Source organism: Brachyhypopomus gauderio, chromosome 2 (genome assembly GCF_052324685.1).
Source record: "Brachyhypopomus gauderio isolate BG-103 chromosome 2, BGAUD_0.2, whole genome shotgun sequence".
Classification (NCBI taxonomy): Eukaryota; Metazoa; Chordata; class Actinopteri; order Gymnotiformes; family Hypopomidae; genus Brachyhypopomus; species Brachyhypopomus gauderio.
Window position 1 is genome coordinate 29,402,527 of NC_135212.1, and position 72,089 is coordinate 29,474,615.

General features: G+C 42.3%; 3 protein-coding genes and 1 long non-coding RNA gene across 4 annotated transcripts; 2 read left to right on the forward strand and 2 right to left on the reverse strand.

The window, feature by feature from the left end:
- Window positions 1-25,511: 25,511 nt before the first annotated feature.
- On the reverse strand, window positions 25,512-40,209 carry LOC143498123 (uncharacterized). The gene is made up of 2 exons (XM_076993687.1): window positions 40,122-40,209; window positions 25,512-26,950 (listed from the first exon to the last, which is right to left on the reverse strand). The coding sequence occupies exon 2, from the start codon at window positions 26,808-26,810 to the stop codon at window positions 25,902-25,904; it is 909 nt and encodes a 302-aa protein (XP_076849802.1). The 5' UTR covers window positions 26,811-26,950; window positions 40,122-40,209; the 3' UTR covers window positions 25,512-25,901.
- Window positions 40,210-45,854: 5,645 nt separating this feature from the next.
- LOC143508837 (uncharacterized) lies at window positions 45,855-47,068 on the forward strand. The gene is made up of 4 exons (XR_013129506.1): window positions 45,855-46,165; window positions 46,425-46,663; window positions 46,813-46,913; window positions 47,014-47,068. It is a non-coding gene; the product is annotated as an uncharacterized LOC143508837 (long non-coding RNA).
- Window positions 47,069-47,079: 11 nt separating this feature from the next.
- LOC143508666 (G2/M phase-specific E3 ubiquitin-protein ligase-like) lies at window positions 47,080-50,059 on the forward strand. Its single transcript, XM_076997327.1, has 8 exons — window positions 47,080-47,192; window positions 47,306-47,500; window positions 47,605-47,691; window positions 47,784-48,037; window positions 48,867-48,992; window positions 49,221-49,361; window positions 49,564-49,675; window positions 49,842-50,059. The coding sequence occupies exons 2-8, from the start codon at window positions 47,401-47,403 to the stop codon at window positions 50,057-50,059; spliced, it is 1,038 nt and encodes a 345-aa protein (XP_076853442.1). The 5' UTR covers window positions 47,080-47,192; window positions 47,306-47,400.
- A 1,775-nt stretch (window positions 50,060-51,834) lies between these two features.
- On the reverse strand, window positions 51,835-54,233 carry LOC143508667 (uncharacterized). The gene is made up of 4 exons (XM_076997328.1): window positions 53,709-54,233; window positions 52,899-53,032; window positions 52,132-52,260; window positions 51,835-52,022 (listed from the first exon to the last, which is right to left on the reverse strand). Exons 1-4 carry the CDS (start codon window positions 54,137-54,139, stop codon window positions 51,835-51,837), a joined length of 882 nt encoding a protein of 293 aa, XP_076853443.1. The 5' UTR covers window positions 54,140-54,233.
- Between the last annotated feature and the right edge of the window lie 17,856 nt (window positions 54,234-72,089).

Consider the following 72,089-nt stretch of genomic DNA (forward strand, 5'->3'; position numbering starts at 1 on the left):
GAGCTAAATCTTCTCCGCGTTTGATAATTTTGCGAGTTAAACGTGTGCACTTTAGCCAGTTGGTCTATTTTGCGATGATGTAACAATTCTCGGTTAAGAGTCGGAGGCAAATACACGAATGAAATTTTACTTTTTGCTCGCTCGTCTGCTTGTCTAGGCACACTGTCCCTACGCAACAGGTGCACGCGCTGAGGCATTTCTCTAGACGTTCAACTAAGATTGATTACTTAGTTACTAAATACAGAGGAGGGACAAAACCCATACTGTCTACAAACAATCCTGATTTCAATACTAAATGACATAACCTAGCGTTAAGATATAAGAAATTATGAGGAAATTAAATACACCCACTTACAATCAAAACTAGAACACCCCAGACAAAGCACATACTACACTATTTGTTAAACAACGAAGGAAGAAATTGAACCGATAGCTTAGGCTATAGCCGATATATATATGGGATACAGAGAAACAACTGACATTAACAGAACAAACCCAGCGACCATTTAAAGTATAAAAAGACCGTCAGCATAGCGAACCCAACTTATTCAACACAATAAACGACACACGAACTTATTAACAACCGGACTTGTTTTATGATCCCTAAAGTATAGTTTTAGACTATGGGTTGGCCTGAAACATATTCAACACTTAAACAATGACAATATATGAACCTACAAAGTATAGTCTGAGACTAGGGGAGGGTGCAAAATTGAGAAATTTAACTCGGAAGTAAAACACAAGTAATCTCAGGACGAGAAAACATCCACACACGATCACTAAGCTTTACCAACCAGACACAAGGAGAACTTATATACAATATGCAAACAATGCATGGAACAGAAACAGATGCAATAGACTTAATTATACAAAATGACCCACAGCACGCCTTACTTACTATGCAAATGAATACTCAACGTAATCGCCAAAGACACAAGGTACAGCTGATACTAAATATATGCAGGACCAAACCAAAGGGGAAACCTGAATAAATTAAATACGAATGAGGGAGGAGTCACATATTACATACGAGACTCTAATGTTTTATAATTAATTACATCTGAGGACACACGATTCTGTGTTGGTCACCCATACTGTCACATAACAGCCAGCCCTTCAAATATCACACTGCTTATGATATTCTTCAATAGTATAATCACTTTACTAGTCACACTCATCTGTTCCACTAAGGTATTCCATACCCTTAAAACCAACATTAAATTCTACTTAAAACCATTTATAAAACTTGCATTTTCCTCACCAGTTACATACATTGATAAAAACAGATACTCACCCGGAAGTTCTAAATATAGAACAAGAGTTCCGTTCTGACACCGTGAGGTTTTACCATCCTCAATCAATTCAGGTGCATTATCCGGCTTTTTGCTTTATCGAAATAATATTAATTTATGGACTCCTCAAGATCCAAAGGTTAATATCAATACCTAGCTAGCAAGACTCGAACTTGCGTAGGTCTCGTTCCTCTCGTCAAAAGAACGGATCGGCCGCCACACCACGGAATAAACCTTAAATAAAAACTTGTTAGTTTTCATTATTACACAAAAACTTGTTAGCTTTTATTTTGCCGGTAGGGACTTAAAACCCTTTTCCAATGGGACTCTTACCCATTTCCATAGTTACATATACTTTTACCTTTTTAGACAAGACTGGATTTAATTTAGAATCATCCAAGTACTGTCAGTTCACCACAATTTAGTTGCAATTCAAATTTTGCAGATTTGTTTTAACAGGTTCTGCTTTACCACTATTGTTGTGCCGGCACGGTCAAACTGTCAGTCATTAGATGAAAAGAAAAAAGTTTCAAATTATTTTGCAATCACGTCGGGGTCACCAAAATGTTGCGCTCAACCTTTTCTTACCTTAGCGCAGCGTGTTCGTTGATTGCAAAAGAAAACATTACCAGTCTTGTCTTTAGCCTTTTATTAAAAAATACACATAGGCCTATTAATTAATACAGAGATCTCTGGAGAGCTCACATTACCTAATCATGTCACCCCATGTGCAGCTCTGAAGCTGTCTGCTCTCTTCACCATTATATATGCTTTCCTTCCTAAACATAGGAACTGCACATTCCATAGTTCAACCTACAGCTGTCTCTATTCTGGAAGCGAGGTCTTACTACATGGCCTTACCACATAAGGTCACAGTGAGCCTTCTCTTACACATCCCATTTTAGCCTACTGCAAACGCATGGAGTATTGGAAGTGGCACACAAGCACTTACACCGACATTCTTACTAACAAACAACTTGATCAATAATATAATGTAAGCAAAACATATAGTGATTAATATTAGAGATTTGATTAATACTTTGACTATTCAAAATATATAAATTATGATAAGCTGTTGATTCAATACTGTAATGTAAACAAACTATGAAGGGATTAAGATGAAAATCACAACAGTAACCAATATCAACCCACTAGGTAATACAAAATAAAACAAAACACTTACTTACAAGTACTTTAAAGACTTGACCTGCACAGTACGGCATCCACACAAAAAGTCTACAGCTGTTTAAATAAAAGTTATGCATTAATTACTTCACATCACAACTAAACACGACAGGAGTACAAACACATTTTTAAAGGAAATTACAATTAGCTTAAAATGCCATGTGTGCAATCCATCTGTCAAACATGGTAATATCCAAATATCTTAACCCAATTTACTTGTAGAAAACATTTGTGTGTGGATATTACATCTCCCATGCAAATAAAATAAAATATTTACCTCAGGATTACAACCGATTTATCCATTATGTTCGTTCTCTTCCAAAATGTGCTCTAAATGAGCAATCAACTGAAATCACGCGGTGGCAACTTCGCGCATGCGTGCAAGTCCGGTTTCTTAAAGGGACAATAACCCAACAGAAATTTAGACAGCCAACAACACAGACCCATCCCATTAGTAACATATAAGCACACTAGTCCACCTGGCTACACCCACAATGCCACGGAATTTGCTGTACCTGGTCTTGTGCCACTGGAACATGGGGAAAAATGGTGAAGCCACCGGACTTCTGTCTCAGCAGATAAACCGATCAGTCTCACTCTCTCTCTGTGTCCTTGGTGGGCTGGTTTTTATGTAATACTGATGGTATCATGGAGTGACTAGAGGGCAGACACAAATGCTGAGAAGAGTGAATTCTTTTATGGGCAAGTCCAAAGGAAGAGTCATAATCTTGGTCCAGGGTCATATCATTAATGTCAGACACAGAACAAAAACCAACATGTAGAGTTCTCGCTGATGTGCTAACAAAGAATAAATAAAATGCCCTTTACCATAAACATGGACACAAACTACAGGGCTGTAGGGGTGTGTTTAAAAAATCGATCTTTCGATTCAAATTGATCTTCATTTGAATGATTCGATATCGATTTATGAAACCTCAGATCGATGTTTAGAATTAGCCAATTTTCCCCGCATATGCGTACCGTTTTAACGTCTCGCGTTTTATCTCGCAAGATCATCCTTTTTTTCTCGAGCACCGCCACTTGGCTGGGGTGATCAGTTAAGCATGGCTGCAGCAAAAGTAAAAAAATGTAGGTCTGATCCACATCTATGATTCAATGAGCTACTAGTTCGCTGTGGCGCCAACCACTGGCGAGCGATCGATCGCGATATAATACTTAATTTGTGTCCATTTTACACCGCCACCCCCTCCAGGTTCAAATCTCACTCCAAGCGATCTTGAAAAGTTGGCAACCCTGTAGATGTATGGTTACATTTTGGATTCAGAAACCATGATGGTAGGGAAGAGTTGGATAAAAGCACAGCCGTGTGTAAACTGTGCAACATGGAGGTGAAATATTGTGGGAATACCACAAATCTGAGAAATCATTTAACGTGACACCATCCTGATATTCAAAAAATGCCAGAACCCAAACAAACTCCACTACAGAAGGCATTTGCGATTAAACTATCTACAAGTTCTCCCCGTGCCAAAAAAAAATAACCGAAGTGTTGAATTCCACCTTTTAAAGGTGTATGAACCCTGCAAACATGTCTTTGTTCATTGCGCTGAAGCGCGGCGCGCACGGAGTTACAGAATTCGAGAGGTGCACTCGATTACGACGTTTTCGGCGCGCGGACCCTCACGCCAGTCGCGACGCGTCAAGATATACTTTATACTTAGTATAAAGCTGTGAAGTTTTCTCAACAGTTGGCAATATTGTTACTGCAAAATGGAGCTGTCTCACTCCTCAACAGTTGGCAATATTGTTACTGCACAAAGGAGCTGTCTCACTCCTCAACATGTTGATCAATATTGTTACTGCACAAAGGAGCTGTCTCACTCCTCAACATGTTGATCAATATTGTTACTGCACAAAGGAGCTGTCTCACTCCTCAACATGTTGATCAATATTGTTACTGCACAAAGGAGCTGTCTCACTCCTCAACATGTTGATCAATATTGTTACTGCAAAAAGGAGCTGTCTCACTCCTCAACATGTTGATCAATATTGTTACTGCACAAAGGAGCTGTCTCACTCCTCAACATGTTGATCAATATTGTTACTGCACAAAGGAGCTGTCTCACTCCTCAACAGTTGGCAATATTGTTACTGCACAAAGGATCTGTCTCACTCCTCAACATGTTGATCAATATTGTTACTGCACAAAGGAGCTGTCTCACTCCTCAACATGTTGATCAATATTGTTACTGCACAAAGGAGCTGTCTCACTCCTCAACATGCTGATCAATATTGTTACTGCACAAAGGAGCTGTCTCACTCCTCAACATGTTGATCAGCTCCTTTTCTTGCAGAAAAATTTGACAATCTCCAAGATGTCAGAAAGCAGTCATGAATAAATATTAGTTTTTGGACCTTAATGTTTACAATATTCAGAAGTATGTTCATAAATGTTTTTGTTACATGTAAAAAAAAACAACTTAATTTGCACTTTAAAAGGCTGTTCAAAACCGCTTTCAATGCCTTTTCTGGTAAAGGAGCTATGTGGAAGAGTGTGCATTAATTGATATTTAAAAAAGAATGTAACTGTTGTTCACAGTATAAACACTAATATCTTAATAAATTTTAATAAAGTTTGAGTGTTCCTTGTATCATTACAACATTTCACATTCAAACTACACTTTTTATTGTAACTGAAATGTCCCTACAAGAATCGATATTGAATCGAATCGAATCGAAAATCGAATTGAATCGGGACCTTGTGAATTGAAATCGAATCGAAATGGGAAATCAGAGGCGATACCCACCCCTACAGGGCTGTATAACAAACATACCAAAACAAAAAAAGAAACAGCAATGAAACATAGAAAACGGGGCTTAAATAAACACCACACTAACAAGGAATTAAACCATGCACACCTCCTGACACCAGTAATCGAGGGTTGGATTACAAATGACTAGGCGGGAACAACCGAAATGAGCGCGAGAACATTACGACTTGATGGGCGACAGACAGATGGGGGCGGAGCCAGACGTGACAGTTCTTTGGTGAGTCACTTCAATGGTTGTTCTGTGAAGTTTTGCCTTATGAATCTTCCTGATTGCATCTTTCTTTTTCTTCCTTCTAAAATGTTGGAAAGGTTTTCTTTATTACTGCACTCTGCTAATTGTGAGGAGATGCTGGTAATTTATTACAGAAAGATTTATTAATTTAAACATCTTCAGGTTACTGTGCAAGGAATGCAGTTCTGTCCGGTGTCACAGAGAGACCTGTAATTCTGGGCTCTGGGCCTTTGAGATAGGTTGCTGAGGAGGACTACAGGTAAACCACACCTCCTCTCATTACTTCAGGTAACTGGAGGCAAGGTGGGCCTCTGCCCCCCAACCCCCCTTTCAAATACATGTTTCATAATAGAGCTATGCAACCCCCCTAAATTAAAGATGACTTCTGCACTCTTTCAGAGACTGAACAAATGCAGAAAGCATGTGTGTGTGTGTGTGTGTGTGTGTGTGTGATCTAGTGACGGCAGGGATGGATTACCGCGGCGGCCCCGCATGCACGACCGACGAGCGATCGGCCAACTAACATGCTGGCAATGCGGGGAGCAGGGACACAAGTCCACACATTGCAAAGCAGCAGGAAATGAGCAAGGAGCCGCCCGATGAGGGGCGCGGCGGCTCCGGTCCCTTATGGATTACCCTCAAAGTTTGTCTCAAGAATTGCCGGACAACGCGACTTGCACATCACATGTAAGTTTGGCGATGCCTTTATTCCCACTCTAATAGACACGGGGTCCTCGGTGTCACTGATTAGACCTGAACTGCTAGCTGACTGCCCGGGGGGGCTTTCTGCTATGACGCGTAAGCGAGGGGGGCTAACTACAGTGACTGGCGAACAGTTTGAGTTGCTGGGTCGCACTGACACCGTATTCGACTTTGGGCAGGGGCCTTGGACGCACGAGTTTTGGGTTGGGGACGTGCTAGACCCGTGTATCTTCGGTGACAACTTTCTGAAGAAAGCTAAGGCTGTCATAGACTATGAACATGGGTAATTGTCCTTGAACGGCCACCAGATCAACTTTTGCGGTGGGGGCGACGCGGCCTCACGTTCGTGCGTGCGTAGTTTCTCCGGGCCCTACGAGTTATGTCTTGTCAGTTCAACCACCGGGAGACCCGATCCATGAGTTGTGGCTCAGAAGTAGCACGGGTTTATCTACATCACAAGGCGAGCTACTCCGTAAACTCCTAGATCGCTACAGGGAGCTGTTCGCTGTGAGCGAGCGTGACTGTTCAAGAACAGGGCTTGCGAGCCACTCTATTGATACAGCCGACGCCCAGCCTGTCCGCCTGAGACCCCACCGCCTCCCGTTAGCCAAATGTATGGCGGCCAAGTGCCAAATTTGCGAAATGGCGGCGGCCGGTGTCATTGAACCATCGAATAGCTCGTGCAGGCCTGATCGTTTTCAGGCGCCACGCCGGAATTCCTGCGTACCGACATGTCCGCGAGAAAAAAAAATTTGAGGGGGGGAAAAATCCGTCAAATCATAATGATAAACCACACGCGCGCGCATGCTATCTGTTTTGAGGCCGAAATATGATCCTTATGATTCTTACAAGGTTCCCAAGTTACGATTTTTCGTGGTTACTACACATCTCCCATTTACTGTATAAAGGCTCATTTGGACCTAAGTGGTTCTGCGTCGTAAACGGAACTTGGTGTTTGGTGTGCGCGGCGTCAGGATTAGTTAAACGCAGTTATGGATAAAGGTATTTGCCAAAAGGCTAGCTTTAGGATAGGATAACTGTGTATAGTATGTTATTTACGTACAGTATGTACGTATATTTACACCGAAAATCGATTTACGACGGATCAACGTCGTAACGCGGGGACCGCCTGTATTTCAGACATCGGAAGAGCTTCAGAGGTAGATGCAAGATAAATTCAGTATTTTATCTTTATTCTGATTAAGTTAAATTTTTATCAGAAATATAAGAGTGTTTTTTTTTTGAGCCGGTACCAGTGGTCAGACGATCTGGTTCATCCTGATTATAATCATAATAATTTCTTTGAGTTGTCTGGTATCCTATAATTTACTAACAGTAATGAATAAATAATTAATCATGCCTGTTTTTAACATATTGTGTCTAATCTAAATCTTTAGGTTACAGCATTTCTCAGAATATTAATAGAAATTAGTTTTTTATTTCACTATAATAATTACCTGACTTATTTATTATTAATTAATTTAAAGATTAATTATTAAATATTCTAAATATGGTACACTCGTGGTCCACGCCCGTAGTTCTCGCTAAGAAGGACGGTTCGTGGCGTTTTTGCATTGACTACCGACGTTTGAACGCGGTCACTAAGCTCGACTAGTACCCGATGCCACGGGTGGACGACACTCTCGAGCGGTTAGTGGGCTCGGATTGGTTTAGCTCGTTGGACCTGGCAGGTCCCCTTGGACGATGCAGCGAAGGAGAAAACCGCTTTCTCGATCGGCACCGGTCTCTGGCATTTCACGGTTCTCCCCTTCGGGCTCTGTAACGCGCCGGCCACTTTTGAGCACCTGATGGAGCGAGTGTTGTCCGGTGTTCCGAGTAGTAAATGTGTTGTGTGCTTGGATGACGTTTTGGTCCATGCTGCGGGTTTTGAGTCTGCACTGGCTAACCTGGAGTTAGTTTTGAGCCTCGTGGAGGGGGCAAAATTGTCCCTTAACCCGGCTAAGTGCAATCTCCTTCAACGCCGCGTTAATTTCCTCAGGTATGTTGTGAGCAGGGAGGGCATAGCTACTGACCCCAGCAAGACGGCTGCTGTTCGGGAATGGCCCACACCTTGCTCGGTGCGACAAGTTCGCAGCTTCCTCGGGCTCGCATCTTACTACCGCCGTTTCGTGAAGGACTTCACGGATATCACCGCTCCTTTTCATCGCCTGATGAGTGGTGGCGGTGCGAGGTTTAAATGGTCCGACGATGCTGAGCATGCCTTCCGTACCCTGCAGCAGAGATTGTGTAGTGCACCTGTCCTGGCCTATTCCTCATCCTCCGAACGGTTTATTGTTGACACTGACGCGAGCGACCACAGGTTAGGAGTCGTTCTGTCACAGTCCCAAGGGGGCTCTGAGCGAGTGATAGTGTACTTCAGCCGCCGCCTGGACAAACCCGAGAGGAACTATTGCGTTACGCGTCGTGAGCTACTGGCCGTGGTAGGATTGCGGCATTTTCGGCCGTACATCTATGGTGTGCCGTTCTTGTTGAGAACAGACCATGCGTCGCTGCAATGGCTGCTGAACTTCAAAGAGCCAGAGGGCCAGCTAGCGAGATGGTTGGCAAGGCTACAGGAATTTAACTTTGTGGTCGAAGAAAAAGGCTGAGATTGTCGGTGTGTGCGCAGCAGTCAGTCGGGCTGCTCCCACCCCCCCTGTGATGTCCTGCGTGCCTGCTGCAGAACTAGCCGATGCTCAGAGGGCAGATCCGGAGCTTGCGTGGGCGATAATGTCACGAAGACGTTAAGCAGGTTACGACAGAAATTCTGGTGGCCTGGTTGCAGAACAGATGTTGAACTGTATGTCCACTGCTGCGATTTGTGTGCTGCCAAAAAGGGACCGGCAAGGACATCCCATGCAATCCGGTTGCCCTATGGAGAGGGTAGCGGTGGACGTGCTGGGTCCACTCCCAGTGACTGAGTCGGGTAACCGCTATGTGCTCGTAGCCATGGACTACTTCACTAAATGGCCAGAGGCATACGCGGACGCGGTGCCCGACCAGAGTGCGATTACAACGGCAGAGACACTGGTGGGGGAGTTATTTTGCCGTTTCAGTGTTCCGGAGGTGTTACATAGTGACCAGGGCCGGAACTTCGAGTCTGAGGTCATGAGCGAGGTCTGCCGCTTGCTGGGGGTACACAGGACGAGAACAACACCTCTTCACCCACAGTGTGATGGTCTGGTTGAGTGATTCAACCGGACCCTAGCCACCCAACTGGCTATGGCTACCCAAGAGAACCAGCGAGACTGGGACAAACAGCTACCTCTGGTCCTGCTGGCATGCCGCTCTGCCATGCAGGAAACTACTGGCTTCACCCCTGCTATGCTTATGTTCGGCCGGGAACTGCGGTCTCCAGTGGACCTGGCATTTGGGGCACCCCCGACGGACGACGATGATGTTGATCCGGGTCCTGTGTTTGTCTCTAGGTTACGGGCGAGGCTGCACAACGCCCACAAGCTCGCCAGGGGTAACCAGACAGATGCCGGACTACGTCAGAAGCGCGCGTACGACATGTGCTGCTACGGTGAACCCCTGCCCACAAACTCAGAAGTTTTGCTATATAACCCCTGCCGGAAGAGAGGACTATGCCCCAAGCTGCAGTCTGCTTGGGTGGGGCCGTGCACAGTACTCTCACGGGTAAGCAACGTCGTTTATAGATTGCGCTGGGGCCGGCGGCGCCTCGTGGTCCACCGCGACCGCCTTGCCCTTTACCGCCCAAAGGTGCAGGACACTGGACATTGCCCAGACTCCTCCCCCCCTGTTTCCCCTGTGCTTACTCCTGCTATGTCCCCTGGAGCCGGTCCGGCCAGACCGCAGCGCATGCAGAGGCTACCGCGGCGTCTGCAGGACTGTGTCACGTGAACTGTTATTCTCTCTGTGGGTTGACTTGTTTATGTACTGTTTAACTGTTGATACCTTGTTAACACTATTGTGTTTAATGTTGTTGTGTTTAATGATGCAGACCAGCTTATTTGTTACTTGTCCAGGCTTTGGTTATGTGGTTATGTAAATGGTATCATTCATTTTTTTTGCTGAGTGTCCTGTACTGGGTTTGTGCCTTGTCTGCGCAGCGAGTGAGTTGAAAGAAAAAAAAAAAGTTCTCTTTTGTGATTGTTGTACCCTTCTGCAATGTTCATGCCATTCTGTGCTGTTCTGACCGCCTCTCACGATGCGATGCTTATGCCATGTCCCATTTTCACTGTACTATTGCCGGTTTACGCTACCGTGTTAACCATGTGACGGTCGCCGGGATGGCTGACCTCTTGGAGGGGGGCTGTGTAGCGTCAGGCCAATGGGGGGGTACCGGAGAGTGACGCCAGTACCCATGAGCCTCTTCGGCTCCAACGGTGTTATGTGTTCATGTATGTTTATGCCTATGTAATGATATTAGTAATTAGTGTTTATGCACATTGTTAGTCGAGTCATCCTGGTTTTCATTATGTATTTGTGTCTCTCCTAAGTTTACCCTCCGTCAGTGTGTGATACCAGTACACCTGTGATCTACCTTGTGTTTCATGTACAAGTCTAAGCTCAATTAAAGCTCCTGTTAGTGCGCCTGCGTGCGGCAAACTATCCTGATATAGAAAATTAAAGCCTGTCTTTCCTTGAGGATGGACTTGCCTGCGGCCTCTCTCTTCCACACCACGCCACAATATTCTTAATGGCTGCACATCTTTTAAAGAGCTGCATTCTGCCAGATATGACTTGTCTCAGGACATGATAGTTTCACAGTTCTCCCACAGCTCATACATTATGTATAGTAGATAAAAGATCTATAGGCACTCCAAATCTGGGCCTGAGTCCTTAAATATTACCACAGGTATTTTCAAGAATTGCCATTACACCAGATATTGTTTCAAAAGTATTTATTTAAAAAATACAATGTATCTTTATTTTTAGAAGACACACTACAAAAACAACAAAATAACTTTAGCTACTGCCATTGAAAATTTTAATGTCAGCATCCATTTTTGGCAGTTTTGATTGTGTGAACTTTGGAATGTTGAATAAGGCGAAGGCCAAACATAGACGGTGTTCACACTCAGGAAGCATGGGAATATGCAGCTTCTCTTGCAACATAACATCTGTAACATTTATAGTATAAACATCTATTATCTGTACCTGTGAACTGATTAAGCTACAGTGAACTGAATATCATGTTTTACATATTTAGAGGATTTTTTTATCACAATATTTTTATTGAATGCAGAATTAAATAAACAAATATGTGAATGTCCAATATGTTCTCCCTATCACTATATTGCCTGTGTGTGTGTGTGTGTGTGTGTATATTTGTGTGTCTGGATGAATCTATATGCATCAATTAATTTATGCATTCATGCTACAATAATCGTAGTGTGGTGCAATTGTAAGAGTACTGTTAGTGCACTAATATCTCAGGTACATCACTGGACACTCACCCAGATCAAAACATCTCACATGAGCAGTAAACCTTTGTGAGATTAAATGGTATATGTTGGCAGACAATCTAAATTGCTTACTATTCTGAAAAAGATTTTTAGTATGGTAGTATGTGGGCTAGGAATTGGTCTTAAGGCTGCCTGGTGTTACTTGCTCTGTTCTAGCATGAGGACCTCCTGCGCACTTTCATGCTGATCCATCTAGTACCATTCAGCCTTCTGGGAAATGGAGTCTTGCTTGGCACATCTGTAGTAGGAACAGAGACTGTATCCTTTACATACATACTTGAGTTTGAGTTTAGAGTTTATTTCGGTTTTTAGAGAAACATGTACATATATATGTACATATACGTATAAACATATATAAACACATATGTACACAAATACATTTACATAAAAAAGAAAGAAAAAGAAAGTAAAATAATATTTAATAAATAATAATGGTTATAATGGTTACTTTGCCCTCTTTGCTGTATTCACACCATTCAGTTTACATGATTTCTCTCTCTCCTGCTCCCCTTTTTGTAGTCAGTTCATCTCTACTTCCTGTCAGTATTTATGAATCTGTCTAATGCCACCTCCGCCTCTTTTTTTGCTGTCAATGGCTTCTCTACCACTATCAGTATTGTGTGTTTGTGTGTGTTTGTGCCCACTCTTACACATCTGCTTGAAAGTGTGTATGTGTAACTGGATGCAAGTGTGCTGGTTTCTGTGACAGGGCTCATTCAGCATTGAAATTAGCTGTCAGGCAGCCAGTGCTTTTGCTGCCACTCTAAATAAATGAACGAGTCCAGATGAACTAAATAAATGAATGAGTCCAGAAACTGTGTGCGTGTGTGTGTGTGTGTGAACCGGCACACACATAACACAGTCAGTTACACATATATGACATTTAGGTATCGATCTAAGAAATAAAACAATGTAAATACTTTGCAGAATCTTCCAAAGATTAAAGTTTACTGCCATTGTTCTGTACTTAAGGGCAAAAGAAAGAATGTCTGTATTAACTGTCCCTGCAGATGAGTTCTGTTTTTTCCATTCAGATGCATAAATCAAAGGCAGATTGTACTAACAACCCTAAAATCTGGCCTGAGTTTGGGCCTTATAATGAAAGACATCATTCATTTAGTACATTGTACATTGCATGCTTACAGATGTCCATGCATATGTAGGTATGCTTGCTAGCAGTGCCTGTGTGAGTCCTGCAGCGACAGTGAAGAGGAGCATCAGCCTGCACCGCTCCCCATGTTATGAGAGCAAAGCAGCCATATCGGTCTATGTCATGCCACTAAATGAGGGACAGAGCAACTATTCTACAAATCTATTGCTTTTATTACTTCTATTCATCATCAGCACTGGTGTAGAGGGACTGTATGTGTGTATATGTGTGTGCATGTGTGTGGGAACAGATGTGTGTGTAGCCGGGTGGTTTAGTTTTAATGAGATCAATCCATGATCATTTCTATTGGTGGTAACCTAATTGGTACATATAGTTTACCGGTTCTTTTAATTGTGAGGCTCCTATAAAAGGGGCTTGATTGAGGCTATCAGGGCTGCTCTGGGTTTTCCCCCTCCCCCTTCCGGGTCGCTGCTTTGCTCTGAGAAAGTCTGTTGTCACCGTGCTCTGAGGTATGTGTTTGTGTGCGTGCGTCTGGCCGGTGCGCAGGTGGTAGTTGGCGTTCAGAATGTTTATTTTATTTTTCTATTTAGAAAGTCTGTTTGACAGATGAGGCAAAATGGCAACAGAGGACTGGGAACTACAAGTAGGTGATCTCCCCCTCGTAATTGGTTGTGTTCGTGGAAGTATAGCAGTTATGGAGGAAGAGATGCAACATTTAAGAGAATTGGTAATGCAGTTGAAAGCTGATAATGAGCGATTGCGGCACGAACAGTTGGCGGCACCTGCTGCTAGCACCTCAAATGTAAACCACCCTTCTGAAGCTCCAGCTCCCATTGGTGCTAATGGTGCTGGTAGTGTTACAGTAACTGAAAGATTGGTGTATATACCTAGAGATAGAAAATGTCCTATGTTTAGAGGAAAGTCTGGTATTGGTATAAATGAGTGGGTGGTGGAGGTGCAGGCTTGTATGCGTGCTCGTCATTTGTCTCCTGCTGATCAAGCCTTTTTTCTCTTTGATCATCTAGAAGGTGAGGCGAGAGAGGAGATTAAATACCGTTCTAGTGCAGAGAGGGGAGATCCGGATAAGGTAATCGCAATATTGCAGGAAGTGTATTGGTGCTCTCAATCTTATGTAGCCTTGCAGGAAGCATTTTTTTCTCGGAAGCAGCAAGATGGTGAAACGTTGCAGGAATTTTCTTTAGCATTATTACATCTTTTGGAAAAAGTTAAACAACGTGCACAGAATGGTGTGCCTAATGCTGAAGTTCTGTTGCGTGACCAATTTATTGAGCATGTGTCTGAATGCGCTCTTCGTAGGGAGTTGAAACAACTGGTGTGCCGGCAGCCCACTGTCACATTATTAGAGGTTCGTGCAGAAGCCATTCGGTGGGAGCAAGAGGGTATGCTAGGGGGCATTCGAACTAGAAGCCTGTCTGTGCCTGCATATGGTTTTCAGTATGGGGTTTAAGGGGGTACCCAGGCAGGGACAGGGGGTGTCCAGGTGGGATCTGAATTGGGGGAATTGAAAGAAATCTTGAAACGGCAACAAGATGAGTTAAATCAACTTGTTCAAACGGTTGCTTCTCTACAGGAGTCCCACAGACCCAGGCCCCCTCATAGGGGTAGAATAGTTTGTAGAAGGTGTTTAAGGCCTGGACACTTTGCTAGAGAGTGCACCTGGGAGCCGGGAACTTCGGGTACTCCCCCTGGTCCTGCTCGGGAGCCACCTTCAACCTTGGGTGGTGCTTCTCACCCTCATCAGGTGTCGGAAAACTAGCACCCACCGAGTTGCGGAGCCACAGTTTGGATGGGGTGCTTACTGGCTCAGGGATTGTCAATACTTCAAGTACTTCAGGCGTCATGTCCCCATATTGATGTTTTTATTGGTGAAGTCAAAGTGTCATGCCTGGTGGATACTGGGTCAATGGTGTCCACAGTTACTGAAAGTTTTTTCTCACAGCACTTTGAGCCCTGGGGTCCAGATCGTCTTCATTCATGTCAATGGCTACAGCTTAGAGCAGCAAACGGGCTGGCTATTCCTTACCTTGGCTACCTGGAGTTGGATGTAGAGTTATGCAGTAAGGTGGTACCAAAGTGTGGGGTTTTAGTGGTTAAAGACCCTGTAGGAGGTTCGCCGCGTGATGTCCCTGGTGTGCTGGGAATGAATGTAATCAGTAAATGTTACCAAGAATTGTTTGGACAACATGGCCCATTTTTATTTGACTTACCTGTTGTGTCCCAGGCTCCCAGCTCGGTTCAGCAGGCCCTGCAGCACTGCCATAGAGCATCAACTCGGCCCATATTTCAAGTCCGCAGTAAGGCAAAGGTGCGTGGCAGACGGGTTCAGCATGTTCCTGGTGGCTCCATAAAGTTTGTGCCTGTAACTGGGTGGAATCAACAGCGTGGTGGTTCAATATTGTTTGAACCTACCGATTCTGGGCTACCGGAAGGTCTATTAGCCTCCTCTGCTTTGGTAAATTGGCATGGTGGGATGGGGTACGTCCCTATTGTCAATGTGGGGACCAACAATGTGTCTCTTCGTCCTCATACTCTGTTGGGCACCTTGAGTGATGTCCAGGTTGTCAGTTTACCAGCAGGAGTTGCAGAAGTTTGGGCTATAGGTACTGGTGGGGCCTCAAGCATCGCTGTGGCACTGCAGGAGAAATTGGAGGCCATTGATCTGTCATCCTTGTCCAGTCAGGAACAGGAACAAGTAAGGTCCCTTCTGCTCCAGTATTGGTCAGTTTTTTCAGCCCATGATGGAGATCTGGGGTGTACCAGTCTTCTCTCCCTTGAGATCCCATTGCTGGATGAGGCACCCGTGCGACAGTGCTATAGGCGTATACCTCCCTCTGAATATGAGGTCGTCAAAGCCCATATTGATCAACCCTCCCATGTCTCAGAGTTGCTTTGTGGAGGGCTTTGCCAAATTGGCAACCCCACTGCATAAGCTGGTAGCAGAGTTGGGTGGGTCCAAGTCTCGTAGGGGGTCAGGGCGGAGTCTTTCCGGTGCCTGGACTGAGGAGTGTGAGAAGAGTTTTGCTGAGTTGAAGGGCAGGCTTGTCAGTGCTCCGGTGCTGGCCTATGCAGATTTCACACTCCCCTTTATTCTGGAGGTGGATGCGAGTCATAGTGGGTTGGGACCTGTCCTTTCTCAGAAGCAGGAGGGTAAGGTTAGACCAATTGCCTTTGCTAGCCGGGGTCTTAGGCCCACTGAGCGTAACATGTCAAACTATAGTTCTATGAAGTTAGAATTTTTTTTTGGCGCTCAAGTGGGCCATGACTGAGAAATTTCAAGAGTATTTGTTGGGGCATAAGTTTGTGGTCCGGACGAAGTAATGGTAATGCTGACGCACTGTCTCAACAATATAGGCCGGGCGGGGAGATGTTGGACCATGTGGCCTCTGGCACTTTGCTCCCGCGTCCTCTTCAGCAAATTCAGGCAGCAGAATCAATGTCACCAGTGACCCAAAATGTCATCTCTGTTTTTCCTTCTCATGCTTCAGTTGAAATGCAGGCTTTAGGAAGCTGATCCCATCATTCAGGAAGCTTTGGTCTCTCCACCGAAAGAAACCACCAGGCCCAGAGGAACATAAACATCTGTCTCCTCCCGCTCTGGTATTGTTGCGCCAGTGGGACCGGTTAGTGGAGTTTGCTTTATCGAAGGATTTGGTGTCCTGATGGGCGTGAGGAGGTTCATCAGTTAGTGCTGCCAGCCCTTCTGAAAGAAGAGGTGTTGACTCAATTACATCAAGAGCACGGCCATCAAGGGTTTGAGCGTACTACTGAGCTGGTCCATCAGCGGTGCTATTGGCCTCGCCTGTCTGCCGAGGTGAGATGTTGGTGTCAAGAGTGTGAGCGCTGTCAAATATCTAAAGATGCTCAACCAGTGACCCACAGTTTTATGGGACACCTTTTGGCATCATGCCCTAATGAGATCTTGGCCATAGATTTTACGGTGCTAGAGCCCTCTCAAAATGGGGTAGAGATTGTCTTGGTTCTGACTGATGTTTTCAGCAAATACACCTTAGCTGTCCCCACCTGAGATCAGCATGCTCAAAGTGTGGCCCAGGTCCTGGTGAACGAATGGTTTTGTAAGTTTGGTGTTCCAAGCAGACTTCATTCTGATCACGGCCGCAGTTTTGAAAGTGCCCTTATCCAGCAACTATGTCAACTGTATGGTATTAAGAGATCTCGCACTACTCCATATCACCCTGCTGGGAATGGGCAATGTGAGCGCTTTAACAGAGCTTTGCATAATTTGTTGCGAGCTTTGCCCCCATCTAGGAAAAGGGACTGGGTGTCTTGTCTCCCCCGTTTGATCTTTTCTTATACTACCACTCCCCATCAGGCGACTGGTGAGTCTCCCTACTTCCTTATGTTTGGACAAGAACCACATTTGCCTGTTGATTTTTTTTGGGTAGGGTGTACGAGCCTGTTGCTGGTAAAGTGACTGACTGGTTCTTGGAACATCAGACTCAGCTCCAGATAGCTTTTGAGGGTGCCAGGGATCGGTTAGCGGCAGCCGCCAGCCGTCGTAAGGAGCGGCATGATCGGCACATGGAGGATGTGTCCTTGGGAGAAGGTCAGTTGGTCTACCTTCGCAACTATGGGGTAAGGGGTCGGCATAAGATGCAAGATCTGTGGAGCTCGGTGGTGTATAAGGTGCTGAAAGCCCCTTCAGGTGCTGGCTCAGTGTATACCATAGCACCTGTAGATGATTTGAGTGCAGTGAGGCATGTACACCGTTCCATGCTGAAAGTTCAGATTCAGGGACAGACTCCTGATGGTCGTGAAGACAGTGTCCCTGAGGCCATGTTGCATCAAGAGCAGGAGGGTATGGAGTCTCCCGTCGATGGGGATTTGTATGTCTTTGTGTCTGATCATTCTTTGGGAACTGAAGGGTTGCAACCTGAAGTTTCTGTTCCATTAGACGTTGCTTCCGCAGGGCCTGCACCAGTATTTTCTGCTTCTGAAGCACCTTGCGCCACTGCTGAAGCAGAATTAGCTATGGGGCCAGTACGCGATCCACCTGGGGTAAGCGATTCAGGGCCACGTAGGACGACCCATTCCACTGCTGGCCACCACTCTAACCCTAACCATCTTCCTCGGGCCGTGGGGGATTTGGCCATTGTGATTGTCAGTCCTGTTCCTGAGTCACTGTCGAATTATTTTAGACCATGGCATTGAATATTGGGGTGAAAATTGTAAGGTCATTACCGGGACGGTAATGAAAACAAAAGGGGGGTGGATTGTAGCCGGGTGATTTAGTTTTAATGAGATCAATCCATGATAATTTCTATTGGTGGTAACCTAATTGTTACATATAGTTTACCGGTTATTTTAATTGTGAGGCTCCTATAAAAGGGGCTTGATTGAGGCTATCAGCGCTGCTCTGGGATTTCCCCCTCCCCCTTCCAGGTCGCTGCTTTGTCATCACTGTGCTCTGAGGTATGTGTTTGCGTGCGTGCGTGCGGTTGGTGCGCAGGTGGTAGTTGGCGTTCAGAATGTTTATTTTATTTTTCTATTTAGAAAGTCTGTCGTCACCGCACCATATCGTGTTTGCCACTATCTGAGCCTGGTTGGCTTAGGCGTTAAGTTAATGACACACTAAGAGAATACCTCCTTTTACCACTGTTGTATTTGTCTTTAATAATTCGTTTGGTTTTCCGTGCGAATTATTGTGGGACTGCTGGCATTTAGACCAATTGAAAAACTGCCTGCGCACATTTGTTTTGTGCCTCAGCGGAGCTAGTTGTCACTGTGAGCGATTACCAGTGGCTGTTCCAGCACAGCCATATCCAGCCTTGGGGGAATAAGCTGCCGTTTTGTCTCAGCGAAAAGTATTTTAGCAGCGTGTCTGTCTACAGTTGATCTGAGGTGGATTACAATTGTGGCATTATTGTTTGTCTTCCATGTGTTGTATGTGTTTCTTTCGGTTTGGCTGTAAAGAGCAGGAAACTATAGAGTACAGCTGCTATCTACGACGGTGAAGCAAACTCCGTGTCAAGCTAGTGGTGTATATGAATATTTGTGTTGTTGCTATTGACTTGTTTTACTTATTTTATTTCTTTTATTATGAAGGGAGGTGCGGAGGTCTTCAAGAGGTGAGGTCAGCCTTTGATTCTGTTCACTTTGCTGTGGGGAATTTGTGATTGTGTTTTCTTTCCATGTACACGTTTGAGTGGTTGTGATTTTATTTATTTGATTAAACTGCCTTACCGAGTGTGCCCCTCTGCCTTGCTGTTCTTTTATTTTATGATTCTCGTCAATTAGCAGCCAGGAGTTTCTGCTGGAAGTTGTGAGCCAAGTCGTTTGTTTCAAATCAAATCAAATCAAATTTTATTTATATAGCGCTTTTTACAACAGTTGTTGTCACAAAGCAGCTTCACAAGTGCCGAGTCCTAGCCCCCAGTGAGCAAGCCAAAGGCGACAGTGGCAAGGAAAAACTCCCTAGTTTTTTTGCATGAGGAAGAAACCTTGAGAGGAACCAAGACTCAGGGGGGGAACCCATCCTCCTCTGGCCGACACCGGTCACCATGACAACAACAACAATTTAGACAGAAAGAAGAGAAAGAAAAGGAAAAATATGTAATAATGTCCATCATGATGTATGCATCCAGTTAGGCAGGAGGTGGCTGGCCCAGGATGGATCGCTGGTCTCCTCATCTCATTATTCCTCAAGCAGGCAGGCAGCCATGTGGAGAAATGAAACAGGGAAAATTAGCTCTGTATGTGGACATATACAGGACAGGTGAAATTATAAACATTTCCGGAGTGTGACAGCAACTCCGGCATTAAGTTAAATTATTACAGCCTAGCTAAAAAGGCAGAACCAGAAGGTAACATAGGCTTGGGGGCATTCTGAGACAATGGCATCCGTCCACTGCACTGTCAACAAACTTGAGTGACCAAGAGCAGTGACAGGACGACAGCACCAGCGCCCCAGTCTACCATAAAACCTTTCGCCTGTGAACCCCTGGATCTGTACCTTAATCTAAGGGGGGATATTAATTATCAAACGCAAACCTAAATAAGTGGGTTTTCAACCTAGACTTAAAGATTGTGACTGTGTCGGAGTCCCGGACGCATTTAGGAAGATTATTCCAAAGCTGGGGGGCCTTACAAGAAAAAGCTTTTCCCCCTGCTGTTACCTTGTTCATTTTTGGAACTAATAAAAGACCAGCACCCTGTGATGTTAGTGGGCGTGGGGGTTCGTAATAGGAAATAAGTTCCTGAAGGTACTCAGGAGCAAGCCCGTGCAATGCTTTATAAGTTAATAAAAGAATTTTAAAGTCAATACGGAATTTAACTGGGAGCCAATGCAGGGCTGATAGGACTGGACTGATATGCTGAAATTTTCTAGTTCTGGTCAGAACCCTGGCTGCGGCATTTTGAACTATTTGAAGTTTATTTAGATTCCTATTTGAACATCCTGACAGTAGTGCATTGCAGTAGTCTAATCTAGAGCTAACAAAGGCGTGCACCAATTTTTCCGCATCATCCTGTGATAATGCATTTCTTAATTTAGCAATGTTACGGAGATGTAGAAAAGCTATCCTAGTAGTATTATCTATGTATTTATCAAATGATAGGTCAGAGTCGAGTATGACGCCTAGGTTTTTGGCTACTGTGCCAGGTGTAATGGGGTAGCCTGCGAGATTAAGCATTAGATCTGGAATTTTCTGTTTTGAGGCCTTAGGGCCCAGAAGGAGAACTTCTGTTTTGTCCTCATTAAGTTGGAGGAAGTTTAGAGACATCCAGCATTTAATATCTCTTACACAGGCCTCAATTTTTCTTAAACTGAGTTTGTCATCAGGTTTGGCTGATATGAGTGTCATCTGCATAACAGTGAAAATTGACACCATGTTTGTTTATAACTGTGCCCAATGGTAGCATATATAATGTAAATAATAGTGGTCCTAAAATGGAGCCTTGCGGGACCCCATATTTAACTTTTGTACGTTTGGATGGAATATTATTGAGCTCTACAAACTGATAGCCATTTGTTAAGTAAGAATAAAACCATGAAAGGGCTGTGCCTGAGACTTCAACCCAGCGTTCTAACATTTCTAGCAAGATCCTATGATCAATTGTGTCGAAAGCTGCACTAAGATCAAGAAGCACTAACAGCAATACATAGCCTTGATCTGAAGCAAGGAGGAGGTCATTTGTTACTTTAACTAATGCTGTTTCAGTACTGTGATGGGGCCTAAAACCAGATTGGAACTTTTCAAATATGTGATGCCTATGCAGATATAGGCATAATTGCTGGGCAACAGCTTTTTCTATGATCTTAGATATAAATGATGTGTTTGAAATGGGTCTATAATTAGATAGTACAGTAGGATCAAGATTTGGTTTCTTGATCAGAGGTTTAATAACTGCTAATTTACATGATTTGGGCATGTGACCTATTGTAATGGATGAGTTAACTATAGTTAGAAGAGGTTCAGTTACCGCTGGTAATAACTCTTTTAATAACTTTGAGGGAACCGAGTCTAGTGTGCAGGTAGCACAATTTAAGGAAGAAATTATTTTCTCTAATTCTGATTGTGGGAGTGGGTGAAAAGCATCAAGTTTTTCTCCCAGTATGCGATTTAAATCGATATCATCCAAACCAGATGACATACCAGTTGTATTGCTAATAAAAGGTTTTATATTTTGTCTAATATTCTCTATTTTATTATCAAAAAAATCTATAAATACATTACTAGTGAGGTTTACTGGAATCTGAGGTTCTGCGCCTGCTTGATTTTTTGTAAGTTTGGAAATAGTATTAAAAAGAAATCTAGGATTGTTTTTATTTTTCTCTATCAGTGAGGCTAGGTATGCTGAGCGTGCTTTAGCGAGTGCCCGTTTGTAGTCAATGATGCTATCCTTCCAGGCACAGTTGTCACGTATGGCTACGCCCCCTCTCCTAGCTGTCACTCCGGGTTCCCTTGTGTCTGTGTCCCGTGCCTGTTTATCCCGCCCTGCTCGTTGTCTCCGTGTTTCCTCGGTTGCTACCACGCCCCGTGTCATTGTTATCACCTGTTCCTTGTTTCAGTTCTATGTATTTAAGTCCCGTCATTCCCCCAGTCGAGTCATCCGTGGTTTTGTTCTATCAGTCGGTTTGTGCTTTCACGTTCGTTGTTTTTCTAGCCCTGTATTTCCCGTCATCTGTTTGTTCCTGCCTGGTCCGTGAGTCTTCCCTGTTCTCGTCTCGTCATGCCTGTTTCTTGTTCTTGTTCGGACTGCTTGCACGTTATGACCCCTGCCTGTTCTATCGACTCTGGTTTTGGTATTCCCTGTATTAAATCTCGCTCATCTCTGCATTTGTGTCCGTCTCCTCGCTCCGTTGCTTATGCAACGTTACATAACCACGGATCTATCCAGGACACAGCGAGAGAGCGAGACTCCGGTGAGTTTAGTCGCTGTAACGAGTTGTTAGCTGCTTCCGTGCAGTTTAACACTCATGTGTTACAGCGCGAACGAGCCGGAGACAGGAATACCCCTGGCGCTGTGGGAACAAGGAAGTCTCGTCGCAGACCAAAGAAAGCGCAGTCTCTCACTACTGGCTTTCGCGGCGAGACTCCTATTGAGCGCTGGGAGTCTGCTCCGCTTGGCGAACACCACAGGGGTGAGCAACCTGTGGTGCAAGCAGCGGGCAGACGGAACGAGCGCACAGACGAGCCGTGGCTTAACCCTCGGTTGACTCTCAATGGCTGCTGCGAGCTCCCGACGCCTCAGAGGAGGCGGAGCCATCGCAGAGAGAGCCACCGAGGGGCGTGTGTGTCTGTGTGTTCTTCCAGGCTCAACCCGGACACTGAGGAGGAGGACCTAACACCGCTGATCCCGCCGGCTACTCCACAGGACACCCCCATGTATTTTTTGGGGGGGAGTACAAGCCACGTCGGCTTGGCGGACACGCCCCCCGATGACGTCAGTATGGTGGCTCCGCCCCCCGATGACGTCAGTATGGTGGCTCCGCCCCCCGAGGACGTCGGCTTGGCGGCTCCGCCCCCCGAGGACGTCGGCTTGGCGGCTCCGCCCCCCGAGGACGTCGGCTTGGCGCACACGCCCCCCGAGGACGTCAGCTTGGCGTACACGCCCCCCGAGGACGTCGACTTGGCGTACACGCCCCCCGAGGACGTCGGCTTGGCGTACACGCCCCCCGAGGACGTCGGCTTGGCGTACACGCCCCCCGAGGACGTCGGCTTGGCGTACACGCCCCCCGAGGACGTCGGCTTGGCGTACACGCCCCCCGAGGACGTCAGTATGGCGGCTCCGCCCCCCGAGTGCATCTCCTCACCGCCGGTTCCTGTCCCCGCTGCCCGTAGGCAGTCCGCGCCGGTTCCTGTCCCTGCGACCCAGGAGAGGTCGTCCACGCCGGTTCCTGTCCCCGCGACCCAGGAGGGGTCGTCCACGCCGGTTCCTGTCCCCGCTGCCCGCCAGCGGACCCTGCCTGTTCCCGCTGCCCGCCAGCGGACCCTGCCTGTTCCCGCTGCCCGCCAGCGGACCCTGCCTGTTCCCGCTGCCCGCCGCCCGGCTCCGCCTGTGCCCGCTGCCCGGCTCCGCCTGTGCCCGCTGCCCGCCGCCCGGCTCCGCCTGTGCCCGCTGCCCGCCGCCCGGCCGCGCCTGTGCCCGTTGCCCGCCGCCCGGCTCCGCCTGTGCCCGCTGCCCGCCGCCCGGCCGCGCCTGTGCCCGTTGCCCGCCGCCCGGCTCCGCCTGTGCCCGCTGCCCGCCGCCCGGCTCCGCCTGTGCCCGTTGCCCGCCGCCCGGCCGCGCCTGTGCCCGCTGCCCGCCGCCCGGCCGCGCCTGTGTCCCCAGAGACTGTGCTGCCCTCTATTGGGCCCGGACATTATGTGCCCTCTGCTCTGCCCTGTACGCCTGCCTCTGTACCCGTGTTCCCCTTGCTCCCGTGTTCTGTCCCTGGATTTGTGTTGGTCCCAGTTCCTGTGTGTGTGCCTGTTCGTGTCCTTGTACCCGTCCCTGTGTTTGCGTCTGGTCAGTTCCTCCAGGTCCCTGTCCCCGTGTCTGTTCCCCAAGTCACGACCCGCTTTGTGCCCGTGCCTGTCTCTGTGGTCCATGCTGTCTTCACCTCAGTGTTTACCTCTGCCCTGTCCCCTGGCCCCGCTCCAGTGTCTGTCCCCGGTCCGGTCCTGTCCAGCCCTGCTCCTGTGCCTCGCCCTGGCCCTGTCCAGTCTCCCTGTATCCCATGTCATGCCGTGTCCCTGTCCGACTCTAGGCCAGTCTCCGCGTCTCCTGTCTTTGTCCCTGCCATGCCCCAGGTCCCGTGTCCTGTCCCTCTGGTCCGTCCCGTGTCTGCTGTCCCTGTCCCTTGCCATGGGCCGTGGTTCCCTGTCCGGTCCTAGTCTGTTTCCCTGTCCTGTCTGCCCTTGCGTGCCCCGGTGTGGCACGCTTTGAGGGGGGGTACTGTCACGTATGGCTACGCCCCCTCTCCTAGCTGTCACTCCGGGTTCCCTTGTGTCTGTGTCCCGTGCCTGTTTATCCCGCCCTGCTCGTTGTCTCCGTGTTTCCTCGGTTGCTACCACGCCCCGTGTCATTGTTATCACCTGTTCCTTGTTTCAGTTCTATGTATTTAAGTCCCGTCATTCCCCCAGTCGAGTCATCCGTGGTTTTGTTCTATCAGTCGGTTTGTGCTTTCACGTTCGTTGTTTTTCTAGCCCTGTATTTCCCGTCATCTGTTTGTTCCTGCCTGGTCCGTGAGTCTTCCCTGTTCTCGTCTCGTCATGCCTGTTTCTTGTTCTTGTTCGGACTGCTTGCACGTTATGACCCCTGCCTGTTCTATCGACTCTGGTTTTGGTATTCCCTGTATTAAATCTCGCTCATCTCTGCATTTGTGTCCGTCTCCTCGCTCCGTTGCTTATGCAACGTTACAACAGTAGAATACTTCCAACTTAGTAGATCGCCATTTACGCTCTAATTTACGTGCTATTTGTTTTAAGTTTCTAGTTTGGTCAGTGTACCACGGAGTGAGTTTTTTAGATCTAGTCTTTTTATATTTGAGTGGAGCTACTATATCTAGAGCTGATCTGCAGGTATTCTCTATGCAGTTGGTTAGACTGTCTAACTCTCCTGGATCAGATGGCGAGTGGGCTAGAGCAGTTAAATCAGGGAGGGCTTCAATAAACTGTGTTGCTGTTAATTAATTTATCGAGCGCTTTATACACTGCCGAGGAGACGGGCGGGTATTTATGTTAAGATGAATCTCAAATTGGACTAAATAGTGATCAGAGATAGCTACGGTTTGCGGGAGTATATTTATATTATCTACGTTGATACCCAACGTTAAGATTAAATCTAGGGTATGATTTTGATAGTGTGTGGGTCCTACTACGTTTTGTGTAATGCCAACAGAGTTCAATATAGAAGTAAAAGCCCTTGTCAGTGGATCCTCCGCATTATCAAAATGTATGTTAAAGTCTCCTACCATTATTATTTTGTCACTACTAACTGCTAAATTTGCTGTAAAATCTGTGAAATCTTTTAAGAAATCTGAGTAAGGCCCTGGTGGTCTATATACATTTGTTAGGGAAAATGAACTTTTATTTTCAGATGGACTAATTACATTAATAGACAGCATCTCAAATGAATTAAAGATATCTAAGTATTTCTGATGAATTTCTAAACAATCACGATATATTATACATATTCCTCCTCCTCTGCCTGACAATCTAGGTTTATGTATATAACTATATCCCACAGGAGTGGCTTTGTTTAGAGATAAATAGTCACCAGATTGAATCCACGTTTCAGTTATCAATCAATCAATCAAATTTTATTTATACAATATATGTATTTTATTTATACAGCTTTACAAGTGCCGAGTCCTAGCCCCCAGTGAGCAAGCCAAGGGCGACATAGAATATCAATTTTCTGGTCAGTTATAAGTTCATTCATAAAAACTGCTTTAGAGTTGAGTGATCGAATATTAATTAATCCAATTTTCAGATCGGTCATATAGGTAATAATTGGATGTGAAGTTTGAATATTAGTTAAAAACTTAGGATGGACTATTTTCTTATGATTTAGTTTAACCCGGGGCACAGACACAGTCTCAATCCTATGGGATCTTGGTGACGCCTCTAAGCAGCTCGCAGACAGACGGTTTAGCCCGTTAGTCTGCGGCCTGGTCGCGACTCTGGTTAGTCAGCAGCTCCTAGTACTACACTGCCCACTAACTAACAGGCTACGGGCTATGCTGCAAGATAACAGGGCAGTGCCATCCCGGGTAGGGTGGACACCGTCCCTGCCTAAAAGATCAGGCTTGCCCTCGAACTCTTTCCAATTATTAATAAAGCCCACTTGATTTTCGGAGCACCACTTGGACATCCAGCGGTTTAACGACGTGAGCCTGCTGTATTGCTCATCACCGCGCCGCATTGGGATGGGGCCAGAGCAGATTATGGCATCGGACATCGTCTGGGCTAATTTACCCACCTCTTTAACATTAGCCTTAGTCACTTCTGACTGCCGCAGACGTATATCGTTGGCCCCTACATGTATAACTATCCTAGAGAATCTCCTATGGGCTAACAGTCTAAGGTTGCCACTAATGTCCGGCGCTCTGGCTCCCGGTAAACAGCTAACTGTAACCGCCGGTGCCCCTACAGGAATAGCGACTTTCACGTGCCGAACTATAGAGTCTCCTATCACCAGAGTCTCCTCAGCGGGTGTAACACTGAGCGGGGCAAACCTGTTGGACACGTGAACCGGGGAGTGGTGCTCTGGTGGGCTAGCGCTGGCGTTAGCGGTAGCTGCAGCCCTCGCTCTCCGACTACGCCGCCGAGACGTCACCCATTTGCCCCGCTGTGAGGGCTCTATCGCCGGAGTCGCGGAGGCGCTAGTTCTCCCTGGCGCGTCCACAGCTACTACAGACCCTGTCTCTCTATCCCTTAATAATGAGTGGACGCAGCGCTCTAAGCTTTCCACTTTCGCCACAAGAGAAGTAACTAACTGGCACCTCTCACAAATACTATCACTATTACTATCAGTGGCGAATGGGTCTAGACTAAACATGCCACACTCCGAACAGGGAAACAAACCAACACCAGCCATGAATAAATCAAAACACTTACCGTGTCTAGCCGATTTATACAAACTTACGCTAGCTGATTTTTTAAAGCAGAAAGTTGATCAGCGGCCGGAATATTCAACTGCCCGTCTTGACGGTGGAAGTACTATCTGTAAAAAATTATCTAGGAAGGCAAAAAAAACATTAGCACGTAAACAGATTAGTACACTTTAGAAAAACAATTTCAAAATTCGCTCTGCAGCAGCGTCGGCAGGAAGTAGCGTCAGCAGGAACTAGTTAGCACATGAGCTAAAATCTCACGAAAAAAAAAACGTGTTTCTTTTTTTCATTTTAGTACTTGTCATTGTCCATATTCATGCTTTAATAAAATTGTCATTTTTAAATCTCTCTCTTTGTCCCGTGGTACCCATGGACCTGTGTTAATTCTCTGGGTGTAATTCCCAGGGTGGCGTAGTTGGTCATAACAATTTCATATTTGATTTTTAATAAATTATTAGATAACTCCACTCCTCCTCCTCTCCCGTGCACCACGTCACATTTGCATATGTGTGTAAGAAAGCTTTGGGTGGTTTTTCTGTTTCCCATGAATTTCTGTCTCTTGTTTGTTTCTAGGCCGTCTGTGTCTGGCCCCATGCAGTCTGTCTCTCTATGAGCTTCTTAATTTTTTATGAATTCTATAATGGGTTTTTGCAGGCTATATTGGGCTTCTGTCCTATCCATAGCAGAGCAGGTCTGTTGTGTGGAGCAGATTGCATCTGGAACAGGCCACTGTCTGAAAAAAGAGTTATTATCGAATGTGTTCTGAAGTAGAATTGGAGGAGAAGCACAAATGAAGGCTGCTCCTTTTCTGAGAACTCAAAAGATGGTATTAAAAAACACCTGTGGCTTTAGCTGTGAGTGCACACACATAAACACACACATAAGCACACACACACACACACACACACTCACTCACTCTCTCTCTCACACACACACACACACGAGTGCCTTAAAGACCAGAGGCAGGATGTAATCTCTTCATCATGGAGGGATGTGGAGACAAAGGGAAAAGCTGACATTTAATAAAGTCCACAGCAGTGACTGGATTATAGTCAGGTGTGTGTGTGTGTGTGTGTGTGTGTGTGTGTTGGGGGGGGGGGGGGGGGGGGGGTAAATGAATGTGTGTGTGTGTGTGGGAGCGAGAGAGAGTGGGATTTTGTGTGGGTAGGTGTTGCTCAGATTATTGCAGTGTTGTTGAAGTGAAAGATGTGAGTGATGAGTTAACGGCAAGCAGTGTGTATTCATTTGTGGTGTGAATGTGTATGTGTCTGTGGTGTGTGTCCATCCATTTGTAATGTGCAAGATGGAGTTTTTGTGGCAGCATGCTAATACCACCTTCACACCCTTTAATTCTGCTCTGCTCTAAATAAAATAAACATTTGCCTATAAGAATGAAATGACTGGCTCTTCATAAACCACATGTTTTACTGTGAATAAAAAATGGAAGAAAATTACTGGTGCCTAAGTGATGCTGAAAACAGCCCATACTTCCCTAAAGGATGCTGCTGTTCCTTCCTTAAATAACATTTTGCTTATAGCTTGAGATTCTATACTGCACCTTTAATATCAAGAGTCCTGTGTGAGCCTTTTAGCTGTGGTAAATGTGATCACAATGTTCAATGTGTTATACATGTTCCTTTGTGTGTACATAATGTGTGTTTGAACATGTGTGTGTGTGTGTGTGTATGTTTGTCATCCTGCTCTTCAGGACATCTCTGAATGTTTACAGACAAGGATACACATGGGGGGTTCCTAAGCCAGTTCATTGACCTATTCGTCCTCAGAATACATTGTGTGTGTGTGTGTGTGTGTGTGTGTGTGTGTGTGTGTGTGTGTGTGTGTGTGTGTGAGAGAGAGAGAGAGAGAGAGAGAGAGAGAGAGAAAGAAAATGTTCTTCCATTGTGTTCACCTTTGCAGCATCCTGCCATCTTCTGACTGCTAACACATGACATATGCCACCTAACCACTGGTCCTGCCAGTAGTTGAGCTGATGCTGCCATGACAGAAACAGCCATAGACCCAGAGGAGTAACTGAGGCTTCCACATCTACACTGGAGTAGCTACTTGGAGTAAGCACAACATAATAAAGCAGAGGATTTGGGCCCAAACATTTGTGAAGCAGCTTTGTGACAAATTGTGTTGTGTTAAGTACTATATAAATATGTTTGATTTTATTTTTAAATATGACTGTTGACTTTCACTCACATACACAAATACAAACATCTTAGCACTGCCTGCACAACCAGAAAGGGTTCGGTCAAGATCTCTGATACTCTGAGCTACTGAGTCATATCTATGAAATATTACTATAGAGAAGGACAGTGAAGGACAGAATGTTTAGTAAAGGAGAGGGGGAATTGTGAGATAAAGTGAGAAAGTGGGAGATTCAGTGCAAACTCTATTTCAATCAGAATGCTGATGTCATCCCTTAATGAACTTGTATCAGTCATAGATAGATAGATAGATAGATAGATAGATAGAGAGTGAGTGAGTGAGTGAGTGAGTGAGTTACTTATTGTGTGCCACACAGAAAACAAAATGGTAAGCAGGACTGAAACAAAGAGACAGAGGGAAAAAGTGAAGGAGAGAATGAAAAAAAGACTTAACACCTCACACTGGCAGTCATGGTCAAGGGAAGTAAGCCTGTTCTCCAGATTTTTTTAATCAAAGATTCAATCCAACTAAAAGGCATGAGTGGCGTACCTCCCACAGGCAACCATTACCCAAGAACAGAGAGATCCGACTATAGAATAGACATGTAACTGCTCTCCCTCGTGCAGCTGTCTGTCTGAGTGTGAGAGGTTGAAGGGGAACTCGCTCACTGCTGACACTGTAAAAGTGGTACTCAGAGTGCACAAACCATCTAACCATTTTTTTTGTTTTTGTTTTTTTCTTTTTTTACTGAATTAAAAAAAAAAGGAATCGAGGACGCAAAACAACTTAACCAAGTTTATCAATCGAAATACAAAAACTCATCAGTGTTGTTGCCTACAGTGAAGAATGCTACCAAGGGTTAGAGCAGTATTGTAAAGGGAACTCTAAGCAATGAGAATAAAACTACAGACCAATGACTGTGATACAGAGATCTGAAGAACAGCTCATAGTAGCATGAGGTCAGCACCAGCAGAAGACTACCAACCTATGGAAAATGTAGATGCTGAAAGGATTCAGCATACCCTCACCAAACAACTTGAAGCCTACCATCATCACAGGCTCTGTGGATTCAGTGAGTGACCATGAAATGGAAGGTCCATTGGTATTTGATTCAAATGGGAAGCATAAACAAAGGAAATGCCTCCTGTACCACACCAGTGATGTAATATTACTGTCCAAACATGAAAGATCCTTTGCAACAAAGCACCCAGAGGAAAAAGCACATACAAGCACCTAATCGTAACCAGAGACACACATGAGGCTATTTGAGGATGAGCCCCTGCCGCAAACAGCAGGGCAGAAAGCTCAAACCTGACGACGCTGCCATCTGTTTTGCAGCATAGACCTAAAATCATGTTATCATGTTGCCTTCCATCTGTCTTCAAGAACACAACAGTGGTATCCATGCTGAAGAAATACACACTAAAAGCTCTGACATCAACAGCTACTAGTATCTTTCCTTACTCTCAAAGATTCTCTCAAAGTGTTTTGTCTATAACTTATTGTCTCTCTTTTCAACCAGAACTAACTTCAAGACCCAAATCAGTCTAGATTCAAATCAGCACACTCTACCAAATCCGCTGTGTGTAAGTGAATGAGAAGCTCAGAGCAGATCCACCAAAATGACAGATATTGATTCCTCTAGACCGCTCTGCTGCCTTCAATATGATGAATGACAAAAATGTCCTTTTTTGACCTAAGAATCACTGGCTCATCAAGGCAATGATTTGAGTACTTCCTAGAGGTATACTCGTAACATGGAAGGGATCATGAAGGGGATCCATATCCTTGCCATGTGGACTCCACACTGGTGTCCCAGGCTCACTTCTGCATCCTCTTTTCTTTTTTCTTTCTTCCATAGGTTTGCCTGCCACTGCTATGCTGCTGAAACTCAACTAATCATGTTTATTCGTCTTTATGACACACCAGTTTTTTATTGACATCTTGGCCATGACTCAGTCATGCAAGTCTCTTCTCTTCACTCATATTCAGAGAATTTGGTCTTTTCTCTCTAGAGAGACCATACAAGCACCTTTTCATTCTTTTGTCATCTCCATGTTTAACTCTCTGCTAGCAGGTCTTTCTGATCAACATGGTCTTCAATGCTACCAAGTTTTTCCACATTAATATACTACTGCGGTATTTCAGTGGATTCCTGTAGCTGCTTGTATCAGATTTAGAACTCTGATGGTTTTCATCATAGCCAAAAGTGGACCAGCTCCTTCCTAGCAAGTCAATGGTCAAAATTAACACATGCCCTTTGAGCATGGCTTTGCTTGAAGCACCATTGTTCAAAATTCATGGAAGTCAAGCATCAAATTTCTGTTGGCCATCTAAACAGTGGAGTCCCTTGATATTGTCAAAATCTTAAATTGAACCTAACCATGTAACAAAACTTTACATTTGTATTTGAACTAAATCCATTATTAGGGTCATCTATACAGTCCAGGGCCAGAGGGCCAACACTTGTAAATCCAGAACAACAGAAAGCTGTGACATTGGAACAGATGCAGCAGTAGTCGGGGGTGTGGCTGTGTATTCTTGTCCATAACAAAAGATAATACACACAACACAGCTCAAAAAAACCACAAAGCACTTCTTAAACAACTCAAGGCGCGATAAGCGCGCTAGTCCCATTTGACTTGGCTTGGAGGAGTGACATAGCTCTCCAACAAGCAGGTATGCAAGCTCTCTCTCTCTCTCTCTCTCTCTCTCTCTAGGCCCAAGGCATGCATAGCACTGGATGTTGGGACCTGCAGGCATTTAATCAGAGTAGTCAATGAGGAACACCTGTGTGATTAGAAGGTGGGGGATTGTGAGCAGGGTAGTGTACGCAAAGTGGAGTGTGCTTGAGTGGGCGTCTCCCATGAGAGGGACGGCCGGCCGACCATGACAAAAGCAAACCACGATAACTAGAATCACAGTCAACACCATACAATGCAATACAATGACAGCACATGAAAGAAAACCAAAATTAAGCCAAAGCCTATGACATGGTGGCTATGGTGACAAGGACACTAGGGAGGGCCAAATGTAACACAAACCACTTACAAAGTGCACAAAGTTAGCCTTCATCCAGGATGTCAGGTCAAATTCAACAATAAGACAAACTGAAAAAATGTTAACAACTGCAACAACAAAAACAGACAAGCTGTAATAATCACAAAGTGCTGTAGCGTGAAGAATGCAGAAGACGTTTCATTTCCTTGCTCTGAGGGCCTACTGTCATAATCACAGGAAATGCATTGCCTCATAAAGTTTGAAACTAACCATCTCTGGTCCTTCAAGGGTCTTGCATCGTGAAAAATGCTAAGAAAGGTTTTCTTTCTGACTCTCTACTGGGGACCCAAAGTTCATGACCCCAGGACAGAGGAAACCATTCTTATCAGATTCACCAGGACCTAGTCGGAGGAATTATGGCTTTCACCAAGGAAGAGGGCCTCATTTATGGCCTCCTCTGTTTACCTAAGCATGTAGGGTTAGAGTTAGTATCATCTTTGGAATTTGTGAACAGACCTATATCCCAAAATGCCATAATTAACCATGTTTCTTATAACTCTATATTCTGGGATACAGTAGGTACTGGTTTCTAACCCCTTTTAGAGGAAGCAGCCCTTCAAAACTATTCCAAAGCCACCAAACGTGGACACATTCTAATAAAGAAAAGGATTAAATTGTAGCTGAAGAATACAGGATTATCTAATCATAGAGCCAGCAGTATTCAGTTTCTGGAACCTTACTAAGCAATACTACACAGTGCTATCAGGACAGATGTTTGAACAGAAAATTTTAATTCTGTCTCATTATTCTTAAAATGATTATGTGAATTGTGTTCCATATTAATTAGTATATATCATATTTCCCATGTTTACCATGTTATTCCCTTGTGAGACTAATATCACATCTCTTTCATTCTCATTAGTGTAATATAACTAGGGGTGAGCATAGATTAATTTTTTAAATCTAGATTAATCTCATTGAAATCTTGAAATTAATCTAGATTAATCTAGATTAATATATATTAAAATGGCTCATATGCGTGCTACCCAAGTAATGACTAAAAGTCAGTTTTTGAGATAGGGTTTCTTAATACAGAGGGTGCTGTCACGGTGAGTCGGCCCGGACGCCACCAGAGGGCGTCCCAAGCGACCCGCACAAGCACCACCACGCCCCCCATCTCACAACACACACCCTCACAGCGCAGGACACTCCCACGCTCCCAATCACCTGTGTTCTAACACCTGTTCCGTGTTAGGCTCTCCCTTTATATTCCCACAGGTCGATCCTTCTAGCGCTGCTCATTCTCCTGCCTCAGCGCCTCGCTACATGGGAGAGTTCTGTCACTGCTACCCAAAGAGCTTTACTTCGGTGTTCACATTTCTGTTGTTACTGTTTTTGCCTTTGAGCCTGAGTCTTTTTGTTGTTGTTTTGATATGGATAATAAACCCGAGCATCCTTTACCTCTGCGTCCGTCCCAGCGTCACAGGTGCATTAGACCAGGGGCTCATCTCCTGTTTCCAAAATGCATCAATGACTGCTGAGAAAGCTGTTCTATTTTGATACTTGAAGAAAAAAAAGATGCTCAATAAAATGTAGGCTACTCATGTTCAACGGTTTATTCAGTTAAACATGAATTTGTAAGCCTACATACTGTACATTAAAAGGGTTTGATAACATGTTTATTCAGCTAAACATGATATTTGAAATGTAAGCCAACATTTAGTACATTTAACCTCACGGACGTAATTTGGGGGGGACTTTTTCAAAAGCCGGTTTTGGTCCTCTGCCGTTTTAACGGTTAAAAAGAAATAGCGACGAATCTAGCGCTAGGACCATGCAGAAAACGACCGCTCCGAGCTCCGCTCCGGTAACACTTTACGTTCCTAAAAATTAATTTTCCATGAAGCAAATCTGGCGACTTCGTGGCTGCATCCATGTAAACACACGTACGATTTGTAATTCACAGGTTTGAAAACTCGTTCTTGCTCCTACTGTGCACTTTGGTTAGGAATACAGCCGAGCTAAACTATCAAGTTGAAAGTCATCATAGTTTGCTTACCCATTTTGACCCAGTTCCCAACCCAACTTTAAGAGTAGATTAACGGCGATAATTTTTATATCGCCCGATAAGAGTATCAAATTAACGAACGCCGTTAACGGCCCACCACTAAATATAACGTAATGTAATCTGGTTATTGTTACTACTAAGTTGATTGCCTCCTCAGCTCCAGTATGGTGAGTTAAGGAAGACTGTTAAGTCATAGATGTCTTTGGAAGTGTGAACACTATTGAAATGCCTTAACTAATATATCCTGACAAACCAACTCTTCCTTATTCCTAAGTGATGTACTTTTCCATGTCTGTTGATATGTAATTTAACTTTCCCTGTCTTTGCCATGGTTCTGTATCTTAGTTGTTTCATTGCTTTTATTTCCAACTGGAGGGAAATGCCTTAACTGAATATGCATAAGCATGACAGGCTAGTCCGTCTTCCCGCAAATGCCCTTGGATCAATACTAAAACTCCGTAACCTAGTAAGAAAAAGTTAGCTGACTTAGGAGTTGGAAAGAAGCCAAAACATCGCTACAAGAAATGTGCCTGGATTTCCACTAAAACGTCAATCTTAAGGAATCCAAGAACTAAGTATATAAGTATATTAAGTAAAGCCTAACATCCGTTTAGCCGTGAGTTCGTTTAAACTCACATAATTTGCATAATTTGGCAAACTTATCTGGCCTCCCGCGTTCGTTTGTAGAGTTAGGATTAGTTCTGTCTTCAGAAGAAATTAATACAAATTCTTCTGGCATTCATAAAAACTGGCAAATGAGCACACCTGTCTAAGTCCACGAAAGGCTGGATTATTCAACCAAGTGTACAGCGTAATGGGCCCGCTCATACAATGTTGCTCAACTTCACCGAACAGCTGGATTACTGTGAGTGCTTGGTACAACCTCGGAAAGTATGCAAGGGTACCCAAAAAAAAAAAACAAAAAAACAATGGACCTCAAAATACCGCGTATTCTTACCAGCTCCAGTGGACAGTGTTGCGCTTTTGCTTTTTTTTTGCTTCAAAGAAATAATTAGAAACAACAAACCAATTTACTACAAACAAAATCTTATTTGTACTGAAATATCTCTGGAGACCTCACAAATACAAAACATGTATATGCTCCCCACCCTAAGAGGTAGAGATCGGAGAAAATAACTGCTAAACTGCAAGCTTATATGCCAATTCTTCTTCTATCTGCCTTGCACTTTCAGTAATCTTCCATTCCATAGGCTATATGGAGTTGTTTTTCATACCTGTATGACGTTTAGCTTCTTGACAGCAAAAATCTGTGCCAAAAAATAAGAAAAATATAGCCGCAAGCGGCGATTGGCGGGTTCACACACAAATAGGCATATTTTGGCCTCAATAGGCAAAAGGAAGCCCAAAAGGTCCTTTAGACCTAAAAGTGAAAAGAAGCTGTTTGGGTTTGGCCAGTGTGTGCTCTACAGATAGTGTGTGATGACATCTGCGTGTGTCAGAAAGGGAGACACAGAAATAGCACATCTGGCTAGGGCTGCATCTATGTGAACAATATAGGAAGGCCTGAATGTGTCTATACATGATTGGGCCTGTATATTACAGACAGAGAGAGATTGAGGGTGCCAGAGACTATGCTTTGTTAATTCACTCCTTGCAAACCTTGCACACCTAACATGACTGCCCGTGTATTCAAGGTATGAATGTAGTCTGCAAAGCCTGCCATAACATGACTGACATGACTGGCATGACTGACATAACTGATATGACTGGCATGACTGAAATGACATCACTGGCATGATGAACAAAAGTAATATGACTGATATGACTGACATAACTGGAATGAGTGACATGACTGGCATCACTGTAATGACATGACTGATAAGACTGACATGACTTATGTCTGACATGACTGGACTGACATGACTGATATGACTGGACTGAAATGACTGACATGACTGGACTGACATGACTGTTATGACTGGACAGATATGCATACAAACTATACATACATTTAGGTAGAAGTGTGTGTGTGTGTGTGTGGTAGTGTATGTACTCAAACTATGACAACATATACTAATACATACATACATAAGTATACATAGAAACTATACATACATATAGGTATAAAGGTGTGTGTGTCTGTGTGTTTGTGTAAGAGAGAGACAAAAAAGAAGCCAAATATCAGTTTGTATGAGCATGTGTTAGTCACTGAGATATGGGTGGGTATGGCTAGGGAAGTGTCATTGTGAATGCTATAGGAAGGCCTGCTTGCGCCTGTATGTGTGTGTGCCTGGTTAATAGACACAGAGAGATCTAGGTAGCCAGAGCAATGTTTACTTAGGGCACAGAGATGGGAGGGGGAATGTGGGTGAGAGTGTGAGAGAGACTGAGAGTGTGAGTTTCAGCTTGCGTGCGTGTGAGAAGGAGAAGGTGACAGAGGGACTTTACATGCATTTTTATGCATTGTATATAATACTGCACTGTAGAGCCATACGATAACCGATTTAGATGAAACTTGACAAATTTGTTCAGGATGGGATTCTGAATGGGCTTGTGCATTTTGGTCAGAATTGGATAAAATATGAAAGAGCTTTAAGAATATGAATATTATATGTATTGATGCTGTCCATTAAAAAAATATTTAGCAGGTATAAGTGTCCTCAAATCCAAAATCTTTGGATTGTTTTTTGATTTCACACTCTGTAGAGTATTATAAGACTTTGCTTGACATGATAGTATGAAAATCCTAGGAGCAGTATGAAAAGTGATGATTTCAAACTATTATTAACTGTAAATAAACTGTGCATTTTTTAATAGGACATGTAATGGGAAAGTTGTTCGCACTACTGCAAGGAATCAAAAGAGTCCAATTGCATGTTCCCAAGTGGAATTATGTAGGGGATATACTCGCTTTTTTTGCAATAGCGCCCCCCAGTGGCCAATCGACACCCGGCTGGATTATGTCATAGGGGGCGTGCACTTGTCCACACCCAAGAGGTTTTGTGCAGATCGACCAATGGTAAGCCTGTCAAACGCGTGCCGATCACTGATTGGCCGATTACGTCAGCCATTTTGGAAGTATGGCATGTCTGCTTTAGGACCTGGTTCCCAGAGGCCCATAGATGATGTCTGCCAAGTTTCATGTGGATCGGCCAATCTGAGTGCATGGGGCAAATTTTTGCATGTTATAGCGCCCCCTAGCAGGTGAGGTATGGCAACCTCTGCGAGCTGCCCCAGACCCTCACAGGGAAGCTGTCTGTGAAGTGCCATCTCATTACATGCAAGTTTTCTTAAGTTAGAGCTCCATATGTGCAAAATTTACTATTGAATTTACGCCCCCTCATTTGATTGGCTTATACTGACTAGGTAGTGAAGAAATTAGCATTTTTGTTGGATACATTTTAAAGTTCAGACTCTTCTGAACGTTTTGATACCACATATGTGCATGTATGTGAAAAATCCAGGGACTAGTTCGCGCTCAAAGATGTGTGTGATTTTGCACATTATGCAAATTAACTCGAAATCTAAGTGGGCGGAGCTTAATGGTTGTATATTAATTGTCCTATTGAATTTAGTCAAGGAATGTATAGGAACTGGAATTTTGGTTCTAGGACCTACGGTGTAGGAGATATGGACAAAAAGTCAATGTGGTCTGCTATAGCGCCACCATCAGGCCAATTTGGGTCCCTGTATGGGAATCTGGTCCTTGGAGTTAACTGAACCTTTTTGCCAAGTTTGGGGTTTCTAGGCATTACGGTCTAGGCTGCACAATGCGTTTTAGGTCAAAAAATGGGACAAAGAATAAGAAAAATAAGAAAAATACCAGCAATTACAATAGGGTTCCCACACTATGTGTGTGTGAACCCTAAATATAAACAAAACAAGAAAAAGAATGGTTGAATCAAGCAAAATTATCTGCCAGTATAGTGAGAAAATTTAGCTTGATAAGAATTCTTGAATGGCCTAGGAGTGAGGACCGTAACAGTGGTGTAGGTGAACAGCAGCGCAAATGTTAGTGATGATGGGACTACAGAAGTGGGTGGTAAAAGGTGTGTTATACAGAAATAGTATTTACAAAGACATTTACATAGACATAACTGGTCTCAGATTCAGGAGTGGCCCAGGCCAACTTAACAAACAGAACTGAACTATAAAATAAACCAAACACTAATTACTCTAACAGAAAACAAACACTCAGTGCTACCCTAACTCCCTAACAAAAACCATACAAACAAACCCAAACCCCAAAACAAAATGGCAGCCACTCCCCACTTACCAGAACACCAACAACACAGAATAGTTACAAAATGTACAACCAGCAGACAATCAGACAGGGACAAAGGCAAAAGCATAAACGAGTACAAAAGCAGTCAAAACCAGATTTCCAAGACGAGGTATATAAATGCAGAATACTAACAACTAACAACACAACCAAGGAGCAAAATGTCTCGCTAAGAGGTACTGGGAAGGCCCTTTTATAGTATGAAGGGTAGGAGTGGCATGGAGTCTGGAGCGGAGTCTGGAACAGAGTCTGGAACGGAGTCTTGCACACAGAACAGACAGCAAACACCACATACAAACATGTGCATAGGACATAACAACAAGAAAAAAAAATCTTTATCTTGTACTCTCAAAAAACACTAAAAATGACTTAATTTAAGCAAAACCTACCTAATCAAATATTGTAAAAAAATATCCATAAATGCCAAAACTATTAATCTTGTTTTAAGCAAGATATTTATGACTGATCTTGAAATTATCCAGGAAAACTTATTTTGAGCTATATTTTACTAGTATTAGAAAGTTTTGTGTATCATAATAAGCTTGTAATGCTCAAAAGTAGCAATTTTTCCCTCAAAAGTAGCTTTGTTTTTCACTCATCATGGCATCCCCTTATTTCAAGTGTATTAAACTCATTTTAAGTTCTAAAACAGTGACATTGTCTTAGATTTTAAATCTAAGATCTAAATAATCTTATTTCACCACCAACTTGAAATAAGATTAGAAAGGGATTTTTAAAGCATTTTAGGATAAAATATGTCCTGAAGTTAGCTGGAAATACTCATATTATGCATTTTTTTTACTCAATAAGAAGTGCTTTTGTATCATAATAATACACAATTCACCTCAGTTAAAGTGCATTTAACTTATTGTAAGCTCTACAATACTGTAGTGATAATGTTCTAGATTTAAAACAACCACATCTTCTTCTTTTGGCAATTCCCGTTTAGGGGTCGCCACAGCGGATCAAACTCCTCCATCTGGCCCTGTCCTCCACTGACACACCAGCCACTCTCATATCCTCTACCACTGCATCCATAAACCTCCTCTTAGGTCTACCTCTCCTCCTCTTGCCTGGAAGTTCCATCCTCAAGACCCTCCTACCAATATACCTCTCCTCCCTCCTCTGTACATGTCCAAACCATCTCAATCTTGTTTCTCTAACTTTATCTCCAAAACATGCTACATGGGCTGATCCTCTAATAAACTAATTTCTGATCCTACACTTCTTTGTCACTTCTAATGGGAATCTCATCTTCTCATCTTCATCTCAGACACCTCCATCTCCCTCACCTGTCTCTTTGTCAGTGCCACTATCTCCAGTCCATACAACATAGCAGGTCTCACTACTGTCCTATAGATCTTTCCCTTCATTCTAGCCGACACCCTTCTATCACAGATCACCCCAGACAATTTATGCCATCCACACCACCCTGCCTGCACTCTCTTCTTTACCTCTCACTTCCTCCATTACTCTGTACCCTTGACCCTAAGTAGTATATTTAAAACAACCACATACTTCAATAAAAAATTCTTGCATAACATAAATATTCTTGCATTAACATAAATATCTGATCAATGTGTCCATACATTATTATTAAAGCCTTAACATTGGGCTACATTCTGAATACAAATGGAAACAGCTTTACTTTCCAGCAAAAGCTTTCCAGTCAGTCATGCTCTTTTTGAAAGATGGTGTGAGGTCTCGCTCATGGATTGTGTCCAAGAGGACCTTCGTTTGTATGACAGAAAGCAGTGTAGCTACGCACCTGGGTTAAGTAAGGTGTATAGTATAATAGTAGGTAATAAGGTGCAAAACACCCTCTGTAACCTTGTCTTTTGAGAGCGTAGTTATCGGTACATCTCCTACAGCCAGGAGGCAGTTGGATGAACTCAAAATAAGGACTGGACAGGAGAGGGGGTGTTTCCTGTAGTCATTGGGGTCTTTTTTTCCTAAAACACATAACATGGACTTCTTTGCATCAGGATGAAGCATTTTTGTTTAAATGATCAATTCTACATAGGTCAATAAAATCTGGTATTAACCAAGTAGTGCATTAATTTTTGCTCACCTGGAGGATGTGCACTAGAGCCTCACTCGCATGCCCTAACTTCTTTGGAGCAGTAGATGAAGAGGGAAACAATGATGGCAGCACATGTAGGATACCGAGACCCTGTTCAACTGTTGAGGATATGAGTTTAGATAATACAAGGTCAAATCTGGGGTGGGTTTCCCGATAACGAACGATCTTAGAAAGTTACGAACAACTTTAAGAACGACGTAACTTTAAGAACGCCAAATTTACGAGTGTTTCCCAAAAGCCTTCGTAGTCTCCAAATTTACGAACGAGTTCTAAGTAGTTCTTAGTTGACTCCGCCTCTGCAGCTGCACTGGAAAATCTCCGCTAGTCAAAAACCGAACCACCGATTTACATACATTTTTTCATAATTACGCCGCAAAAGCATCATTGGCAAAATGACAATCATAAAAACTAACAACTAATAAGTTGACATTTCAAGTATAAGGAAAAAATGAGTAGAACATATTATTACCTTTGCAATTCTGACCGATCGTAGGCTTTTATCAAGGCTATAAATAGGGCACACAATTAACCTTTCACACGTTATTCAACCCATGGCAAACAAGCAGAGAAAATTAAACTTTCTGTCGAGTGAACTGAGCCAAAAACAAAAGTATAGCCTACTGTTTTCAATAGCTCGAGGAAGTTCATCAAATTCAGAAAAAAAAACAAAAAAAAAGTAGTCAAGTCAAAAATAAGGGGGCAGGACTCAGAAAGGAGAGGGCTAAGACTGGTGGAGGTCAAATGTCCACAAGTGCCTTCACTGTTGAGGAGGAGAAGGCACTGGGGATACTGGGCCCCACAGCTACTGAAGGGACACCAGGGGATTTGATACAAGCTTCAGAGTGGATACCCACTGTCAGCTAGTATATATATATATAGTATATATATATATATATATATATATATACTGTTCTGCATATATATATAGTATAAAATACTATATATATATAATATATATATATATATTTTATATATATAGTATTTTATACTATATATATATACTATATATATATGCAGAACAGTCTGTGGCATAAAATCGGAGGGCGGTCAGTAACTGCGTCGTGGAGCTAAGGGCAAAATTCTGTATTCAGGCGAACTACATGGCTTCGTGGATTACGTCGTCTTCTTAAATTATGTCTTCTATTCAAAGCCAGTACTCTGAAGAGCTGCTATGTTCATCACACAAGCACAATTGCTAACCTTAATCCAAGTTACTTATATGTGCTACCGATTAATCAATCCATTTTATTGGTTAAGTTAAAACAAGCTTAATAGGCCAACTTGTATCCATTTCTTTGCAAAGAATACATAAATTTTGAGTCTGAAAGGCTGTTGACTGTACGATGACGAACGGAACGGAGAGACTTAATTAAATATTGGGAAGATATAAACTAATGCTAAATAATTCAAAGTAGTACATTTGATTTCTGTTGACACATTGTGGTATATGCGATGTAAATACTTTAAAAGAAAATAGGCTATTAGGCTAATTATACACATAAACACAAATGTAGTAATGCCGTGATTAAAACCCGCGCGAGTGAAATTAGCGCCTCTATCATTTTTGAAGTAGAACTGCACGAGAGCTTCGAGTTAAGAAATACTTAGTGAGTTACGAATGGGTCCGGAGATTCTTAACTTACGAACGACTATAAGAACGACGTAAGTTCCGAAGAGTTTCAGGAAACACTCGTAAATTTAAGAATATTCGTAAGTACGAGGTTACGAAGTACTTAGAGTTACGAACGTTTCGGGAAACCCACCCCTGATCAACAGTTGACATCTGCTAAAATATAAAAAAGCTGTACAAATAATGGGACAGCCACCATAAATGAAAAGAAGACACCACACTACCACATAAACTTGCCTAATGTCCATCCTAATAACATCAAAACATCGTTGTTTACCTTTGTCCATTCCCATTGGGGGTTTCAGCAGCTTTTTCCACACACCAAAAAACTGCACCGTCTGGCAGAAGTTTTTCCATTTTCAGCTCATCAATGTAGTGGATGTTATCATTGTCCAGAACACGTTGAAGCCCCCCCCCCTTTATAAAAATAAAGACATTTGACTGCATTGGGTAGGAGGAAACTGGCATACAAGACATTGTTTTGTGTGTTGACATGTTTTGAACTAGGTTAGTCAATAATAACTTACATGTCCAGTGTCCTTGAAACAAGGATACGCCTCTAAAATGTACCGTGTTTGTCCTCTTCGCGACTCAGAGTTTTGAAGATTCAGAGTCAATGAATGCTCTTCTGGCTGCAAATTCCAAATCCAGGAGCTGAGAGATGGTTTGGATTTTTCTTCTTACAAAGACTGTAAGGTTCTGTAGTGCTTGGCCATAGTTGCTAGACTGTCTGTGTCTGAAGTGTCGATGTATGCAGGCTTTTTAGCTGTTCTAGTTAGGGCACTGTGCTTGCCTGTGGTTGCTGGACTGTCAGTGTCTGGAATGTCAATGCCAGTGGGCATGTTAGCTGAAGGACAAACATATAGATAATTAAATACATGACATTAATTCATAAAAGTCAGTAACTATAGAAAGTGTGTAGTAATTAGTTTGAAAATCTAGTCTCTATTTTGACACAAGTGGCAACTGTACATATGAACCATGCACATATGCGAGTATCACATTGACTGAAGCTTGGTACGAAAATGTAAAAAATCTGAAATGTCAAGAACTGGTTACATAATTACATTTTATATTGTTTCAAAAAAATCCAATTAAGTTATTTTATTAGTCTTCCAAACAAAAGAAGTGCAAAATATGAACACCACAATTTGTAAATGCAATGTACTCACGTCTGTCATTGCTGCCTGAGTCTGGGGTGCTACTCCCTTCAGAAGGGCAGTCTTGAATGCTACTCCCTTGTGAGGAGCCATCCAGAATCACTGTTGAGTCACTTGAATCAAATTCATCTTGGTCAGGATGGCAAATGTACCAAATGTACTGGTGACCATACTGGTTGCTAGCTCTGGACACTCATCTTGTGATTACAACCTTAGCTGATCTTAAACTTTCTGATGAATCAGATTTATAAGTAGGTTTTTACTTACAAAGGATTTGTATTGGTGTTACTGGTGCATAATAAAATCTGAGGTACATAATTTATGAAAACTCCAGCTGTAACAGAGAGAGTTGACAAATAAATAGATAAAATCGTAAATTTGACTTTCAATATCAGAATTGTGACTGTTATCATAATAAAAACTTATCAAAGTTATTTATTTAAAACGTTTTACCATAATTATGTTATTTAGTTTTAGCCAGGTGAAAGAAAAGGGCTTTATGCAGGGGTTTTTAAAAATTTTGCCTAAATTGAAAAATTCTCAGACTGCTTATAAATTCATCTCTTGGGAGAATACAAAGTTTTACATATCACAACATTGGCGATATTCTCACCTTTAATTCCCATAGGGAAATGTCATATATGACATATATGGCCCTATATCAAGAGTGGGTTTTCTATATATGCTACCTATAAGGAATTGTGTTATCATCACATACATGTATCCTCTGGATATATGTAGATATAGGTTTCCAACATATATGAAATACCCATAATACAATGTGTATATGTATATATATAAAAAACATCTATTATAAACGCTGCAGCGAGGTTACTGACCAAGTCAAGCAGACGGTCTCACATAACACCCATTTTAAAATCCTTACACTGGCTTCCTGTAGAATTCAGGATCCAGTTCAAGATTTTAACTTTAACATACAGAGCACTACACAACACAGCTCCTGTGTATGTCGCTGACCTGCTCCACCCCTACACTTCTATGGAGGGTTATTTGTGACAATATTATATAAATAAATGAACAAAGAAATAATTGTTTAAAACGTTAAATAAATATTTAAAATGAGATTTAATTAATTAAATTATTAATTAAATTATTTAAATATGGAAAGGAAGCATAAATAATTTTATGTAATTAAATTCATCGTTAGTTGATTGTGATATTTGTATTTCATTAATTGTTTAACTTAAATAATTTAATTAATTATTTCATTATTTATTTCATTATTTCAAGCGCGTCGTCGAACCATGAAATAATTAAATCTGTCAACATCAGCCATCAAACTCAGTGGGCGGGCCTAACTCCGATCGATGCAGGCTGATTGGTTAGATTGCACAGTAAGTCATGATAGAGCGATGACAGATGTTCGAGAGCAGCTCTAACGCGCCTTAACCTTTTTCTGATACCGGTGTTCACTGTTTCGAGATAAAAATGTCGAGAAGCTGCCCTGAGCTGTTAAGAGAAGCTGCAGGTTTGATTGAAGAAGCGTTAAGGAACACTCCTGAAGCTCTTAACACCCAGGAGCAGCCTTCAACCTCCACTTCATCACACAGACAACCTGTCCAAGGTCTGTAGTTGGGTGTAGGACAGATTGGGCCTAACATTAACCAGCTTAACACACCAACATGCCGCTTCAGTTATTAGTATACCAGTTAGATAGTCTAGTTAGAGGTATTTTAGATACTGGACTTGCGTGTCTAGTACTGGGGTGTTAAATATGGGCAAACTGTACAACGTTAACAATCAAGTTAGCTGCATCTTTCACAGACACTGATATTTGCTTCAGCAACTGGGCTAGTTCAGCAGGATGGATAATATTATTTGGGTGGTGGGTCATTATTCTTATCACTGCAGTGACTGCACTGGCATAGTGGTGGTGTATGAGGTGTTAGTGTGTGTTTTATTGTGGTGGTGTATGAGGTGTTAGTGTGTGTTGTATTGTGGTGGTGTATGTGGTGTTAGTGTATTGTTGGTGGTGGTGTATGAGGTGTTAGTTAGGCTGACCATATTTTTGTTTGGGAAAACCAGGACACGGGGGGGGGGGGGGGGGGGGGGTGGCGGTCGTAGGTTGTCGAGCGGGGGGGGGGGGGGGGGGGGTGGCGAACGTAGGTTGTCGAGCGAGGGGGGGGGGGGTGGCGAACGTAAGTTGTTGGTTCTCCGCCAGTTGAGTATGGTGAGGCTCAGGGATTCCGTGTCATACAGCGCCGTGCTCAGGGTCCTAGTGCCTGTAGAATTAATGGCCCGATTAACGTAATTTAAAAACCAGGACATTTCCACAGTTTTAAAAAATATCCCGGGACGCCCGGGACAGGACGTGAAATACGGACATGTCCCGGGAAATACGGACGTTTGGTCACCCTAGTGTTAGTGTGTGTCATATTATGGTGGTGGTGGTGTATGAGGTGTGTGTACTGGTACAGTGAGTGGATCGAACACAGTAGTGCTGCTGGACTATAGTATTTACAGAAATCATGTGACTGTGTAATCACAACAAAAAAAAACATCAATGAGCTGCTTAGATAAGTTAAATGATTGTTATTTTGAATAAACATTCAGAACTGGGTCTGGGTTCTCATGTTAAGGGGAGCACTATTTACTTAATTTTTTTTACACTTTATTTTCTGATACATTTTAGAATCATTTAGAGTAGCATGAGAATAAGGAACTTAAGCTTTGTCGCCATTCTACTAGACAGCATATAGTTAATCCTTTGTTTTCAGTCGGTGGTTCTCATTTTTGTTGTGACATTTTTGTTTCTCTCTATATGCAGCCGAGGTGGCAAGGCTCTTTGCTCCATACAGCAATAACATTACACCTAGAAGGTATGCTAGACGTCAATTGCAGAGCCCTGCAATTCGATGCAATTACTACACACACACCTTCTGTTGCTTGCATGGTCACAAGGCTGATACAGTTCCAAGTGTACAGGAGAAGGCAGACCTTGCAGCCTCAGGACTTGGAGAAAAAAAAGTATCATTTTCAGGTTAGTTTGATCATTTATGAGTTGTAATTAGCTTTTGTTCATTTGTGTTTCAGTAATTGTGCTTGAAAGAACTGTAAAGTTCTGTTTCTGTGCCAGTCACAATGCAGTTTGGCTCACAATATTAATGTGTGCATAACTCTAACTCTGAAATTAATGTGTGTGTGTGTGTGTGTGTGTGTGTGTGTGTGTGTGTGTGTGTGTGTGTGTGTGTGTGTGTGTGTATATATATGTATGTGTATATATTTTTTTATGTAATCAGGAAATTATGCAGATCCTATGGTAGTAACGAACAGACTGATGGAAGTATATCCAAAACTTCGTGAAGGGGGTGGTTTTGAGCTTCTCAAAGTTGCTGGATCTACTCGCAGTCGAAGTCTGGCATTACTCCCTTGTCCCAACTCTGGATACACACTTGTCTATCTGAAAGATCCAGCTACAATGATTGGACAGGCTACAATCTACATACGCCCACTTCAACAAGACCTGCCTTTTGAATCTGTAAGCTATACTTTTACACATTGTGAAAAAAAATGTTTATAATTCTTACACATTAATGTTGTTCTTTATTGTTATATTCTATAAAATCATCAGTTATAGCGGTAATTAATTAAAATGCTATTTTATGAATCTTTCCACTACATTATTAGGAAGGTGCTCGTCGTGCCTCTGGTCCAGTCATCTCCTGCCTCACTTGTCAGAGGGGTGTTCTTTTCTCTGAAATGAAACTGCACAGGGAGAACTGTAAAGGGTATGTAGCTACACAACCAATTTCTGTGCTTGGATTTGTATTTTGGCTTGTTGTACATTCTAGTGAGTATGATAAGTAAATCTTATTTTGTTACTTTAAGGACATCCATTCAGGAATCAGATAGGGATGGAGAGGAAAATCAGGGTGAGGCTAATGTTTGGGAACCAGACGCGGTCAGTGACCGTATCCAAGTAAGGCCGGAGTCAGCAGGGACATCGGTTGCAAGTGCAGTAGTTGTGGCTGACAGTGAAGAGTTTGAGCACAGAGCAGCAGACCGTGGTTTGTATTCACACAGCAGAGTAGCCATATAGTTTTGATTTGTTTGTAATGATTTTCAAAATGGTATAACATTTATGGATCTTGTGTTGTGCACATATTTTTTGTGTGTGTAGAATGGGGACTTATTGAAAATCCAGTTCAAGCCTCCAAAGTTTTCAAGGAGAGCTTACTTGGGGAACATGCATCTGGAAGGCCACTTAAACTGAAGATGGATATAAGGGACACTGAGGAAGACAGAGAGCGTGCACTTCTGTCATTCTATAAAGAGCAACGTGAATGGGCATGTCCTCTTCAATGTGCCCTTGATGGTTAGTAATATAGTGAGTTAAAATTTAAATGACAGCTACAGACAAAAATCTGTTAGACACTACTTTTATTTCAATTATTGAATAAATATTTTGTTTTATGACAGGGGATGCTGCTGTTGGACAAGGAGTGGTGCGGTACTTTCTGACAACAATAATATCCAAACTTCAGTTTGGATTCAGTCTAAATCTCGGTGTGTGTATAAAGCATATATTATAGCATGTGTAAATGAGAGTCAGTAAGTTACTTATACCACTGTAATGGCCTGTTTTGTATTACTGACAGGTGGCACAGGTCGAACGCTGTTATTTGAGGGTCAGCCTGACCACCTCGTTCCAGCCACATCAGAGTCCCTTATTGAGAGCAATCTCTTCCAGGTTGCTGGAAGGATGTTGGGTCATTCCTTCTTGCATGATGGCCCATGTGTGACAGGATTAAGTCCAGCTATAATCCATGTGTTGTTCAATGGAGACCCAGAAATGGCAACAATTGTCACAGAAGACTGTCCCGATTTGCACATCAGGAGCATAATAGAAATGGTACATGAAATTGCCTGTTTTAACCCTTGTGTGGTGCTGATATTTTTGTTACTCAGTGTTTGTGGGTTTGGTGGACCCGCAAACACTGAGTTCACATTCACATTTTGTTCATTGAAAATGCGTTTTGATATACAACATGTTCTTCATAGAAAATTAGCCAAGGCCAATGAGTCTGAGATTTAAAAATAATTAAGTGTATTTTTTTCATTTGATACAAAATGAACACCATACAAGGGTTAAGCGTAAAGGTTTTTGGTTTTGGTTTCTGCATTTCATAGTGCATTTTTATGGATTCAAAATATGACACATATTGGGTGCTATTTACACTTAGTATTTCCTTGGGTCAGTGGCATGCCTATGGTGCACAACTTCAGAATGAAGAAGGGTTAATGAAAGAGCTCTGTGCTGATTAGTAATCACTTTGTTTTACTTTATTAATATCTATAATAATCATCAATGCCGTTATTAATTTGTTCTTAAACATTTTGTAGGATAGATTACTGGGCTTGTTCACAAGATATATGCCTAAGTGTAATGCTATTTAAGAACTGTGTTCAAAGGGTGTGTGTGTGTGATGTTACATTTTAATCTATAGTAAAATACAGTACTGTTAGACAGTCCTTGGAAATACACAATACGTGGTTTGGTCATGTAGAGGTGATTCAGTTAAATAAGTGTAGTTATTTTTAACTGTCTTATGTTCTTTGGGAGAATCAGGCCCATAAGTGAAGACAGCACATAAGCATATCCAATATTTCTGAAAATTGTCATGTACTTTTTTAAATTGTGTCTTAGTGTAATAACTTTTATATAATAATCTAAATTTTAGCTTGAAACTGAAGAACTTACTCAGGAGCAACAGGACACTGTCTCAGATCTATCCATGTCGTGGGATCTTCCAGCAGTCACAAAAACAAATAGGAGATGGCTACAGAACAAACTATTGGTCCATGCTGTAAGTTCACGCTACTAGAGACATATTTTTTTCAGTGAAATTACTGTTTTTATGTTCAGTGTTGAGAGGTGGAAATTGGCAAGCTATTACATATAAACACCAAATTGTCACCAAATCACTTTAAAAAACTGAGCATTTTAAACATGATTTAACACAGTTAAATTTGACAATTTCTATCCGTGCCTCTCCTGGTAGAAAGTTCTCATTTGTGTTGGCTATATCATTTAGGTCATTGGAAGGACCAAGCGTCAAATAAAGCAGCTAAGGAAGGGTCTGAAAGATGTGATGGTATGGCCCTTCCTGATATCTAGACCCGACGTTGTCTCGCTGGTTTTCCCCAGAACAGGTGAAACGCTCTACACTCCCCAGGTGATTTATTTTTCCTCAGTTTTATATCATGATTGTGTTCACACGAGTATTTTTCGTCATCTGTAAACCTTGTAATCGGTATGTTTTGTAACCAACTGGGAGAATTTCCTGTGTAAAAATATGCAAATCTATATGTCCCGTGATCTATGTAAATGTGCATTTATGCAACTAATTAACATTGTTGAATGTTTTCACCCCTCAGATGCTCCTTGACAAAATAATTTGGCCTGTTGAGGACAGTGATGATGATGATGAATTTGATGTTGAGACCACATGTCGCATTACTGGTTTTCTGCGCCTGTTCATAGAAACAGGTACGGTTGTGTTAATACTACTCTGTTGTCCTTATCACAGGTACAGTATGCAGTTTTACAGAAAATGCATACATATGTATGCAAACAATGGAATGGAATGTTTGCAGTACAGTTGTTTCTGATGAAAAAATCCTTATTCTAATATTCTGTGTTCGTTGACTTTTAGCTTCACCAAGGAAACTGGCCGAGCTGCTCAAGTTCTGGGTGGGGTGGGAGGTGCTGCCATGTGAACTCAAAGTGGAGCTGTCCAGAGGATCCTTTCCTACATCCACCACATGCTTTGAAACTTTGAAGCTGCCAGTTCATTTTAAGTCCTACACAGACTTTGAGGCTGCCTTTATGGCTTCCATAAATAGCACACACACTGGATTTGGACTAGTTTAACACAACTTTCCCTTAGATCAGGGTTGTCCAATCTTGTCTGCAAAAGGCCAGTGTGACTACAGATTTTCATTCCAGCCAGTCACAAGCTCAGGTAATCAGTTGTTTGAAGAGTGACTTATTGATTATACATGAAACCCAGTGTGCTGCACGTTGTTTCAAACCTGCAGCCACACCAGTCTTTTTGAATAAGATTGGACACAAGTCTGAAGTTCAAACCACAGTTATTTGTGACATTGTATACTGTATTTAGTCCAGTTACTTTTCATTTCACACTGCAGTTTAGTGACTGAGCGCACTAAACAATTTTACTACATCCTGCCATCATCACCTAGGTGAGCAGAGTCGCTCTGTACTCAACACCGATTGACATGTAGAATGTTAGCAGTTGAGCAGTGTTATCTTTCCAGGTGTTGTACTGAATCCAACTGTAGGCCTATCCTGCAGCAGATTCAGGGTAGTGCAATCCCCTCTAATTACTTTTATTTCTGTTCCTAAAAAAGGGGGGGTGGTATGTGGATGTGGGTGATAACGGCACAACACAGTTCTTTTTCTTCTGCTGTTATTGAATGCATTACAATATCATGTCTCAACTTCATCTGATTAGTCCAAAAGCTTAAAACATCTGTGTTTTCACACTGCAGATGAACTTAACCATGGTTCAGTTGTTCTGGCCGAAGACAACCTCATTACGTTGGACCAAACTTTGGTCATTTGTTCCAGACCTTAGTTCATGGCACATTTTGTGCACCTGGTGATGTTGCTCAGATCAAATTGATAAGTCTGTACCAACAAGATTAAGTTTTTTTTTCACCTCATGTTTGAAAGAGGCTTGCAAAGGGAAGAGTTTAACTCATGTTTAGCTTCACTATTTTATTCTGTAATAAAATGGACAAACAGGATAGGGCTGTTTAACAACACAGTTTATTTTAGTTCCAGAAAACAAAGAATTATGTCAAATTCATGCTGTTAAAACAAAGTGTTTATTTTTTGCTTTTCATTAACTGTTGTTGAAAATCCAATGCATGTTAATGCATGCACAATGCATGTGAGCTCACGGCGCAGCTGGATCTCCGGAACAGATACAGTGTTGTCAAGAAGGGTGTGAGGCCCATTCCAGTCAATCCCATAGTCTTCATTAACCTATGAAATATATTATCATAATAGACTAGTGACTTCTTACAGTACCCAATGCTCATCGTAGAAGCAAAGATAACGTACTTAATGACCAGTCAGTGTATAATACCTACTGTTGCAGTAACAAACCAGCTAGTTTTTCAGTAAAAAATATAAGCAAATGTTTGAAATGCACGCATGCAGAATGTTTAATTACATTAAAATATTGACTTCTCAATGAATACATACCTCGGTTAAGTCCTCTGTGGGAGTTTGCTCTCTGTATCTTCTCCAGAGTTGTTCTGGTGACTGACCCCTTTCAGTTCTAAGGCCATGGAAGTTCCAAGCATCTCTGAAAGACTTGAGATGCCTCTGTATTTGTGGTAGGAAGATCCAATGCAAGGCAAATAGATAGAGTTCATTGTCAGGGTGAAGTGCTGACTGATCTTCCAAAGAGACAAAGATCTGGTAGAAGAGGTCTAGAGCATGCTCATAAACATCCCTCCACAACCTTTCTATTCTGTAAGAAAGACATAACCTGGATTGTATATCTTCTCTTGTACAATCAATTAACACTATAATGTAAGGCAAGTGAATTTACCGCTGATTATGAACACTTCTGCCGGTGATGTGGGAATTTCTGTTGGTACCTCTGCTCCTGATCATAAATTCTGCAACGTCTGCATTCTCCCCACCTTTATCAGATCGTACCCTTGATGGCAATCCATACTCATCAACAGCTGTGAGAAAGCTCTGTAAGACTGTGTTTGCTCTGTTATTGCCAGCCACAGTAAGGTAAACCACCAAGCGACTGAATCCATCCACTCCTCCATGGACCACAAACCTCCATCTGTATGAAAGAGACAATTGTGAACAGGTTAGCTAACTCACAATGTTGTACACATATCTGTACATAGATTTTTCTTTCTGCCAGTATTACCTTATGAGCTTATGGTTACCGTCGATGTGCCATAAGTAATTTGGGCCAGGCACAGAATACTGCCGTCGTCTTAGTGTATGCAACCGTAGACGTCTCATGCACACACCCTCTGCATCAACTCTGCGAAAAGACTCTCTCAACCTTGAGACTGAAAAGAAATATAGCTGAAAAACACATACCACTCTGGAAAAAAATTAAGAGACCATTGCAAGTGATGTATGTGAGTAAAATGAACATTATTGGTTCATTCTATATACTGCTGACAATATTTCTCTAAAATTCCAAATGAAAATATTTTCATTTAGAGCATTTTCTGCAGAAAATATGAAATATAAAAATAAGGAAAAGATGCAATACTTTCAGAGCTCAAATAATGCAAAGAAAACAAGTTCATATTCATTTAGAAATAACAATAGTAATGTTTTAACTTTGGATGAGTTCACTAATCAATATTTGGTGGAATAACCCTGATATTTAATCACAGCTTTCATGCACCTTGGCTTGCTCGCCACTACCCTTCTAAAAAAAAAAATCCAGCCCACGTCCAGCTGGACACCCAATAAAAAACTAGCTCTTTACCAGCATAGGCTATGTTTTTGTGGATGACAAGCTGGGCGTGAGCTGGATTTTTGGCAGGGCAGTCTTTCACACACAGCGCTCTCTTCATTCTCTAAACAGCTGTATATATCAGCCAGAACATTAAAACCATTGCAGTGCTCTCTTCATTCTTTACACAGCTAGATAGCATTAAATCCCATCCAATACAATGTCTCTCTACACACTTACTTGGAACACGTATACCTCTGGCTTTCAGAAGACCATGCATTAGCTTGTAGCCCGTGTTTGGGTGGCTTCTGTGGACATCAGTTACAATGTAGTCCAGCTCTTCATTAGTGAGTGGTGAATAGAGGTCTGTCTTTCTGCAGCAAACAAAAGCATTGAGCAAAGTCATATATGATGGGAAAGGGATATCTCTATACAATATACTTTACAATTGTACATGTTCATCTTTACAGCAGTAGACAGTATGAATGAAGAGTAATAAACAAGTTAAGTTTGGTGTTCATAGCTCAATGTTTTAGTATATTAAAGCCATGATAAACTGTTTTCATATAGTAGTAAGGTCAGTGTAACGTTTATCAGTTCAGTTTTCTGACCGTTTGAGAAAACTGGAAAAATTGGGTGCAAAAATATACGTTACACTGACAAACATTACACTGACCTAGCTAGTACTTTCAGTACTTTAGTTAGAACTAGATCAGGGGTAATCAATTAAATCTTTCCGCGGTCCATTTTTGGCAGATAGCTCAGACCTTAGGTCCGGGTCCGCGGTGGCGAACGAAAGTTGTTGAGCGGGGGGGGTGGGGTGGCGAACGTAACACTCGTCTGAAAATAAATTCTCCGGTTTAAAATATAGTCTCCCGTTAAATTTTTTTTGGCATTTGGGTCCGTATCCAGTTAATCAGGAATGTGATTGGGTCAGGACAGGACGGCGTTCGGGTCCGGATCCGGACCGCGGTCCGCCATTTGGTGATACCTGAACTAGATGATGCTACATTAGGGAAATTTATATGGAACAAATGATTGGTTACCCACCGTATTCCGTTCTGTTCCATGTGTCTCCTGATGGTCCTCTCAGACACTCCATACATATCTGCGATTTCAGGAGCTGTTACTCCACAGAGAACATGGTGCTCCAGCATTCCGCTGGGGATGTGAAAGGCTGGGCGACCTGGGCCTGCTGTAGTTTGCTGTGGTTGGATGGAGAAGCGCTGGAGCACTTCTTCAAAGTTTGCAATTACCCTGTAGTCTATATTTTGGTGAGAGAGAGCAGAAAGCAGCCCTAACACTTCTATAAAGTCGTGTATTTGATCAGTGACAGAGTCTGGGGCTGCAGCCCCTGATTCAATTTCCTCCGCTAGCTGTAAGATAGTTCTAACGAACTCCTGAGAAATGTCCTGCAGATCCATGTCGAGAGCCACCATGCTGAGAAAACACTCACACAGGCCAGAGCAATCAACCTGCATCGATCGGAGTTAGGCCCGCCCACTGAGTTTGATGGCTGATGTTGACAGATTTAATTATTTCATGGTTCGACGACGCGCTTGAAATAATGAAATAAATAATGAAATAATTAATTAAATTATTTAAGTTAAACAATTAATGAAATACAAATATCACAATCAACTAACGATGAATTTAATTACATAAAATTATTTATGCTTCCTTTCCATATTTAAATAATTTAATTAATAATTTAATTAATTAAATCTCATTTTAAATATTTATTTAACGTTTTAAACAATTATTTCTTTGTTCATTTATTTATATAATATTGTCACAAATAACCCTCCATACACTTCATCGCGATCACTCAGGTCAAACAACCTGAGTTTACTGTCTGTGCCACGCTCATGTCTAAAGACTCGTGGAGACCGAGCATTTAAGGTGGTTGCTCCAAAACTGTGGAACACACTTTCTCCACATTTAAGATCAGCTGACACTGTAGATACTTTTAAAAAACAGCTAAAGACTTTCCTTTTTACGCAGGCGTTTGGTTAGTGGTGGAGGTTGCAGCCGTTGACCTTGTACACTGTATTTTATTTCTGTTTTATAGTGTGTGTTTTTGTGTCTTTGATTTATTTTATTTTATTTTATTTTCCGTTGTAAAGCACTTTGTGGCTTGTGCCTGTGAAAAGTGCTATATAAATGTATTTTACTTTTACTTTTTTTTTTTTTATTAAATTATACATGGTAATATATGTTGCATCCATATACGTTAGCCATATATGTTTTATTTGTATATGTCAGTTTATTGAAACAACATATACAAAAATTCTGTATGTTTACATGTGTATCTTATATATACTATACAGTGTAAGTGTATATTATTATTATGTATGTAGATACAGGTTTCCAACATATATGAAATACCCATAATACAATGTGTATATGTATATATATTAAAAACATCTATTACATTAAATGATACATGGTAATATATGTTGCATCCATATACGTTAGCCATATATGTTTTATTTGTATATGTCAGTTTATTGAAACAACATATACAATAATTCTGTATGTTTAAATGTGTATCTTATATATATATATATATATATATATATATATATATATATATATATATATATATATATATATATATATATTGTATATATATATACATTATAAATGTATATTATATATGTCAAGATGCATAAAATATACACAAAATATGCTTAGTACATATATTTAAATAACATGGATTAGTAACATTTGTAAATATGTAGTAAAACAAAATATGTAATGCTTTGAGGTTTCAGATAGTCTTAACATATTTTACACATTTTAACATATATGAAGAGTTTGGTTCCAAAACGCTATAAATCCATTTTGATCAATTTGAGTAAAAATGTGTTTTCTTTAGCAAGAAAGTGGTAGGCTAAAAACCACTGTTTTCTGTTTCAAACTATCAAATACCATACTAAGGTTAAAAAAACACAAACAAATCAAATCAAGATTTTAATATTTAAAGATTTATTTTAAAAAAACTATTCGTTTTTTCGCAAAACGCAATAAATCCATGCCATGTTTTTTTCAAAATGTCTTGTATATCCTTTGGCATCAATAGAACATTTTTTTTTTACTGAAAATGTGCAAAATACAATAATAAATAACTGTAAATTGTACATCTTTATATAATAGTTTGACCATTGGGCCTAAAAACACAAATTTCAAAACATTTCATTAACGAACAAGACATTGTCACGCTACAGAATCGAACCCCTCCCTTCGAGCGTGTGTTAATGTTCTCCGTGTCTTTGTATGTACGTCTGTGTGTGTGTGTGTGTTCACTTGTCTCGTTAGACTAATGTGTTTCACGCGGTGCTTGTTAGGCTACGTGTATATAGTGTGTGTGTTTGTATCATTTGGTGTTCGTCTTTAACGTGACATTCGTTGTGTGTGTTAAACCGTGTCAGCACGCCGTGAGCGTGTACTGTTTAGTGTATTCTACTGGTGTTATGATGCGCCGTGAGTGTTTACTGTTCAGTGTGATTGACAGCTGTTTCAAGACGCTGTGAGTGTGTCCATCGTCAAGCTCAATAAACGTAGCCTTTGAATGCACCTCGTCTTTGCATCCTCGATTCCCTCGCACCCGTTACAGACATAAATAGTAAAATAGTATAACTATTAACATAAATAGTATAGCTGCTATACAAACAGGCTCCTCTATACCATCAAAACCGTTCATTTTAGCGGACTTTGAGAGTGAAAACGAGATATATTTTAACAAAGTAGGCTACAAGGAATGCCGGGCGGCTCAACAGGTCGCGTTCTATGATGTTTACATATGTGGTGGTGTGCTGTGATTGGATGAGTGGAGATGTGGCATTCTGCGGGAAATCAGGATTGGCGTTTGTTGCATTTTGGAAAGAAAGAGAGAAAGTAGGGCAGTATTACACGGCGGATGTGGCGTTTTTATCAAAATTGAATATTGGCTTTTCAAGAGTGGTCACATACCATTCTGATTTTGGCTCTAATTCATTTTTTTTTTTTATGGCGTTTATCGCGTTTTGGAACCAAACTCTTCATATGCTCTATATATGTACAGTATATATTTGAAAACTGTGAAAATCATTTGCATATTTGCAATCAACTGAATAGTGTGTCACTCTCTCCTTGCCTGTATAAGGAGAAAATACTATGGCTGTGATAAAAGACTGACAGCTGTCACGTTGAGGACCCCGGCCCCTCCCTTTTGGGCGTGTGTCAACGTTGTCTACGTGCTTTGTCTGCGTCAGTGGATATCCGTGGTTAGGGTTTTGTCATGTGATTAATAAGTCTCACCTGTGAATCGTCTCGTGATCACGTGGGGCTAATGTGGTTTGTCTATTTAATGTGCGCTCGCGCAGTGTCCTGTGCTCGTCGTTGTCTAAGTCTGCACGTTGTGTGCCTGTTTATGTTTTCTGTGCGCTTCATAGCGCTATATTACGTGTCCAAATAAAGGTGACGTCAGTTGCCAGAGGGATTCCTCTCTACAGTCACTGTTTGTTTGGGCTACTACAGAAATGAAGGATGAAGCAGCAGTGGGGCAATGGGGCAGCAGACTTGAAATATTTAAACACCTCATAGGAATTAAGAAAAGTCATGATATAATCATACTTTATACTACTTTAATGTTACTTCAAACTTTTTTTCGTGAACGTAAAGTTTGCATTATAATCTAAACTATACAACCTTTTATTTTCTTTTTCATTTCGAGTGCAAACTGGTTGAGTTGGCGATGGCGATATATTTTTAGTTCTGGGCAGTGACGCGTTCTGTGGGACAGCGCGCCAAAAAATTCAAATCTAATCGTCAGCCCGCGCCAAACGACTGAAGAGCGATCCTGCTGCTGAACAACACAGCTAAACATGTTTGCTCTGGTGGAGTGGCAGGATGAAAAAGATGACGGAAGTTGGAGTATTGTTCCAACCTCCCACATAAGGAATTTTGATCTAAATGAATTCATAGATGGACTTGATGATAGAGCCACATACATAATCGAGTGGAGAGCAGGGCTGAAGAAGAAACCCAGAGGCGGATGGCCCTTGTATGAGGCCGCAGTGCACAAAATTGCAGGTAATGTAAACTGTATTGTAAACTGATTGTACTCAAACTAAGTGGTGTAACGTGGACTGCTTAGTGATGAGTCTAGCTAGCTACCACTGACTTAATTGAGTAGTAAACAGTTAATTTGGTTAAATATAACCAAATTAAAACAACTACTCCCCGATCAATAATGTTTTTATTTTTATTATAAGTATCGCGGGTGAATTGTAATGGATATTTCGATCTTAATTTCATCAGAGTTCGTGTGCTTATCTTTAGGGATGCACCGAAAATTCGGCCACCGAAAATTTTCGGCCGAAATGGCTTAAATTTGCATTTTCGGTCGAAATACTTTCATCACCGAAACAACACGGCCGAAACAATGTGCTGTGATGACGCAAGCAAAAATCGCCACCTGCACGTGCTTATTTGGATAAAGCTAGCAAAAACGTTTTCCAGTGATGGTGCCAAGGCAAAGGACATTACACCAAAAATTATGGAACTCGTGCCTTAGACGATCAGCCGTTCTCTGTCGTAGAGGATGTGGGATTTCGTAGGCTAATAAAGCACATTGAGCCCCGTTATGTTTTGCCGAGCAGACGACATTTCTCAGAAGTGTGTTTACCTGAGCTGTTTAATGTTGTTGCAACTCACGTCACGTTTTTATGAGAGAATTTATATTTATCTTTCAGGCCAGTCAGTTATAATTATATTTAACTCGTATAAAATACATATATTTATCCTCTCGGATAAAAACGGTCTGCAAGCGAGTTAAATTTAATTAGTGGTCGGCCGTTGTCAGCGGTATCGCCGTTAACGGCCCACCACTAATTTTACTTTATAATATGCATTACTGTAATGTCAGTGCTAAATAAATATTTTCAAATCAAATTTTGTAGTTGATTTATTCTTTGAATAGCAATGCCTTGATTTTAGTGAGGTTAGCCATAAATCCAATGTTACTAATAATTGGCATAATGTATTTCGGTGTTTCGGTTTTCGGCTTTCGGCCTTGGTTTCCTCATTTTCGGTTTTCGGTTTCGGCTAAGAATTTTCATTTCGGTGCATCCCTACTTATCTTGCATTTTTCAGGTTAGAAAAGTGTTTAGGCTAAGTACTTGAATGCTTGAAATTGTAACTATAGCGATGTTTTTCAAAACGCGTCTCCATTTTTCGAGTGCTGCACTGTAATTCCAGCGCGACATGTGAGAGCTAGTGCTTGAAGCATTTTGAAAATAAACAAGAAAAAAATGTTTGCTAGCTTGGTAGCTAAGCTAGCTACAAATCCTAACCAAATAGCATATACTTTAAGCATGTAAGATAGCTAGCTAACGCAGCTGTAATGGCCAACAGGGTTATGTAATAGGTCATCCCTCTAAAATGCTATTCGTCTGCTATTATTACTATATTGTTTGGAACCAAAGAACCTGTCGCTGTTGCGGTCCCAGTTATGTTGTTTAAATGAAGGCATTTGTTAAATGTTTTTTCTGTATTTCTGAGAAATAATGATAATACCAATGTGAGAATATACTTAATTTTATGTTGCTAGCGAAGTTTCAGTGGCATTAGTTTCTAGTGAAGCTGCATTTATAACCTGTTATTCCTGGGCTTTGAAATTAAACTGCAGCCCTATTCCTAATTCCTTGATACTTTTTCATGCCATTAAACCTTTTACTAATGGAACCACTTTCGATACTGTCATGCCAGTTTATCTTAAATTGTAAAACAATACTGTAGCAAACATTATCTATTTCTGTGTGCATGTCTCACAGAGAAGCAGTCTGTCCTAGAGAATGCAATGAAGGACAAACAACAAAGTCCAGAAATTTGTGGTAAACGAAAATGCAGGCCAAACCCAAAGTTTGGTGTGGATGAAGGAGCATCCATCCCCAAAAAGGTGACATCAACTCTTTAATTGAATCTAAAACTATCATCTAATATAAATGTAAATTAATTGGTTTTCCCACTTTAAAATCATACATTCCTAAGGAGTGGAAGCTCCATAGCTTTGTAGTTTAACCTGAGATGCAGCAATTTGTTTTCTGTACAGGACATTACATTTGCATCTCTGTTTCCTTGACTATCCAGTGCCATCAGTGCTCATTTCCCTTAAGTTTCCCCTGGGATTTAAAACAATGTGTCATTCAACATGGTATTTTTTAGCAAATTTTGGAGAACTGGTCTAGTTTACTACAACCTAATAGTAATCATTACATCCTCAAAATGTTTATTTTCATGTTTATACAGAGGCAGACATGTGGGGTAGAGTTTGACAAGGAGCTGTTGGAAAAAATTAAATCAACCCATGGGCCTGTCTCTCCAACGTTGACTACTCCACTTTTGGCTGCCTCACCTTCTGCACTGCTGTCAGCTACTCCATCATCACCTGCTTCACCTGTTGGACCACCCTCAACTGCTCCATCTTTACCTGCTTCACCTGTTGGACCACCCTCGACTGCTCCATCATCACCTGCTTCACCTGTTGGACCACCCTCGACTGCTCCATCTTTACCTGCTTCACCTGTTGGACCACCCTCGACTGCTCCATCTTTAACTGCTTCGTCTTCTGCATCACCCTCACCTGCTCCACTTTCACCTGCCTCATCTTCCACTGCTCTACTACACCTACAGGCAGAAAATGAGGCCCTCAAAAGAGACCTAGACAAACTGAACACAAGTGTTGTCAGTTGTAAGTGTTTAATTGTACGTTTCATGTAAAAAAAAATTCTAAAGCGATTTTTAAAAAAGTTATACTGAAACCCTCATTTTCACTGTTTGGCTCTCTAGACATGCCAAAACTCATCAGTATAATGGAAAAGCTAGAAGCATGGCTGGACACCAAGGGCCAGAGCCCTCAACCACAGCTGGCATCGCTTCCCACCAATCAGGAAACTGTGAGTATGACTACCTCATAGACATAGACATTGAAACTCTGTTTCCTTTCCTCATCTATTGTTTTTATATTAGATAATTTTTCTTTCAATATTCTGAAAAATAACAGTTGTCCTCTGTCTAATAGCTCGAAATGTACCCTGGCTCAGGAGTGTATGTGCCAAAAAATGTATGGTGGTCAGCCAGTCATGCAAACAGCCCCACAACCATGGCACGGGTTCTCCTCCTTGGAGTATTTAACATTGATACACTTCTGAAGAGCAATCTCCGAGGTATGGCATTGGTGGTAGAAATGTGTTTTACTTAGTTATATAGGATGGACTCTCTTTGGGTACAGATAGGCAAGGGCATAAACACATTTGAAGACTACGCTTTTAGCTAATTCTGGCATAATTACAGAAATAATGCAATGCGATACTTGACATTTAGACTTATACTTGTTGCCAAAATTGGATTTTACTCAAGTTATCTCCAGATTTAGATTAAAAAAGTAAAGTGCATGGTAGCATAATCATATAGGGTGGGAAAATGTTTTAATTTTTTTTCAAATTTCTGATATTTTGTTGTATCTTAGGTGGCAAATCTAAAAAGGCAGGCCCTGGTGAGGCAAAAGAGGCCCTGGATGTCACCAAAGTTGATGCTTTAATGAGTATGCCACTTAATGTATTTCTTGTTATTTTTGTATGGATGTCCCGAAGCACAATTAAGGTTCCTGTTTATTGGCAAGTCAAAGGTTATGTGTCATGATACAAGCTTCATAATTCATTGGGTCTCATCTGTTAAAGTTGCTTACCAGAAGCACTTGTACTACTTGTTGGGTTGAACTTCACATAATTTCTCAAATTTATCAATATTTGTCATTTTTATATGAATGAGATGCCAACTCAGGCAAAATGTTCAGTTTGTAAAAGATCTGTATTAATGAGTACAAGGCCTAAACTTATCTGTAGAAAATGTTGGCCCTCTTAAATTCATAAGATTTCATCATGTTTGTTGGAGTTGCGTTGCCATATTCTTTGCCATTACAGTAAAACATAAAAATTGAAATGAAACTTTCTGATTTATTGCAGATGCAGTGATCCAGAAATTTGCTGGCACCACCAGGAGCATTGCACTAAACCAAAAATTAACAGAGCTACGGGCGTCAAAAAAATGTAGAAAACCCATGAATAGAAAACCCACTCTTGATATAAGGCCATATTGTCACGTTGAGGACCCCGGCCCCTCCCTTTTGGGCGTGTGTATACGTAGTCCATGTGCTTTGTCTGCGTCTGTGGAACTCCGGTGGTGAGGGCTATGTCGCGTGATAATCTGTCTCACCTGTGAATCGTCTCGTAATCACGTGGGGCTAATGTGGTCTGTCTATTTAATGTGCGCTCGCGCAGTGTCCTGTGCTCGTCATTGTCTAAGTTTACACGTTTGTGTGTGTGTAAGAAGTGTTTGTTGCTCGTGCGCTATTGCGCAATCTATGTCAATAAACGAAGTGACGTCAGTCCAGAGGATTCCGTGTCTCATCCTTCGTGACGTCACAGAACGACGAGCCGACCAGAGACACCAGGACCATGCCGGGCTACGCAACCCGGCCGAAGAAGGCAACTTGCCCGAGTAAGCGGCGTCACCGCGCTTCGTCCTCCCCCCCGCGCCGCGACTCTACGCCAACTCTGGCGCAGCTGAAGCAGGACCCCGAGTGCGCCTACCTACTGTGCGCGGCTCGGGAGACCTCCATACCAGAGTTGGCGGAGGAGTACCGCAAGACAGCGGTGCGGGTGTGGCAAGAGAGACACTCCGCGCCTCCACGGGAGCTCTCGCCCATACGGGTTAACGTCCCCGAGCTATACGGGACAGGGACGACACCAAAGGGCGAGCTCGAGGGGGACTCCTCCCCGCGCCACAAGATCGGACCCACGCAGGAGCAGCTGGAGACAGACCCAGTCTGTGCGTCCCTGCTGCGACAGGCGCGGGTGCACCACGACCCCGAGGCGGCGGAGAAGCTCCGCCTGGAGGCGGTGCGGCTTTGGAGGGAGTACAACCCCTCTACATCCAGGGAGCCCTCACCCCTGCGGATAGGCTCCTTCGCGCTCTGCGGGGTGGAAAGAACCCCCGAGAGTGAGTTTGGGGAGGGGGATTCCTCAGGCGAGGAGGAGGAGCAAGAGGACGAGGAGGAAGCTTACCCTCCGTCGTTATACGACGCCTCCACGGTGGACTACGGGGAAGAGGAGGAGGAGGAGGAGTCCGAGGAATAGGACTACCTCCCTCCGCCCGTAGGTCCCTCTACCACCGTGGAGGAAGGCGAGGAGCAAGAGTATGGCGAGGAGGAGTACCCCCCGTCGGAGTGCTCTGCTTACCCCGAGGAGGACGGTGGGGAGGAAGAGGAAAACGGGGATTACCCTCCGTCCGAGGGCTCCTTTACCGAGGAGGAGAGCCCTCCCCCCTCGGAACTGTCAGTCAAGACGGTGAAGAGGGGGAGGAGTCCAGAGGCGGGCTCATCCCCCGAGCGCTCCCCAGCCAGCGACATGGACTGTTCCCGGGGTGGCAGCTCGGGGCAGCCCATGAGCTGGAGCCGTGGCAGTGAGGAGGAGATGGAAGCGGAGGAAGCCACTCCCACTGCCAGGTCCGGAGGGAGATCCTCGGGCGAGGAGGGTTTCCCGTACAGCCCACCGAGGGGTGGGGCCAACCGCGCTGCACCTGGCGCGTCGGCCAACCGCGCTGCACCTGGCGCGTTCGCCAGCCGCGCTGCGCCCGGTGGAGGGTTTGCAGCAAGGGCAGGAGGAGCACCGCCCATCGCAGCGCCTGCAGCACCAGTGGCTCCCGATCTCACTCCCCTCATCGCTCTCCTCCTGGCGCGCAGCCTGGCGCCTGTTTCGTGTGTGTGTGTGCCTGTGTTCGTAAGTCTACCTGTATGTGTACCTAACCCCCTCTTCCCGTTTGTGTCTATGTGTGTAAGCGTGCCGGTTTGTGTGTTTGTGACCGTGCCGTTGTCTAACGTCTTTTCCCCTGTGTTCCCAGGGAGGGTGTTTTAGGCGGTCCGTGGTGGACGCTTCACCGAGGGCAGTCACCTCCCAGACGCAGGACTGAGCGCGTCGGATCCGCCCATCGTCGTGGGTTCGGGGCACTCGGTCCTGTTGGCACCCCGGGACGGGTAGTGCCCTTGGAGGGGGCGTCTGTCACGTTGAGGACCCCGGCCCCTCCCTTTTGGGCGTGTGTATACGTAGTCCACGTGCTTTGTCTGCGTCTGTGGAACTCCGGTGGTGAGGGCTATGTCGCGTGATAATCTGTCTCACCTGTGAATCGTCTCGTAATCACGTGGGGCTAATGTGGTCTGTCTATTTAATGTGCGCTCGCGCAGTGTCCTGTGCTCGTCGTTGTCTAAGTTTACACGTTTGTGTGTGTGTAAGAAGTGTTTGTTGCTCGTGCGCTATTGCGCAATCTATGTCAATAAACGAAGTGACGTCAGTCCAGAGGATTCCGTGTGTCATCCTTCGTGACAGCCCGAACATCACACATATATGTTATTTATTACATTTCTGCATCATTACTGTGGAGATTTTTTGTTGTGTTTCTTTTTCTTGTTCAGTGTTCAAGAAACCTGAAGAGACTTATTACAACCACTGCCAGTGATGACTTGTCATGTTTCTTTTGTTTGGTTTTTGATAAAAAAAAGAGCAATCAGTGGTGAATTTTTGTTTGTTAACAAATGCATTGAACAGCATTTTTAAAATAAAGACTTTAAGTAAAGACAGATTACTCTTTAGCTAACTACAACATTTAACGTGGTTAAAGGTATGTCACATGCATTTGCATGTGACATTGCACTATATATATATATATATATATATATATATATATATATATATATATATATATATATATATATATATAGTGACGGTGGGTGCGGCGTGAAGGACGAGACACGAATCCTTGTTGCAGCGAACGTCACTTTATTAATGTTGCGCAATACAGCGCACATGAAACAACAAACTGACACTTAACGTGTAGACTTAGACAACGACGAGCACAAGACACTGCGCGAGCGCACATTAAATAGACAAACCACATTATCCCCACGTGATCACGAGACGATTCAGAGGTGAGACTTATTAATCACACGACAAAACCCTAACCACGGATATCCACTGACGCAGACAAAGCACGTAGACAACGTTGACACACGCCCAAAAATGAGGGGCCGGGGTCCTCAACGTGACATATATATACACACAAACAGGATCTTATATGGTATATATATAGCATGTATTGTGTGTATTACATATAATTTCTATATTTTTTCCCACATATAGCAAAGACTAAATAACCACTATATATATATATATATATGTGACATATAGGTCATGTATATGTGATATATATGTCACATATACAATCAGTATGTGTACTGCAGTCATATATGTTGATCACCCTCATACGACATATATGAACATATATTGTGCATCAATATATGTGTATATAACACATTTTATATGTATATATATTATATATATATATATGTATATATATTATATATATATATATATATATATATATATATATATATATATATATATATATATATATATATTAATGTATTATACATACATAATCATACAAATTGTAACGTTCTGCACGGGGCAGAACAGGGAGGCGGACACAAACGCTGAGGAGAGCGAGATTTATTAAGGGAAATTCCATAGGCAGAGTCGAAGTGACGGGCATGGGTCATAACGGGTAGGCAGTCAGGACACGAAATACGGACAGACATAGCGAACACAACAAGGAAGACTCACGGAACAGCAGCACTAGGGCGAACAGGCAAAACACAGAGAAAAACAAAAAGACCGACAACTAGACCTGGGAGACACAGGGACTAATATACACAGGACTAAACTAGGGACAGGTGATGACAATGACACAGGGGCGTGGTAACAAACAAGGAATCCATCAAAACCAACGAGCAGGGCGGGACAAACAGGCAGGGAACACGGACATGAGGGAACCCAGAGTGACAGCTACGAGAGGGGGCGTTGCCCTACGTGACACAAATATTTACGGTCCAGACATATGTCAATGTATGAAATTGTTCCAATTTCTAATAAGTTTTATATATGTGTTTACTTAATATGAACATATATTACATATAAAACAATCTCATATATGTACATATATTACATTTGCGTATGGGTTTACGCCATATTTTATAAAAATCGGATAAGAAATAAGGGCGCTAGGACTGTTTTTGTGACAGATGGATGCACATCCCACATAGGAACTACACTGCTTTGCTGTCATCACTCAATGCATAGTAATGGCTCAGAGGGCGGCGCAATGCTAGCTATAGCAGCAACAGGCGATGTACAATCCAGTAATATAGATCAATGAGCGGGACAACCTGCCCACTGCTGCTACCATTTTCAAAGCAGGGGTTATATATATATATATTAGGGCTGGGACTTTAACACAATAATTTCGATTAATTAATTACAGGGAAAATAACGAACTAAAAAAAATAACGCATTTTAACGCATGAAACACTTTTGCACCATGGAATGTTTCTCAATGAACGAGTTCCAGGCATACAGATTATATGGACGCACAATAAGTTGAGCATGATGGTAGATGACTGAAGAGGCTACGCTGGTGGATGGGAAATTTAAATATAAGAAACTTCTAAACGGAAGTACGAACACAAATAGTGTTATTTACACTTTATGCAGAAAGGAGTTCGCTTATCACAGGAGCACTTCCACCCTTCATTACAACCTTAACGCAAAACATGTTGGGGCTAACGTACTGGGGTGGGTTTCCCGAAACGTTCGTAGCGCTAAGTACTTCGTAACCTCGTATAAAACGTATGAGGTTAAGAAGTACTTAGCACTAAGAACGTTTCGGGAAACTCACCCCAGGTCAGTAATGATAACTTAGCTGCTAAATGTATTCCTAGCGACTCCGCACACCTCGCGTGAGCGGCGGAGGCGTTTATACTTGATGCATTATTTGCAGTGTTGTCCTGCAAATTTGCAGTGTTGTTGCAGGCATTTATACTTGACGCATTATTTGCAGTGTTGTCCGTAACGATATGTGGTCGTATAAAGAAAAGGTTGATCTGTGGTTGGTTGAATGGTGTGCGGTGGTATTGTTTAATTTGGTATGGTGTGAGGACTCCGTGGGTTGAGACATTTCCTTGGCCACACTGTGTTTTGTACCCATAGTCGGCACTGACGGTAAACATCTGTATATGTTACCAGCTGAATCCCACACAGGGTGAAAACATTATTAAGTGTTTTTTTTTATATATATATCTTGGCTGTGATAATTTATTAAAATAAAATGTATGTTGGGATTTAAATATCTCCCTTGGTCTATGTGTTTTATTGGCTGGCTTATACACTCATTTAGTTGAGTGGCCTAGAGAGGGACCCCTTTCCTCCTAATTTAAGGGGTGGCGTAGTCGAACTGTAACCAGACCCGTTCCCTGCAGTCCTGGAGCTGGAGCACCAAGCTCACCACACGTCACAGGTGTGGATGTGTGCAGGCTGACACCCTGGGGAGCGGCTGCACCATGATTAATAGATGTTAGTAATGCATCACCAAAACATTATTGTTTTTCACTTTACATCTTTACAAAGACAAATGTACATAACATACATCAGAATGTAACATATTGGTGCGACCTTAAAGGAATATATTACATTGTTCTGATTTACATACACTAACACTAAAGCTCTAAAAAAAAGTCAGAGCAACAAAGAACCAAAACAGGAACCGCAACTGATACATGTTTACTTAACGTTGTTACTTAATTATTGTTAATGTGTTACTTCATGTGTTGTTCATATTAACTAACGCATTAACTAACGCTTTCTCCACCTCCGGAACATAGCTCGGCTTCGGCCCATACTTTCACCTACAGAAACCTTGGTTCATGCTTTCATCACTACCAGATTGGATTATTGTAACTCACTGCTCTTTGGTCTACCTGCAAAAACACTTCGCCCTCTTCAGTACATCCAAAATTCCGCAGCCAGAGTCCTTGTCTCAGCTAAAAAGTTTGAACATATCACTCCAATCCTCCATAAACTTCACTGGCTCCCGGTTTCAGAACGCATCCGCTACAAAATCCTCTTAATGACTTTTAAAGCCCTCCATAGCCTCGCACCTGTCTACCTCTCCAACCTGTTGCACCCTCACGTTCCATCACGTCAGCTCAGGTCCTCTAACTCAGGTCTATTAACCATTCCAAGACACAGACTCTCCACTATGGGTGGCAGATCTTTCAGTGTTGCTGCCCCCACTCTCTGGAACTCTCTACCTTCCTCTCTTCGCTCCTCTGCCTCTCTTCCTATTTTCAAAGCTCAGCTAAAGACCTTCCTATTCTCCCACTACTTCCACTCTCGCTGATACTCCCAACTCTTCTCGTATGTTTGACCATGTTTATGTAAAGCGTCCTTGGGTTTGTGAAAGGCGCTATAAAAAATAAACGTATTATTATTATTATTATTATTAGTTAACGTTATTAAGTAAACACAATGTAAAGTGTTACCAATGTTTTAGTAATGCATTACTAACATCGAATAAACATTACTAAACATTTATTAGGTCTTGTTCAGTGAATTGAAAATACCTGATGTAAAGTGAAACCAATAATGGCAGTCGAATGTACCATTTTGACTGCATGGGGGTGCCCAAGGATGCTGCAAAGCATTAGTTGTTACATGAAATGTCTTTGTTTTCATTATATATGGCCTTTTGTCAAATAAATCATCCTAATTTCTGTTAATAAATATTTTAAATGATGTGTGAGCATTAGCAATAGGCTTCTTCCTTACTACACATTAATAAATCACACCCTGCAGTGGCACAATCCAAATGAATTTTTTTTTTTTATTTAAATATTTTTGACATTTTGCACAGTGCCTGTTCGATATGCGCACTGACGGTGACTTTTCTTGTTAATGTTCTCTAACGTTTCATAAAAAAGATAAATAAATAAATAAAAGCTGAATAAAGCTGTTCTGGAATAGTAAGGTGCATTGAAAAGACATTCATAATACAGTTTTGTTAAATGACTGAAAATATAGTAAAAAAAAAAACCTTTGTTAGGTCTACATGTTTTTGTTTTTCTACTGTGTAGTTGTATGTAAACGGATTGCTTATTGTTTAACATTGTGTAATGCTTTCAGATTGTAGCAATAAAGCACGTTGTACCTTATTAATTCTATCCAGTGCATTCAATAAAAAGCATTTGAAAGGTTTAGTAATGTTTAATACATGTTAGTAATGCATTACTAAAACATTATTGGTTTTCACTTTACATCAAGTATATTTAATTCACTGAACAAGACCTAATACATGTTTAGTAATGATTAATAGATGTTAGTAATGCATTACTAAAACATTACTAAAACAATTTAAGAACAAAGACAACAAGTGCTATCTGCTGAGTTCATGCTCATTTAAGTACTCAACAAACAGGTGAGTCTTCTTTCTACGTTTGAAGATGGCAAGAGACACTGCAGTCCGAGCAGCTATTGGAAGATCCTTCCACCATCTTGGAGACAGGACAGCGAATAGTCTTGAATTTTGTCTTCCATGAGACTTTAAGCATGGAGTCTCATAAATCATAAAGCATACATAAAGCATAATGCATTACTTCATGTTAGTCAACACCACGTACCCTGCACTTCATATAAACACAGCATTAACTAATGCAACTTTTACAGGTTTAATTAACATTAGTTAATTATTGTTAATGTGTTACTTCATGTGTTGTTCATGTTAACTAATGCATTACTTCATGTTAGTTAGTCAACACCACTTACTCTGCACTTCATATAAACACAGCATTAACTAATGCAACTGTTACATGTTTACTTAATGTTAGTTAATTATTGTTAATGTGTTACTTCATGTGTTGTTCTAATGCATTAGTTAACGTTAGTAAGTAAAGGTTTAATGTAAAGTGTTACCAGATATTGTGTTGTTCTAATGCATTAGTTAACGTTAGTAAGTAAAGGTTTAATGTAAAGTGTTACCAGATATTGTATTTGCATTGCTTTGGTCAAACTGTAAAAAACAGCAGTAATGCAAATAAAATTGTTCATTGAAATGAAGAAAAAATTAACTGGACAGACACAGATGGAATCAATGATGTAATATGAGAACTGCTGAAGGACATTTTTCTCTCTTTCAATTCAGTTCAACAATTTGCATTACTGCATAAAAAGATGAATCTACGCATACACAGAAAAACAAAAGGGACAAACGTGTTAGCAAAATTATTCCGAAAGAAAGTACTAAATGAGTAATCTTTACGCTTGTAAAGCTTTGCCTTACTGGATGTTGCTTCAAGTTGCGAGACATCACAACTCTGACTGCTCTTGTGATATTCCCACACTGGCTTGCAACCACTCTTGCTGTCACCCACACGCGCAGAGCTGGCAAACTGGATCCTGCTCAGTACTGGCAAACTGGATCCTGCTCAGTGCTAATTCCCCTCACTGCTACATTTTAGTGAACTGTGCGACTGTGTTCACACTGCACGGCGTGTTCTTTCCCATGCGTGCCTTTTTCTGTGGGCAAAAACAATGAAAACTGCCCAGCTGGTGTCTGATGGCTGGCTCGCTCTTACAAAACATTTGTCCATTTGCTGTTTCCTTCCAAAACACTGATAAGGGCAAAGCTATCGGCGTTTCTATTGTACACAGAGGAAATCCCAGGTGATGACTACAGTATGTAGGTGAGTGCATATGTTCTATGTACAGTGGGGAAAATAAGTATTTAGTCAGTCACCAATTGTGCAAGTTCTCCCACTTAAAAAGATGAGAGAGGCCTGTAATTGACATCATAGGTAGACCTCAACTATGAGAGACAAAATGTGAAAAAATTGAGAAAATAATTTTGTCTGACTTTTAAAGAATTTATTTGCAAATAATGGTGGAAAATAAGTATTTGGTCACCTACAAACAATCAAGATTTCTGGCTGTCACAGACCTGTAACTTCTTTTTTAAGAGGCTCCTCTTTCCCCCACTCATTACCTGTATTAATGGCACCTGTTTGAAGTCGTTAACAGTGTAAAAGACACCTGCCCACAACCTCAAACAGTCACACTCCAAACTCCACTATGGTGAAGACGAAAGAGCTGTCGGAGGACACCAGAAACCGAATTGTAGACCTGCACCAGGCTGGGAAGACTGAATCTGCAATAGGCAAGCAGCTTGGTGTGAAGAAATCTACTGTGGGAGCAATAATCAGAAAATGGAAGACCTACAATCTACTACTAATCTCCCTCGATCTGGGGCTCCACGCAAGATCTCAGCCCGTGGGGTCAAAATGATCTCAAGAACGGTGAGTAAAAATCTCAGAACCACAAGGGGGGATCTAGTGAATGACCTGCAGAAAGCTGGAACCAATGTTACAAATGCTACCATCAGCAACACACTACAACGCCAGGGACTCAGATCTTGCAGTGCCAGACGTGTCCCCCTGCTTAAGCCAGTCCATATCCAGGCACGTCTGAAGTTTGCTAGAGAGCATTTGGATGTTCCAAAAGAGTATTGGGAGAATGTCATATGGTCAGATGAAACCAAAGTAGAACTATTTGGTAAAAACACAACTCGTTGTGTTTGGAGGACAGTGAATGCTGAGTTGCATTCAAAGAACACCATACCAACTGTGAAGCATGGGGGTGGCAACATCATGCTTTGGGGCTGTTTCTCTGCAAAGGGACCAGGACGACTGGTCCGTGTACATGAAAGAATGAATGGGGCCATGTATTGTGAGATTTTGGGTGCAAACCTCCTTCCATCAGCAAGGGCAATGAAAATGAAATGTGGCTGGGTCTTTCAGCATGACAATGATCCCAAGCACACTGCCAGGGCAACAAAGGAGTGGCTTCGTAAGAAACATTTCAAAGTCCTGGAGTGGCCTAGCCAGTCTCCCGATCTCAACCCCATCAAAAACCTTTGGAGGGAGTTAAAAGTCCGTGTTGCCCGGTGATTGTCTGCAATCTATGTTCAGAGCCTGATCACTTCCATTATGGTCTTCCTCAGCTGAGAGGAAGATTTGTTTGATAGTAAGTGAAAAGTCTTTTCTCTGCTATGCAGATCAGCTTAGGATTAGAAGTGTCATTGGAGTAAATGTTAATAATATTATTAGGTAATAACAAATGTGTGTGTATGTGTGTTAGTCAGAAAAAAGGAAACTTTGCATTAAGTCTTAAGACTTAATCATCCCATTACACACACACACACACACACACACACACACACACACACACACACACACACACACACACACTTCTATAAACCTTTATTATTGCTGTTGAGACTTGTAATTCTGCATATGAACAGTGGAGTATCTCTGTAAGTAACCAGATTTCCCATCTCAAGCTCCACACACACACACACACACACACACACACACACACCACACACATAGTAGCTCAGACAAAATGTTTTTCAACTCAAACTGTAGACACACACACATTTATTTTAGACAGA

Bases quoted from the DNA above. Each gene is read 5' to 3' on its own strand.
- LOC143508666 (XM_076997327.1), top strand. From the start codon at position 47,401: ATGGATATAAGGGACACTGAGGAAGACAGAGAGCGTGCACTTCTGTCA. The intron at 47,692-47,783 runs GTGTGTGTATAA...TATTACTGACAG, and splicing joins TGGATTCAGTCTAAATCTCG to GTGGCACAGGTCGAACGCTG. The intron at 49,362-49,563 runs GTGATTTATTTT...TTCACCCCTCAG, and splicing joins AAACGCTCTACACTCCCCAG to ATGCTCCTTGACAAAATAAT.
- LOC143498123 (XM_076993687.1), bottom strand. From the start codon at position 26,810: ATGGCTGGTGTTGGTTTGTTTCCCTGTTCGGAGTGTGGCATGTTTAGT.
- LOC143508667 (XM_076997328.1), bottom strand. From the start codon at position 54,139: ATGCAGGTTGATTGCTCTGGCCTGTGTGAGTGTTTTCTCAGCATGGTG. The intron at 53,033-53,708 runs GTGGGTAACCAA...TGTTTGCTGCAG, and splicing joins ATGGAACAGAACGGAATACG to AAAGACAGACCTCTATTCAC. The intron at 52,023-52,131 runs GTAACCATAAGC...TCTTTCATACAG, and splicing joins TTACTTATGGCACATCGACG to ATGGAGGTTTGTGGTCCATG.